Below are 72,089 nucleotides of genomic sequence, written 5' to 3' on the forward strand. Positions count from 1 at the left end.
CAAAGCACATGCAATTAAAAAAAATTTCAAAAATCGCAACAATTTTAAAATTTTTCCTCAACCAAGCATCTATGACTCGTTATATACCCATTTTTTCCAACTTCAAAAATTGCGTCATGTTCAAGCAATTTTAGAATATTTCTGAGAAGAAAATATTTTAAAGTCTTTCTAAGTCAAAGCAATTTAAAATTATTCAAAAAACGAGCACCTTCGTTATCATTTTAGGTCAAGAAAATTTTTAAATGTTTTAACTTAAAACAATTTAAAAAATTTTCAAGTACCAACAACTTTAGAATTTTTCTAAGTCCAAATAATTTGAAAAATATTCAAAGCCGAAACAGAGTGAAACTTTTCCAAGACTAAACTTCTGCTAGGCGTAATAAAACTGCTTTTTCCGATATAAATAAATTTCTATGTTTAAACATTTGCAAAATAAGTTTTGAGCGGTTTGAAAATTCTTCAAAGGCAAAAAAATTTGAAAATTATTCTAATTTGAAACATTTTCTGAATTTTCTAAGTAATAAACATATCCGAGTTTTTCTAATTACGAAACATTTTAAAAATTTTCCAAAACCAAACTTCTGCTATACGTTATATACCCGTTTTTCTCACATTCGAAAAATTTTCTATACTCAAACAACATCAGAATTTTTCTAAAACCAACAGATTAAGAATTGTTCAAATTACAAAGAATTCGAAAATTTATCAAAGTCGAAACATGTTAAAAAAATTTCTAACTTTAAAATTCCTTTTCTTTTTCCCAACTTCAGAAATTTTCAAATTCACATATCTTCAGAATATTTCTAAGTACAAAAAAAAATGAAAATTTTTCAAAGTATAAACAACTTCAAATACCAAAAACATCCTAATTATATAAAGAGTTTGAAACTTTATCTAACTTCCAACTTCTGCGACGCCTTATTTACCCGTTTATTAAGAACTTCAGAATTTTCCTGATTCTAAACGTCTTTAGAGTTTTTCTGAATTCTACAGTTTCAGAATTTATCAAAACACGAAAAATTTGTCATCTTTTAAAAGTCGAAACTGTTCAAAAAATTTTCCTCGTCCAAGCACATGCTACACCTTATAAATCCGTTTTCTTCCAACTTAAAAAAAAACTCGAGATATATGAACAATTTCAAAAATTTTCACAGCCTAAGCCAGTTTAAAATTTTTCTGACTTCAAACTTTTACGACTCTCTATATATCCGTTTTTTTTTTCAACTGAAAAAAGTTTTCTATGTTCAAACAATTTCAGAACATTTCTAAAACCAACTGATTAAGACATTTTCAGAGTATAAATAATTTGAAAATTTTTCAAAGTAGAAACAATTTGAAAAACACTTCTGCGACTTCTCATATACCCGTTTCTCCCAACTAAAATAATTTTCTATGTTCAAAGAATTTAGAAACAATTCTATGTACAAAACTAGAAGAATTCAGACTTTTCAAGAAATCAGAAATTTCAATCAAAATTTTTCAAAGTACGAAAAACTTGAAAAGTTTTCAAAGTCAAGACAATTTGAAATTTTTCAAAAACCGAGCAACTTGAGAAAATTTCTAAGTTCCAACAACATCAGAATTTTTCAAAGTACAAACTGTTTGTACAAACAGTGCAACAGTATTACTTACACCATCTGCAATTCTTAATATACCCGTTTTTTAAAAACTTCAGAAATTTTGAAAGTACCAACAACTTCAGAATTTTCCTAATTCTGAACATTTTCAGAATTTTTTAAAAACCAACAAGTTAAAAATTTTACAAATTAACATTTTTCGAAGTTGAAAACAGTATAAATAATTTAAAAAATTTTAAAATCAAAACAATTTGAAGAAAAAATTATTCTGTTACTTCCTGTATACTTGTTTTTTCCGACTAAAATAATTTTCTATGTTTAAACAACTTCGGAATTTTTTCTAAGTGCAAAAATTTTTTGAAACATTTTTAAAGTCGAAAGAAATCTAAAATTTTTCTAACACCAAACTTCTATAAATCCTTAAATAATTTTATTTTTTCCCATCTACGAAAATTTTCTAATTTGCAAAGCTTTAAAATATTTCTAAGTAGAAAAATTTGGAAAATTTTTCAAAGTCAGAACAATTTGAAAGATACTCAAAGTACAAATAAATTAAGAAATTTTCTAAGTACCAATAACATCAGAAATGTCTTAAGTACAAACAGTTTTAAAATATTTCTAACTTCGAACTTCCGCGATTCTTTATATACCCGTTTTCAAAAACTTCGGAATTTTTCAAAATAGCAACACCTTCAGAATATTCCTAATTCTAAGCATTATCAGAATTTTTGGAAAACAAACCTATTCTGAATTTTTCAAACTACAAATTATTTGAAAAGTTTGCAAATCCGAAACAGTTTCGAATTTTCACCGCGACTAAACTTCTGCGACTTTATATAATCCCGTTTTTTTCTACTAAAATACTTTTCTAAGTTCAAACAACTTCAGAATTTTTCAAATTATATATAAATGTAAAATATTTTAAAGTCGAAGCAAGTTGAAAATTATTTAAAATATAAACTTCTGCTACTCTGCTGCATTTTGAAAAATTTTCTAACTTCAAAATGGCAACCAATCTGAAGAGTTTTGCAACGCAGGTGATTAAAAACGGGACATAGTTATCGAAAACTTTAGTTTCAGAGTGACGATATGAGTTTACTTAACTTTCCTAATGTGAAAGACACTAGTATTTTGTCGATATTTTCAAAAACTGTCTTAATCAAACGAGTTTCAGAGGAAAAATATAATGAAAATTAATTACACTGATAATGAGTAGAAAAATGCATCAAGTTTTTTTGAACTCATAAACCATTTTATTCAACTGATTATGTACTGTTATCTCTTAGAATGATTATAACATATTTACTATTATCGACTAATTAAATACAAATATTCGGACTATGAAACTATTACATCAGATTAGAATTATTAGACATATTTAGAATTATTTAAAATTGGTAAAAATTTAATCTCTAAGGAAGGATTCATTTAGAAATTAAATTAATTATAATGCTTTAATGGAAAAATACTAATTCGCACATTAATTTAAGTAATGAAAGCATAAACCATTTTATTCAACTGAATATCTCTTAGAATGATTACAACATATTTACTATATTTCGACTTATTAAATACAAATACTCCGACTAATAAACTATTTCATCAGTTAAGAATTATTAGACACATCATTTAAAATTGGTACAAATATAATCTCTAAAGAAGGGTTCATTTAGAAATTAAATCAATGTTTTATAATGCTTTAATGAGAAAATAATGATTCGCACATTAATTAAAATAATTAAAACATAATAAAAATATACTAGCTTGCGAAAAGTTTCTAAGTCCCGAAAATAAAAATAATTCTTTCCCTTTCTAAAGAAGACATAAAAATAAACCATCTGATAAAACCTTATCTAAAGTAGAAATCTCACCATCTCAGAAAAACCCCTGTCGTCACAGATTGTTGAGTTGTATTTCTCCTGCTGCGGCAGTTGCCGAATCTGAAATGTTGAGTAGTACACCTCATGCTGCGGCAGAACCCCCATTTTTCCCCTACTCTCGTCACTCGTTGTTGATTCAGAAGCCAATATGGTTCCACACATACGCGAAACATAGCTTTCAGATATCCAATTAAATCTGATTTAATTCTAAGTACTCAATTGAAAACAATAAACGATAAAGGAAATGATAAGCAAATCGTCTTACTAGCAGTTAAGTTTTCTACCACAGTTTGCCTTAGGGCAAAAAATCTTGCTATTTTCCCCCGCTTTGAAAAATTACATTACTTTTTCGGGCATTTGGGTGCCAACATTTTAAAAACCATTTATTTTTTTAATTTTCTTCAAATTCATTTATGTACAATTTTAAATATTCTTTGAAGCATGTTGGAAAATATATATAAATAATTGTATTAATAATCAAAAAATTTTTACTCAATACAAAAAAATATTTTTAAGAAATAATTTCCCAGTTAAGAAGTATTTCCCAGTTGCAATAAAATGTTTTTCTCTGTCATAAGATATAACTTTTATTAAATTGTATTTAGATTGAATTTAAAAACCAATAGTTGAAATTGTCTTCACTTTCGCTATTTTAACTTTTTTGTTTATATCGATGATGTTTCAGTCAAAGTTTCAATTTTAAAGCTAGAATTTTTCATTTACTCGGTTTTCAACATTTTCAATAATGTTTTTTTCTGATATGGTTAGCATCAGCTATGATTATAACTTTTACTTGACATTTGCTTTTTTTTGTTTACCTCTTCTTTTAATTTGTAATTTAGCACTTACTAATTGCTCAAAGTTTGAAAAAAATACCATCAGTAAAGTAAGTAATCGAATGACTTTTCTCTTTTGATTTATAAGTCTTAAGCGTATATTTTTTAAGTATCCATAAAGTATGATTTTGATTTAATAAAAAACTAAGTTTTCAAATCCCACAACTTAAGATTTAAATAAGGAACGTATTTGCTAATATTACTCACCGAAAAAATTTTATGTAAAAAAAACAAGTATTTTCTGCCAGTCCTTTAGTTTAAACTTCATTTTGAATTCTATGGCATATTAAGAAAATAGTCAAACAAATGTCCATATTCCATAAGTATACCTATGATTTTCCGTCCAATATTTTGAAACAATTTAATAATTTTAAAAACTCATAGGAATAAAATCTCTAATTTTTCTGATATACTTAGTTAATTTCCACGCCTGGAACTAAGCAAATTTTTTGGCCACATTTATTTTATTTTGTTGTTATAAATTAAATAAAATTTCAGCGAATCCTTTGATTGAACAACCATCCATCTATGGTAATTTATTGAGCTTGTTTTTGAAGCGTAACGTAATTTTTGATACCATTTACTATTTACTCACTGGCAATTTAATCTGTTTTTTAATGTCACGAAGCGTGGATTTGAAATCGAATCTTACTCAGAAACCATGACTTTGCCTCTCTTTCCTTTTCAAAAATGTAAGTCCAATAAAGTGGACCCATATAAATGAATATCTATATTTCTGATTCTAGAGAATTCACATCCATACAAATAGAATTGTATGCCAAAAGTTATTTTCTTGAAGGAAAAAAAGCAATCATCATTTCTAATCATTCTATGAAGTGAATCACTCTATCTATTATATGATGTGGAGTAGCTTTGTCCCTTAAAAGTAGTCATGGATTCGAGCCACCAGCAATGTTTACGCTTTTTACTTTGCATATCTTTTAAAATATTGAACTTAATAGCTTAGAGTATTTTAAATTTATACACATAACTTCATAAACAGTTGTTGTTTTTTTTGTCATAGCTCAGGAAGTTTGACTTAGCTGTTGAAATTAATTTAATATCATTGACTAATAATATGTTTGTTTTACTTGAAAAAATTTCAAATACTGGTTAAAATAAACTAAATTTTTAGACTGGAGCACCACAAATCCTTGAAAAAAATTTCTTATACTTCATTCAATTGAGTTAAGAAGAGAAAAGTCAAAATAAATAATCGATGACTTTTAATATATTTATTTCTTAAAGACTACACACTTTATTTCGATCCATTATAAAATAGCAAGAGTGAAACATAAATTTAATCTAGTCATGAATGATGGTGGAAGTGCCGAAAAATTTTACCCACTGCCAACTTTCGAAAATAAAGTCTTGAAACAAAAGTCTCATTTATTTAATGGAGTGAATAATTTTAACTTGAATGCTTTTAAGGGAAAAAAATTATTTGATTGCGAGATTTACCCACAAGACCAAACTTCACACAAATGCGTTGAAACTGATTCAGCTGACATTTATTTTGATGCTTCAGGCGATACTATTGAGTTTCCTAAAGAAGAAGGCTATGAACCTTTAGTGAATATGAATATAAATAATTGTAAGTCATCATTTGTTTTTGAAGAAGCTGGACAAGAAGGTTTGCTTATTGGTTCAGGAATGGAGAATGAGGAACAGATGAGTAAAGAAGGAACGATTCGAAAACTAAACAGTGTGCAGATGCCATTTAAAAGTTACTATCACCATGGTTTTAACTCATTTAGTGGCAACATATCTAAAGCTGATTTAACAACAACTTTAACAAAAATTGAAAAATATTCAGTGTTGACATTTCCGTTTTGTGACAGAGAAACTCTTCTGACTTTAAATTTTGAAACAGGAGACAATTGGGGATTCGGAAACAAACTTCGTTCTTTGGAGAAGTTTCTTTATCCAGAAAATGTTAGAGATCAACTCGCAGTTTTGCCTCAAATTCACTTTAGGAATTCGAGAGAAGAGTTTGATTTGAATAAAAATCTTTGTAATAGTTTAGTATCTTTAAACGTTGAGACAGGAAAACTTATACAAAAATCTGAGAATGGCGAATGTGAGTTTGAGAATTGTCTTTCTTCCGGTGATGGACTAAACCGCAATTTTCATGAAAAAGACAAAACCTCCTCCGGTTTAGATTGTGAGGATTCAATTGATGAATGCAGTTTGGAATTTTCGGATTTTGAAGATTTGGACATTGAAAGGCTAGATGAAGATTTCGTGGATTCGCCAATAACGCAAAGTTCTCTCGCCAAAGATATTAACAGCCAATCATATTCCATACAAAGTTCAATAAAGAATGAAAATGCCTTTAGCGAAACTTTTTCGATGAATTATCCGGTTTTGTTTGAATGCACAAATTACGATACTGGGAAAAGAGAAGCGTTAATCATTTATCCCTTGGACCAATTAGAATCAATGAAATCACAAAACAAGAAAAGCAATAAAATAGATATCATTAAAAAAATGACCAAAATGAGTAAACGCTTCCGTGATAAGCCCTTGGGTGTAATGATTGGTGTACAGCGCATTTATTCTCAAAGCCGTAAAATAGCTTTTACAAAGATAAATGGACACTTAAAAATTGGAAATTCCGATCCTAATATTACAAATAAAAGCTCTCATTCCACACACCGTGGAGAGCAAAATGTGCCTCGGGGAGTTTTCAATCATGAAAAAAATTTGAGGCAAGTTTCTAAAAGCAGAAATAGGTCTTATTCAGCTGAAAATGTACCAACAAACAAGACAGAAGATGTAAAACCTCCAAAAAGAACTTCAGACGCTACTCTAAATAAATCATATTCAAAGAAAAAAGAACTTGTAACTAGATCTTCTGAGAAAAACTCTATCCATCATACTGTAGTGCACCACTCTTGTTTAGAGACCGGACTTGTTCCCAGAGCTTTCCCTACCAAACCTACAAATCGAAATTCTACTTCTGTTGAGCACCATTCAAAGAAAAATGCTCAAACTGGACTGGTTCCTTTCTCAGCCGAAAGGACCCAAGATGTAGTAGTACACCACACTTGTTTAAACAGAAGTTCTCAAACTGGACTTGTTCCCGGGGTTTTCCCTGTGAAACCATTCTCCTTAATATTTTCAGTGAGAACATTTTCTCAGTGGGACACATACGTTTCTCGCGAGAGGGGGAAATTTGTAAATAAGAACACCAGTGTTCAAAAATTAATCTCTTCTGATTTCAAGAAATATTTTCATTTTTTTGCCAAATATGGAGATCGTTTGAAATCAGGATCAGTCATCACAAGGGCAAACAACAATCACTGGATGAAAAAAGCTAAGATTGTAACCGACAGCCAGACTGCAAAGATTGTCAATGATTGTTTTTCTGAAATTGCAGGGTAAGTGATAATAAAGTTTTTAAAAAAATGTAATCATGATACTATGCCATATTACGAAAATTTGCATAAAAAATAAATGAGAGAGATTTCGCAATTTTACGCAGCATCCCTCACGTTCAAAAGTTTGGAGCAACTGCGCATGAGTAAGAGTCAGAGGAATTAATATCAATAACGTTAGATACAGCTACTTACGTACAGCAGTGCCCGAGATATTACATAAAACTGCCAAATCGAAATCTTTTTACTGATTTAACGCATAACAACTTTCCTCTGTGTTTCTCTCAAAATGATTGAAATTTATCTGGAAAACTTTCATACATAATAGAGACGCTGACGTCACTTCCTACCTACTATAATTTTAACAAAAACTAATCGGAGCATTCGCAGAACAAGCAGTTCAACGAGAGAAAAACGAAAAATTTGGAAAAAAATAGAATTATAAACTTGACCATTTCATATTTAGTAATGAAATGATAAAATTATCTAAAAAAAAGTCGTTTTTCAGGATTTCATGCTTTAAGGTATTCGGAATGGTGACATTATAAGAAAAAACTAAATAATTATGAAAAATTTCAACAACAAAAAATTTGAAAAGTAAACTTAAGCACTTCATATTTAGTAATGAAATTACTCGTATAAATAGTAACTAATATGATCGTTTTCGATTTTCTAAATGTTACTCTAAAATTAGGAATTTAAAATATAAATTCAACATTTACTTTACATCAATCTATTTTTAACCTATTTATTTTTAACCTATCGATATTTTGATAGATAAATTAATGATATTCAAAAGCTGCTTATAACTCAATAGCCCAGTCAGTGAGATTTAGATTAACTAACGGTATTTAAAATCTATCTATAATATAATAGATAAACCATTGCCATTTAAACCAGTAAAGTAATGACTTCGCTGCACTAAACAAACTCTATTTATTCAAATGAATTGATGGGTTGATTTCATTCATTTACTCGTAAGTAAATTGATATTTTATTAATTAATATTTAAATATTTAACAGCTATCGGACTACTACTTAAAAGTAAACTTTAAAATTCTAACGCTCTAGTCATTTAAAAAGACTAGAAATCTATTAAATATTATTAAATCATTGCTTATATTATTTCTCCGAGCGTTTGGTAAATATTGTTGCTACGTAAGTTCTTCTTACGCAAACTAAAATAATATATATTCAATTTCTTTAAGACATAATGATGGTTTTTTTGAATTATTACTTTTGCTAACTACAGTTACCTACATAAAAACCTAAACAGATGATGCACATAATTTTAGTCGTATTTAACCTTTTGATGCATTTGAGACACCGGTAACCCTTTCATTTATTCATTTTTTTCTGACACTCTAATTACAAGCAAAAATATATTTCGATATTTTTCAATTATGAAAAACAATCTAATAGTTACTTAAAAAAAATCTGTCAGATTATCGGAATTATATTTGTACTAAAATATAAAATCGAAAAAAAGTGTTTTGAAAAAAAATTCTATTCATATTCCGAAAATTATCAATAATTGATTTCGTCAATCAAAACAATTTCAACCATCAATAATTGTTTCTCTAAATACCTGCAAATTTGAAAAATTATTGTTTGGAAGTGAGCCGTGTTTGGAAGATTTAGCCTTTAACACAGAAAAAGACACCCGTGTTTCACGCTTTGTTTCATAACCATAAATTATAATAATATGAAAAATTATATTTTTCACTTATTTTGATATAAATTAATACAAAATAATGAAAAAGTATGAAAAATATGTATAGTAAAAATTCTGCGCTAAAGGGTTAAAAGACGAAACAACGTAAACATAAATTATTTTATAACAATATTGAGTAAGTAAATATTGCTACTAAAGTAAAATGTTCGTAATTGAATATATCAGGGGTGGCGAACCTTTATACGCCAACGTGCCATTTTCTCTTAAAAATTGCTTAATGAGGTCATAGACGTGCCGTCAAATATTTATTGGGAAAAGAATAATACTAATTACTATCAACTCAAAACTCTTTATTTACATTGAAAAAAAATACATTTTGCAATGTCTCAGTTATACAAGTAATTCAACTTAAAGTAACATCAGTGTGACTTCTGTTGTTGCAGATTAGATGACCAATAACTTATATTAGGTTGTAAGATATTAGTTTAAGCAGGACTGTTGATTTGTTTAGCTAGTTATTTATTGTTAGCTTGTTTTTTACTGTTAATAATTGTTTTTTAGAATTAATTTTTAATTTTTTTATTAATAATTGTTTATTATTTTGTTTGTTTTTTGTGAATTTTAATTTAATTGTTACATATGCTTCATAGCGTAATAACATTTGTGTAATAACAATTCATAGTGTAACAACAGTGCCCAAAATATTGTGCCGCGTGCCATTGGTTCGCCATCCCTGGAATATATTAATGAATGCTCTTGCACGTTGCAAATTGTATTTTTCTAAATTATATTCTTTTATTATGTGTGTTCTTATTTCTCGACAAAAATGCATATGAGCTATAGCGCGGAAAAAGGGAGAAAAATAATATAAAAATTCAATTTTTATAATGTGTTATGGGGTACTCGCAATTAATCCCCTGGTTGCGTCTAATCACGTGATTGTGCTGACGCGTTAACTTTACAGTTTCATGGGTCCCCTTCAGACAGAAAATGGATTTTACTTCCTCCATGTTCTTAACCTAAGCAGAAAGGTCTTGAATTCTCTTATTTATTCAGTTAAAATATTTTTGAATAATTTTTGTTTCATTTTGCTCAATGAAACGTGTTTTATTCATCATAGTTACAGAATGTTGAAATTTTGCGCTGTAAGTATTTTTAAAAGTTTCAAAGTTTAAAATTTTTAGAAATTTCAGTGCTAAAATTTAAAATTCTGTAAGACCAATCGAACGCATTTCATTGAACAAAAAAAAAATATTCAAAAACATGAATTAGTTTGTGAATAAATTATGAAATTTCGGACACATAGTACTCCGTAGAATAACACTGAGGAAGTAAAATCATTTTTCTGTCAGAAAGGGACTCAGGCTTGGGTTTATTATCTCGCTGAATCGATTTTCGGATCAGATTTAAGTTTCCTGTAACAACGAAGTGTGTCAAACCTGATGGGTGGATCCACGTGTGACGTACACTTGCGGGAATTCAGTTGTTATACGCTCTATCACAAATGATAAGGATCTATAAATATCAGGATTATTTTACCCTAACATGAACTCCTGACTCCTGCCATATCTTACTTAGTGATACCTATCTCCTTTTTTTGTGCCAAGTTTAGTTTACAATACGGTAAACATTTTCTCCGGAGTACGTTTTTTCTTTCTTTTTTTTCTGCTCAATGTAGGCGATTTTGGCTCTTGGGGCAGTAAGCCCTACATTCAACTCACCGCTCAAGACTAGTTTTTTTATTTTAACCAACGTATTTAATGAAATTCAGGTACATAGGAAAATGTCTTAAATCATCTTTTTCACTTTGTCTACGAATAATATAGCAAAAAAACTTGCAAAAGAGTTTCAAACTGATGCTTTTTAAATTATGATACTAGATATTTAATAGTGTGTTTAATTTTTTACGAAATTAGAAAGAAACTTGTTCTGAATATATGTGACTACACTCAGTTCCTTCAAACTTTCTCGAAGACGCGGAAGCTGACGCTGCCTGAATTAGTGAAACAGCTGAAAACTGTGGATATTTTTGAAACAAGCCAAAGTAAAATAAAAACGAGTATTTAATTAACTTTTCGCATTTTTTTAACTTATATTTGTGGTGGAATGTGCAACATTATGTATCACAATTGAAAAGCTAATTAAAAAACACTATTCCATATTAGGAGTCCATATTAAACCTATCATCGCCGTACCTATATTAATTTGCTAGGAACCTTCCATGTAGCATGATACGTAAATTAAACGTAAATTTTTGGGATATTAGTCAAGTTCATACCCGTTATACGTAAATTTTACGTAATAATGACGGAATGATATTACCATTGAAGTATTGGGTAAAAAAGTTTAGGTATATTTCACTTAATATTAACGTAGCAATATTTACATTTAGTAAAATTGCTCTTATGCATTTTACGTACTATTGACTAAAAAAATTTACCATTTAAATTTCTGTAAGAAAGTTTTCATACATCAAAAAATATCGACGTATATTTTACCATTTAGATTTTGGTAAAACGCTTCTGTATATTATACGTAATATTAACGAATTTGTATGCGTATAATTTTCCGTTTTTCGTATTTCCCTTTCTTGTTATAATTTAACCTTTCAGTTTTATGTAAATTTTACGAATGTTTAGTAAAATTTAAAGGTGAAATATTCGTATTTTTGACGTGAAATTCAAATTCCTATTATAAAAGTAATTTTTGAGGTAATTAATAGTTTGGCCATTTTTTATGTTTTCCCGAAATGGAATAGTGCCAAACATGGTGAAAAGAAACATTTAAAAGACTTAGAGAATATCACCATAAAACAATAAATAGTTTCTGATACATACTACAAATGTCTAATATACTTGGCGCAAATCCCAATGCTTCCATACGTTCGTTCTGTGGCCTATTTCCATTGGTGTCCTTCACAACAGAAATGATGCCTTCCTGTTGTGTTCTTGGCGTTGTACTCGAGTTAGTTGATTGACAACGAATATCCAATGCAGGTGCGCATTAATGCCGTATAGAAACATTGATAGAAACATGCTGTTGAACGTATAGACGGAACTGGGATTTATGTCGAGTGTTCAAGGTGCACACATTGAACATTTGTAGTATATGCAAACGAAAACAAGGTTAGCTTACGTATCTTTCCATGTCTCGTACTTGTAAACAAACTGTCTTTTGAAACTGGGCGAATCATTTAGGCTGATCCAATTTATGAAAACATCAAGAAGCTGTTCATAAAATCATCTTATTTAAATATTCTGCTGAATAGGATATTATGTTATAGAGTGATCATGGGGGGTAGATGGACATAATGATCAATTTTCTTACGAATGCTTAGTAAATTTTCTTAAGATATTACAAAACAACCAGTAAATCTTTCGAGTTGTATAAAAATAAAATAAATTTATGTTCCTAACAAGCTGAAACATATATTGCTGCTTCAAGGCTTGGATTTATTATCACGCTGAATCAATTTTCGGATCAGATTTAATTGGATACCTGAAGACTACATCACGCATGTGAGTCGAACCCGATTGGCTGACCCACGCGTAATGTCAGATTATCACAATTATCCGTGGGATATCTGAAAGTCTTTAAAGATGGGCACACTATGAGTAAAATAAGCATCCACATAAATGCTCAAAACTTAAGTACGCTCCACACGGTTCATGGAATTAATAAATATTACATATTTAGCGTTCCAACACTATCTTTGTCGATAAATCGACTTTTTCTCCTATTTTCTTATCATAGCAAATATTTAGTTGCACTCCTCTTTCGACCCAACTGCAGAAACAGGATCATTAAATCTCTACCTATCAAGGTTTAATCTTGGGTCTTGCTTACACCAGCTGCTTATCCATATGAAAAGATCAAGAATTTTGTCCAACACGGTAAGAGTGATAGCAAAAACTTAGTTAGCTAACTATTTTCTTTATATTTGTCTAACCTGTGGATGATGTTGTTAACTAGGACGAAATTTAAAGTTAATTTTGTACGATCCCATTTCATATTAACAAATTCAATGTCTCATATTTTTATCAAAGATCTATCTAAATCACCAAAGATTCCGGTTGGTCTAAAGGCTTTATTTATAATCTCTTTCGTGTGAATAAGAATCTGCAATGTATGTCACAGTAATTTAGGAACTTTTTCACGTAACATTGATACTGCTCATTTTACCCTGACTGCACCGAAAGATAATCAAATGAGGTGCGTCATAAATAGCCATCTACAAACACGCGATGATCTACAAGCATATAAAATTAGACTTTGAATTTGACCTATGTCCCCCAACACTTCGAACATCGAACACTTCGAACACTGACGCCTTAATGTCATTAAACTTTCATAAATGAGTTATGCTTAATTTCTCTCAATTTTGTGCTGCCAGGGATGATTTGTTGATCCCTGGCTCTTAGACATCTTTACGATGACACGCGTATGGATAACTTGTCTTTTTCCATTTCTATTTTGCCATCTAATATGACGAATAGAAATTGTGGCTTGGTGTCCAACTTCTCCACGTACCAATCAAAATTCGATTCAACCTACCTATTGACACCCGAAGATTGTCGCAGAATATCATTGTATCTGTATGTCAACAAAACAAATGAGAAAACGAAGTTTCTATGGCAATAAATTCATTTTAAAACATATTAAACTGGGGAACATACTCTCACAAACAGAGTGACAGATGAGTAATGAAAAGAAAGAATGAATTACAAAATAATCGGCTTCAACAGAAGCTTAAATACTCTTTGAACAGATAACGGATGGCGTCATGATCCACGCAAGAACAACAAATAAAAAGAAACTGGCCGATCCCCGCGACCATGACGTTACCGACGTAAGTTGATCGTCATCTTAAACGACTAACGAAAATCGAACCTATAACCTTTTGTTAGTAAATCAATCAAAATAGAAAAAAAAACTTTTATCACTTATTTATCTAACACTTATAGCCGACCATAATATGTCTTTAAACCTAGAAAATTGAATATTTTCGAAATTTCACTTAATTTGTTCTTTATTGAAAACTCCTCATTGTTGCCCCATTTAAGAACTCAATGATAACTTCAATACGCCAATTTTTTGTCATGGCATATTTTATTTTATACTCACTACGTAGTGCTCTCCAAACACCACCTTATGAGTGTTATTTTCAAATTAAACACTCTTGTGCAAGAGCTTATTCCACTATAATTATCGATTTAATTTTTTTAGAATCCAATTTTGGAGACATGCATAAAAGCAGTTTCGCAGCTATTGCAGTTTTGTAGTTTTCCAGGTATTCAGTTTTGCAGTTATTTTCAGAATTGTATTTTGAAACTGTCAGCAAAAAATGTGATTTTTTTTTTTTTTTTTTTTTGAAAAATAACTCTGCATTATGGTAGAATAAGCTATGATCAAAGCTTAAGTTATAATCAAACTCCTTCCTTCAATCGCCTGCCAATTTTATCTAAAATTGTAGAAGGTTTTAGAAAGATTGGAGCATTAGTTTTTAAGAAATTGTTCACAGACATCATATTATAGGGATTAGTCTATTTCTATGTCGAATTTCTTAAACTCTCTCTCTCTCTCCGATAGTTTTACTCAAAATGACTTAAAACTTTACGTAAATATTTTTGTCGCATTTCATTACGCAATAAAACTTTAATTTTTTTTAAACTTTAAAACTCATATAACCACCTTAAGTGCAAAAAAAAGCAGTCTGCGGTATTTCAATTGTGTTTTCAAACTTTATAACTTCTAATGTGTCCGGATGTTTTCTTATTTTTTACATTGGTAGTTATCGGGAGGATTTATGCGAACCGTATATGAACCGTACTTTATAAGTTACGAGTAATTTCATACTACTTAATTGCCAATACTTTCATTATGTTGAAAGAGTTGTTTTGTGAAATATATCTGGTTGTTTTACTAAAAATGGAAGTAACATCTAATAAGCAACAAATGGAATAATCTCATAGATACAACTTTTACGAAGGAATAACGAATGTAAGCAACTAACATTTTCTTTCTTTTTTAGAACAATCTTCAAGTCCATCGCAAGCACAGAATTAAAAATTAAGAAAAACAATTTATCGAAAATTACAAAACTTCGAAAATCACCAAAATATCATTTATAAAAACATTTTCAATTTAAAGACTGCACACATAGTCGAAAAGTTTGTGTACTTAAATTCAATACTCTGTATTAAATGGAATAATGGAAATAATAAAGGTGAACTTTCAGAAAATTGATCACTTATTTCTTTGTAGAATTCTTTCTTCTAGACGCTGAATCAGCTCCAACATTCTATAGGTATTTTCAGTATAATAATTTCCTATATTTTATATTATTTTATAACTACTATGTGATGCTAAACAGGTGTCCGTATATGTTAAGAAAATCCAAAACAACAATCTCTTTCTCTGAAGACATTTGGTTCATGGAAGAAGAGAGAACTTCTGTCCGATAAGTGGCGTAACAAACTTTTGGACATTCTTTTCACATGCTAATAAATAATTTATGCATTCTTAATCTTTGACTTCAATTAAAATATACTTCGTCTTTATAAGGATTCTATCGCAGCTGAACTCCTCAACAAATCTACCCCAACATTCTATACCGACAACAACAAAAAATGGCACATTTAGCCTTAAAAAGGCTAGCTGTTATAAAAATGAACGTCAGGTAATAGGGTGGCGAGATCAGCAACATCTCGCCACCCTAATACCTGACGTGAGATTATGAGAGGTTTTTTTTTCTTACATAAGTAATAATTTCTACCACTAATGTGCATAATGTATTATTTAAATTTTAACAAAATATATATTAAAAGCTGTGGTTGTATATAAAACGTTGATACGAGATACGTTGTATATATAACATTATATCCAAATTACTAATTGCCTTTGAAACTTTTACTTAAAAGGCTATATAGACCAACTTGATTTAATTTGTTTAAAACTTTAAGGGTATTTGCTTTTTAGTGTAAATTCTTTTGCATTTTAGCAAATTTTTTTGAAAAAAAATTCATCTTCCTATCGGTAATTTGTGGAGAAAAAAATGAACAAATACGTTTTTGAAAGTTTTTGCCAAATTGATACTTTTATCAAATCTGATATTGACAGATCAATCTAGTGTAGTTTTTTCTAATCTTGCTGTTGATTATTACGATATGGAAACAAAAAGATTCAATAGCACTTTAATATTGTTTTTAATTGAATACTTATTTGACCTTTTAAGCTTTTTACGTGAGGAGACGATATAATGATTTATATTGATCTCATATTACAGTGCCATGTAAATAAGGAAACAATACAAGTAATTTCAGTCTCGAATTACAAACACTAAAAAAAGAAACTTTTATCGATTAATATAACCCATTCTTTAAAAATGAGCATGTATTTTAGCACACTTTCAAGGTCATTATTAAAAACCATATTCAGAAACAATTAAAATCTTTTTTAAATATAATTGAATTTTTGTCATCAATCATAAAAAATAAATCCAATCATTAAAATCGATTACAAAATTTAATGACTGTAATATTTTCTTAGATCAATTTATACTCTGAATCGTAGAAAATTTATCATTGCGCCATTAATGTAATAAGATTTAAAATGTTCAGTACTTAAAATATAAATCTGATAGCATTGAAAACGATACGAATATTAAAAATAAAAAGTCAAATTAAGGAAAAGATTTTTTTAAAGTGATTCATATCTCGTTGTAATATTTTTGTTGCAATATTTAAAATTAAAATAAGGAGATAATGAAGGTATCAATTAGGGGATGAAAGCTTAAAAACTAAAATGAAAGGAAAAAGTTTTAAAGTTATTCAGAATTCAGCTATTATAAAATCCTTTGTTGAGAGAATATAAAATTGGAAGCCATCAGTAAGAAGAATGATAAAAATATAAAAATCAAAAACTTAAATGAAGAAAAAGGATTTCTACTAAGAGAAATGCTTTAAAGTGGTTCAAAACTAGATTTATATTAAACCTGTTGTTACAACATTTAAGTGTTCAGGACATATTAAGTTAATGATAAGAAAATTTAAAGTCGGAGTTCAAGTCAAGGAAAAAGATTTTAATGTGATTCACAACTTGGTTTATTAAACTCTTGTCGATAAATTAAAATTTGTTGAAATATAAAATTAGAAAGTATAGCAATGATAAAAATGGTACGGAAACTGAAAGCAAGAACTCAAGCAAAGGAAAAAGAGTTTCGAAATTAATCAAAACTCAATTTATACTTAAACTCTTGTGGTAAGATTTAAAATTATTGACACATAAAATTAATCACTGATGACAACAATAAAATTGGTACGAAAACTAAAAGCAATAAATCGAAAGAGGAAAAGAATTTCGAAATTGTTTAAAACTCAGTTTATACTAAAACTCTTGGTGCAAGATTTAAAATTTTTGAAATATAAAATTGGAAACTGATAGTGACAATAAAAATGGTAAGAAAACTAAAAGCAAGAACTCAAATTAAGAAAAAGAATTTTGACGTTATTCAAAACTCAGTTTATGCTAAAATTTTTGCCATGTTTAAATACTGTGCGTTGTGTGAAATAGGAAGCAATTATTCCTTGAGATCGAAAACAAAAGCACTTTTAGCAATTTTAAATGTCGTTAACACGGTTTATAACATCAGCTGTATTGCTTCCAACTTTTTTGTCGGAAATAAATCATCCTATTTGAAAGCTTTTGCTTTTACTACGATTATATGTCTATTGGTTCGATGGATCATATTATTGCGTTTTAAAAGTTTGAAAAATTCTTCAAAAAGAATAATAAATTTGTCTAAAAAGCTGAACATATTTATTCCACATGATAAAGGATTCAGCATCTGGGTGTTTGCAATGTTGATAATGATAACGCCAACAGCCGTATTTAGTGGATATAATAGTTACCACTATGGAATAAAACATATAATGTACGGTTACCAAATAAGTAACAAAGTCATGAGAACAGTCATTGGCACCATCCACTTGCTTTTCACAATATTTTGGACATCTTTACCAGTGATCACTTACATTATTTACTTCATTGTTGTATGTCAGCATTTAATCATTTTAATTAAAACCACTGAAAAATCGATTTCAGATAACCACCGTAGACAGGATTTTAAATACTTATTGAATGAATATGCCATCATCAGGAAATTAATTAATGATATCGACAATGATCTATCGTTGCTAACGTTCATCGTATGCCTTTACCATGCATCTGGAATGTATTTTGGAGTAGTAGCAATCATTAAATCATCTGACTTTTCCGGTTTTATAAAGCAATACACAACGTGGAGTATTTGTTTCGGAAGTTTTTTCTCCTTTCTTTCAATAAATGTTTGTGCATCAATGGTGTTTGAGGCATCCGAGAATTTGTCCTCGAAAATTCTCTATTTGGTAAATACTGGGCCGATTAACTTTTCAGCCCTGTGTTCAGTGCCTGTGGGTTTCACTGTATGGAAAATTATCCCCATAAAAAGAAGCTTCATTGTGGGATCTATCGGTACTATACTTACATACTCACTCTTGATCGAAAGTTTGCAAAATGCTTGATTCATATTATATTAGATACTTTAAGAAATACCTCTATTTTGTTTATGAGAAACTTTATATGCGTAGAGTAAAGAAGATAAAAATTAAAACTCATAACAATGGCATCTGCTGGTTTAATGTTTGATTTTGTTTCAGAATGAGGATACCGAGACTACACTATCTGGCCATTAATGACCGGACACCCCTCATTTCGGATACATGAGGTGCTAGTATCAAGTCAGTAGAGCGTAGGGCCGCCACGCGTCTGAATCACAGCTTTAACCCTTTGAGGAAGGCTATCCACTAGGTTTTGATACACGGCGTCAGGTATTGCCCGCCATTCCTCCTGTAACATGGCGAAGAGTTGAGTGGTGGTTTTGGGGCGTTGTGGTCTGGCCCTCAACCGGCGCTCCAACTCATCCCAGAGATGCTCAATTGAATTGATGTCGGGACTTTGGGATGACCAGTCAAGCTCTTGCACCCCCATTTCATCAAATCAGTCCGTGATGGCATGTGCTTTATGCATGGCAGCTTTTTCGTGTTGAAACACAAACGGGCCATTTCCGAACTGTTGCCACAGGGTGGGAAGCACCGTATTGTCCAGGATGTCTCAATACCCTTCTGCGTTCAGGGTTCCACGCACAAACACCAAGGGTCCAAGGCCAAACCATGAGAAATAGGACCACACCATAATTCCTCCACCGCCCGAACCTCACAGTGGGGACAATGCACTCCGGTAGGTACCGTTCTCCGGGCATTCGCCAGGTCCACACTCGTCCATCAGAGTGCCACAACATGTAGCGCGACTCATCACTCCACATAGCGCTTTTCCATCGCTCTACTGTCCACTGGCGACATGCTCTGCACCATTGAAATCGGTGGCGGGCGTTTGATGGAGAGATATCTGGCTTATGTGCTGCTACTCGTCCATGGAATCCTTGTGCAATCAGCTCCCGACGAATGGTACGTGTACTGGCAACACTGCCAGATGCAGCCCGGAAGTTGGTAGCGACAGTGTCCAACGACATTTGTCGGTTTGCCTTCACTACACGTCGAAGAGATCGTCGATCCCTGTCGGACATTATTTTGGACTTGCCGGGTCGGGACTGCGGTTTTATCACTCCCTCTCGTTCCCATTTCAACACGACGTCACCAACTGTTTATCTGAAACTTGTCGGAGATGGCACGTATGGAATGACCAAATCGGTGGGCGCCTATGATCATGCCCCTTTCCGCCTCATTCAGCTCTCGCCGTCCACTCATTTTCACTGTTAACGCTCGTATGGCCGTCGCCTACTTGCGAATGGTCTTTCCCCCACCACAGGTTCCGTATTTATTCCGCCAGGACGAGTCTACCTGCCGTTCAAGGGGTGTCCGGTCATTAATGGCTAGATAGTGTAGTTGCCGAAGGAGTCAGATTCGCCTCTTGCCTCATGAAAAAATTTACCGTGCATATATATATATATATCGATAACTTATTTTAATATGTATGAGCCACATTCTCATTAATTGTTTAGTTTAGAATTTTTATTTAACAAATTATTTTTGAGGCGAAAAAAAATTTTTTTTTCTATCGTCAATTATTTTCATATTGAGTAGGGTGCTTATTTGACATTAATCCAAGCTATTATAAGATAATTCGGCATTAGATTTTTAGGTATCACTTTGTTTTAAAATGTTAGCGTAAATGTTCTTAGAATGCAAAAATACACCAAGTAAGATTTAGTTGTCGTGGCAAGAGTGATGCAAGTTTACTTTTCTAGAAAATAAAGCAGTTTTGTGTAAACAGAAAACCCTCAAAAGGTTTTCAGGACTTGTAAGCTCAAAAAGTAGTAAAACGGCTAAATTAATCCTCATTTTAAACCAAAGCAGTATGTATCGCCAATCGAAATTTTGGCAATTTTCTGACTAACTAGAGTACTTAAATTTCAACTGCAGCTCTATATATGAATAAATATAAAAACTTGAATCGTTTCTGGAGAACTGAAAGAGAGAATATTTTCCTTTCATCGCCGAATCGAATCACCCATCGAAAAACTTATGACTTGTTAACTCTCGAGTAATTAAATTTTAACTGAAGCTCTGAACTGAAAGACGATACAATTCGCAAAGAAACAAACTTTTGTGGCACCGTTTAAAATTAACACATTGAACCGAGTCAAAGCTAATAGTATAAATAGCTTTGCTGTTTGAGATTTTCACTCTGACAGTTAACATAGTTGGGCGAATCAAATAAAAAGTGAGCCAACAGGTAATAATAGTTTGGTGCATTATTTGCGACGCATGCACATGGACATCACTTATCCGCAAAAGGGATACATAGGTCTGAAGATGAAACCCTGGATTGGACACGGTTTTGTGTTGTCGGATGCTCCAAAAGATGAACAGCGTAGCGTGGTATGGTATGGTCAGATTATTGACAACTAAAGTTTTGATTGTCAGAGACCATTGCCAATCAAATTTGTTTAACCATTAGATATTACCAATCGTGTCCGATATTATGAAACGCTGCATCAACTGAATGTCGCAATTAAGAACAAATGACCAGGAAAATTGACGGATGGGTACAACTTGACCCATGACAATGAACGTTCCCGCATTGCTGATGGGGTTAAGGAAAAACATAACATTTTTAAGTGGGAAACGTTACAACATCCACCATACCATCCAGACTTGTTGCCTCGTAATTACAATTTTCGGACAATTGAAAAAAAACAGCTCAGAATAGTCAGATTTGTGTTAGAAGATGACTTAAAAGAGTTAGTTTCGGACATTTTGATACAGGAAAGCAAGGAATTGTTTGAGAAGAGACTCACGCGACTCACTTGTCAGCGGGACAAATGTTTCAATGCTCATGGACATTACATTTTAATAATGTTCCGTTTGTCAGGTATTCGCATTTTCTCACTTTCGTTTGACTCATCCTTATAAATGATCAATGTTTACTGAAGTGACTTTAGAAAACATACAGTATAGTGCGCAAAAGAAATAAAACGAACAACCCTGAATAAGTACTCATCGAGAGATCCGTACTCAATTTCAAGAGTTCGAGGTGGTGACCTCAAACATACTGCAGAAAATATACGAAAACACACTTTCTCTAAATGAAGCATGGACGTAACTTTCTCTGTGTGTGTGCGTGTTTTAGTTTGATTAACCTGCCCTATAAACGGGTCTGTGGGTTGTATAACGTAGGCGACGCTACTACACCGCAGTGGCTTAGCCACAGGTACCCGCTGGGTAATGATAAGAGAGTAGCAATTAATGGCATTTCTGAGGTCAATGGGAAATAGACCCAAGTGCCCGACGTTAAAGAAAAATATATATACATATATTTTTTTTTATAGTATTATTCGACTAATTTCGTTAAAAATTTGAATTTTGCCATCTAAAATTACATAATTTAAAATGATATAAGAGTTATAATGCCTTGCATAAGCAAATTTTATTATAGTATGCAAAAAATTTACAATTCGCCTATTTAGCGAAATTCACAAAAAGTAAAATTAACATTGAAGGATCGATCATTTGCCTGATCCAACTATTGAGACCCTATTTCCCAGATTGCGACTATATTTTGGGTCTTTGAGAATCCGTCTAGAAATGTTCATTTCAAAAAAGTACGTTTTTGTATATGATATTGTAACTTAAAATATCGCCTGATTTTTACCAATTCGCATATTTGAGGTCACTCCCTCAAACCATTAAGGTTGAGTACAAGTACGTCACTAGGTCAAAAGTTATTCAAAATATTCCGTTTATTTAGCACTGTGCAGCTAAGGATCGGTGTGCCTCATATAATCCTAAAATTATCGAAAATATTTTTTAACAAATAAGTGAGGTCTTGATCAAAATTGAAAATGTTAATGGTCGCTCTTGAAGTAGTCACACTAAAACTTCGATTAATTTTTACTATTTTCCGAACTTTCAAATGAAAGAGGGCTTTGAATGCATTGAAGGAAATAGTGTTTGTGTCTGTTGCGCTTTCTTCTCACCCAGTGATTAAATTATTCTAAAATAGTTTCTAATTCTTCGAACACTAAAGAAGCAACCAGATACAATGAACTACTGTGTAGCTGTCTGAGCAATCAAGCAATAGAAGTCATTTTTTTTAAAGATCCCCAAAATCAGAAGAATGTAAAATTATCGCATTCCCAAAATACATTTTCCAGGAAAGACATGTATGTTACAAGTGATTTGTTGCTGTCGCCATCAGTCTTTCAAGAGAGCTTAAGACGTCCAAATTTCTGCATGACACGTATTCATAAAACACAACACATGGACTGAAAAAAAAAAATTTTTAGCATTGTGAGAAAAAGTGATGAAATACATGATAAATATTCCGCGTGAAATAGCATTAAAAAAATTTTATCGGAGAGTGAAAGATAGTGTGTCACAAAACCATAAGATTACCTCAAATATCATTCATTTTTGTGGTACACTGCGCAAAATCAATCACTTTAAAATGGTGAAGCAACTGAAATAAGTTATATTTTATCAAATAAATAAAAGAATGAAAAAAATTAAGTTAATTTCTTAGAACAAATAATTTTTTAAAATCTATCAAGATCTTTCTTTTTCTTTGCAAATCGTATGTAAAGTGTAACTTTGCATCACAGAAAATGCAAACGATAATATTATAAAGATAATTATAATTTAATTTATTTGTTTTCATAAGAAAATTCACAATGATTCATGGTAAAGAATTATCTGAGCTAGAAGTTCGAAAAATTTTAGCTCTCTAAAGGATCTGAAAAATCGGAAAGTGAAATATGTAAGTTAATGAAACGTTCTAAAACTGCTGCTCATAATGTTTAAACCAAAAACCGTTCTTATGGAAAATATTAAAAGATCTGGTAGGAAGCGTAAATCATCAGCTTGGGAAAGTCGATACCTTTTCAAATGAAACCGAACTTGTATACTCTCAAAATAACTCAGCAAACAAGTTGAACGATCTATCATTACAATAGTCTCTGAGCACTTAAAGATCGAATGTTGTTCTTCGAAAATAAAGAAGAAAGCAAAAACTGTTAAACCATCATAAAGAAGTAAGACTGAAATGGAGATCATGTCCTGGAATGCTATGTGGATAAAGTTTATTTCTTCCACTGAAAAGTTGTTTAATTTGGATGATCCGGATTATAATAATTACTACTAGCATGATTTGTGAACAGAACTTCATTAGTTCTTCGATAGACAGATGGGTGTTAACTCTGCATATGTAGCGTATGATGTAAATACGACCTGCGGCAAATTTCTGAAAAACCAATGGACTTTACCAACACGTTATACGTTTTGGTCCACGTTTTACTTTCTAGGAAGGTCAGACTGTACATTTCAGGAAGACCGCGCACCATGCCAGCGTCCCAATCAACTAAAAACCGGTTTCAGAAAGAAAAATTGAGGTTCTAAGCTGGTCAACCGGAATCCTGCTTAATCCTACAGTAGGCTTCTTGACTAGATACGCAAATAACAGCCATTATAATTCAGTATATGACTGGAAGACGCAAACATAGATGAATGGCACACAACTTAGCTTGAAAACTTGATGGGTCGATGAAAAATGTGAAATTTTCCAGAAAAATGGTGGACCAACATTCTTTTAGTTTTAACAGATTTTTCAGGAGGAAAATTTTGATAGTGTTGACACAATATTCATATTTAAATATATCTCATAAAAATTATATGCACGTGTTTTGCTTTTATTAACTTAATTTCATTCTGGAAAATTTCTATAAAAATTCACAATGGTTTTATAATTTTGTTACACACTGTAAATATCCTCAACGTTACAACCAAAAAAATGTCTTTCTAATCCATCACTAACATAAAGCATAAAATTGTATTGACGAAAAAACGAGCGGGAAAATGCAATATTTGAACTTTTTTTTTTAATGATTTATGACGAATCCCATCTCTGAATCAAAGAAATAGCCATTTCATACCATGAGATAAGGTAGGACATTATGATGGTCCAATTTAGTTGAAATTGCAACATTGTAGTATATGTTTTGGTCGTTTCAGATACATCTTAATTTGGATAGGATATAGGGATCCCAGAAAAATGAATAAGGAAAATTCCTTTATTATGTAAAACTTAAATTGAATATGGCCACATTCCAAAAATTATAAAAAATAAAGAAGTCCCTTAAAGGGATCAAGAAAATCATTCTCTTAACATCGAGAAAGTCTGTTATGGTTCGACGGTCGGGACTGAGAGACCCAAAGGTCACTTGGTTTCTCATAGCAGGCTGGCTGGTATTGGCAAGTGACAACAACATAAGGTAGGACAGGTGAGAGCAAAAGGATAGCAGTAGTAGTTAAATAAAATGTTGTAAGAATGTTTAAACCAATTATTCCCTCGTTTTGTTTGATTTACAAGCAGAAAAGAATGCTGGAAAAAAACTTGCATACATTTTTTACTACTTATCATCGTGCTCTTATATTTCTGTATTGCCACACTATTTTCTCGTAGAAATAACATAATTCTAGCATTAAGAGCAAGTAGAATTTTATTGAGAAGTAGAATAAGTAGAAGTAGAATAAGTAGAACAAGTAGAATTTTATTTTATCTTGCAAGAAGAATTGTATTGAATCCTTCGTGGGAAAAGTGCATGAAAAATAAAACGATTGAATTTTCAGGTGCCACTTTTGTTAATTCTAATGCTGGTGTATCAGAATTTGCTAGTAATTTCTAGAACATGTTTAAAAATAATTAAACCCCTGGCATCCAATATTAGCACACAGTTTTTCATCTTCAGATGAAGATAGAACCTAGAATTATATACAGGGCGCCATAAAAACTGACCAACCTGATAACTTTTGTTCTAATAATCGGATCTTCACGTTCTAAGACTCATTTGTGGGGTTGATTTGGTATCTTCGTTAGAGTCCCCACTTAAACTCTAAAAAGAAATATAACTCTAGAAAGCGTTCCACATAAAAATGTTTCCGAGAACGGGTTATAGGTTTCTTCATAAACAACACTAAGTTTAAATAAATAACTATCTTTATTAACATTTAGAAAACTTGTAAATTTAACTAAAACATTTTAACATGTATAAAACTTAACCACTTTAACATTGAGGCAGCATAGAAAAAAACTGCGAAAAGGTAACCGGCGAGAACATGCCGGATTGCTAGCTAGAACCGACGGGGAGAGAGAGAGCGATCTGTGAGGATGCGGCCAAGTTATATCCAAAACATACTGTGCGCATTTTGCTGATTTCGCCCTTCACGCATATCTCCATTCAGGTATGAGGTTTACGTCAATTATCGGCTGCGAGCGACGTAGTCCAACGTCAGAGATTCGTAATTCGGACTTTGCATTTCAGACCGCAACGCCACAGGTACTCCCCCTCCAGTCTGAAAGACGAAAAAAAACAATTACAACAATGTAACAGTAACCATGTATGCAGTTATAACCATAAAATTGTGCATGCAACCATAACACGATATGCAAGCATTAAGGTAATAAAAAATGGACAGTGCGTTTTGAACGGAGTTCTCTGGCATTGTCAACTCCACTCAAAATGTAAGCTGGTTTTAGGCGGTTAATACCTATGTTGACCTCTTTATCTTTGATTTTGAGCTTATAAAATTTTTCATTACGCTGTAACACTTCATAAGGTCCATCGTATGGTTGCTTAGATGGAGGTAATGGACCTACTATATCTATGTGGACATGGCTAAAACGACATCGTGGAAGAGGATAAATACCAGGTTCAGACTTTGTGTGTCGTTGAACCTTAGACTTCTGACACTGCAAGCAGGATTTTGTCCACTCCGAGACGTCTTTTTTAAGGAATGCCAGACAAATCTTTGTCGGATCAAGTCAACAGTTGACTGCACTCCTGGATGAGATAAGTTATGAAGATTTTCGAAAACTACTTTTCGAAATGCTTGAGGTACGTAAGGGCGTACCTTGCCAGTGGACGTGTCACACCATAGTTCTAAACCATCTGGCGTGAATACGAAAGGTTTGAGCTTCAAAACCTCTGATCGTCTAGCCTCATGCAACTCATCCCCAGAAGACTGTGCACGTGCCATTTCCTCATAATTAATATTATCAGATATATGAATTTCAGAAACTCTGGAAAGTGTGTCTGCCACTAAATTTTCATTTCCCGAAATGAAACGTATATCTGTAGTAAATTGAGAAATGTATTCGAGGTGTCTTACTTGTCGAGGCGAGTTATTACCATTATTTTTACAAAACGCGTACGTCAATGGCTTGTGATCAGTATAAACGCAAAATTTTCGTCCTTCTAACATATGTTTAAAATGCCTTACAGAGCTATAAATTGCAAGTAACTCACGATCATATGTACTATAGTTACGTTCGGTAGTTGTAAGTTTGCGTGAAAAAAACGCTAATGGTTGTACAATATCGTTATCAATCTGTTGCAAAACTGCTCCACTGCCAATATCTGAAGCGTCTACCATTAATGTAATTTCCGCATTGACTATCGGATGCGCTAATGTTACCGCATTCGCAACGGATTCTTTACAAGCGTCGAAAGCTTTAATGTTTGCCTCTGACCAAGTGATCGGAGTTTTATCCCTTTTCTTCTTAGTTTTACAAAGATCGTGTAGGGGGCCTTGAATAGTAGCAGCGTTTTTTAAAAATCTATGATAGAAATTTAATATAGCTAAGAAACGGCGCAATTCCTCAACAGTCTTTGGCAAGGGAAAATTTTGAATAACAGTTACTTTATCAGGTAGAGGTGAAATACCTTGAGTATTAACAAGAAATCCCAAGAATTGTAACTCCTTTTGGCCGAACACGCATTTTTCGACGTTTAAAATAATACCGAACGAGTTCAACCGCTCGAAAATTTGTTCCAATTGCATCATATGCTCACTTTCAGTTGCGGAAGCGACTAACACGTCATCTAAATATGCGTAACAAAAATCTAATCCGCGTAGGATTTGATGAATAAACCTTTGAAAAGTTTGCGCTGCGTTTGATAATCCAAAACACATGCAATTGTATTCGTAAAGACCAAAAGGTGTTATTACCGCACTTTTAGATTTCGAATCCGCGTCTAATGGAATCTGGTGGTAAGCTTTTACCAGATCAATTTTTGAGAATATAGTTTTACCAGCTAAGCCAGATGAAAAATCCTGCATATGCGGTATGGGATAACGATCCTCTAAAGTGACCGAATTTAACTTTCAATAGTCACCGCATACCCGCCATTCATCATTCTTTTTTTAACTAAATGAATGGGACTAGACCATGGGCTATTTGAAGGAGAAACTATAACCTGTTCTATAAGAATGTCAAACTCTTTTTTAGCTGCTTTAAGTTTGTCTGGGGCTAAACGACGAGCCTTTGCACAAACCGGTGGACCTCTTGTAATAGAATGAGTAACATTGTGCTTTTTAGGACTCTTTAGAAAAGATTGACTTGTAATACCGGGAAATTTTGACAAAAGTCTATGATACTCAGTATTTCCGCAAATCGTAGTTAAACCTAACGATTTTCCGCGAACCCGTGTACCCTTAGCTGAAAATCTCGAAGTACTATCAATCAATTTGCGATTTTTAATGTCAACCAATAAACCAAAAAATTCTAAAAAATCTGCACCCAAGATAGGTCGTCAGCAATAACAAAATTCCATTTGAATTGCCTTTTTAAACCAAAATCTAACGTTAATCTACGAAAACCGTATGTGTTTATTTTTGTTCCGTTCGCAGCGTAGATTGCTATCTCCGTAGTCGGTTGCTTATGAATGTGTGGGTCGCGTGGAAAAACTGAAATTGACGCGCCAGTATCAACTAGAAAATTAAAACCTAATTTTCGGTCAATTATGTAGAGGCGACTGAACTTTAACCCACTATCTGTCGTCACCGAAACAGAAGCGGAATTCAGTTTTCCGAGTATGAACATTTACCGACACATTTTTTAGCATTTTTACCAAATTTAAAATGGTACCAACAATATTGCTTTTCCGAAGTATTATTGACATTATTCGAATTCGAACGAGGCCTTGAACCAGACCGTTGACGAAATTTACTTCCATTGTAACTTTTTGTCGAAAAGTCAATTTTTCAACTTTTTCGGAAAGTTCAGAAATTTGATATTGTAACCCTTTTAAATCCACGGAAGAAATATTATGTTCTGTACTTGAAGTACCGAAACAAGAAACTTCGTTTATTTTATCCGCGATTTGAGCCAAATCATCAAGTTTGTCTTTACTAATTTACAATATTTGCTGAATATTAATAGGGAGTCGCTGAATAAACAATGTTTTTAATACATCATCAGATATTTGACTGCCAGCTAACGATCTCATTTCATGTAATAGTTGTGTTGGTTTTTTATCACCTAAATACAATTCCTGTAACAAAGTCCTCAATCGCGAACTTTCGGATTGTGTAAAACGTTTTATAATACGTTCCTTAAGAACCGTGTATGGATTATCTGTAGGTGGAACCTCAACGATATCTTTTACGTAGGAAAGAACTTCCATATCTAACGCTGCAACGACGCAGTGGAATTTTGTTAATTCTTTTCCAATTCCCGACATCACAAAATTTGATTCTACTTGAAGAAACCATAAATTTATTTCGGTTTTCCAAACGGGTGGAGCTCGAAATGCAACTCTGGCTATTTCGTTTTCAGCCATTATACTATCAAGTTAACAATTTAAATGCCTTTGAAAATGTATTAAAAACTAGTACATTATTCAAGAAAAAATATGAATAGTTTACGAAAGCATTAATTCAATTTTACATTGTACTTTATGAATTCAAAATCAAATTGTTTACAAGTCCATGAGAATTCAATTAAATTCAATACGTTAAAATTTAAATTTCACTAGTGTATAGAAACATTAAAACCTATAAAAATGGCACATGCACAGCTCTGAAAAAGAGAAACATTAACCAGGAAGTAACTACTCACTGCGTACCAGGTAGGCCAGCCACGTTCAATAAAAATAGTAATCCATAATTACACACATTCTTTGATTCAGAAGGATATCACAACTTCTAAGTCCGGGTCACCACTTGTGGGGTTGATTTGGTATCTTCGTTAGAGTCCCCACTTAAACTCTAAAAAGAAATATAACTCTAGGAAAGCGTTCCACATAAAAATGTTTCCGAGAACGGGTTATAGGTTTCTTCATAAACAACACTAAGTTTAAATAAATAACTATCTTTATTAACATTTAGGAAACTTGTAAATTTAACTAAAACATTTTAACATGTATAAAACTTAACCACTTTAACATTGAGGCAGCATAGAAAAAAACTGCGAAAAGGTAACCGGCGAGAACATGCCGGATTGCTAGCTAGAACCGAGGGGAAGAGAGAGAGCGATCTGTGAGGATGCGGCCAAGTTATATCCAAAACATACTGTGCGCATTTTGCTGATTTCGCCCTTCACGCATATCTCCATTCAGGTAAGAGGTTTACGTCAATTATCGGCTGCGAGCGACGTAGTCCAACGTCAGAGATTCGTAATTCGGACTTTGCATTTCAGACCGCAACGCCACACATTCTTAACGATTCGAGGACCTCAAATATACTAATCAATTAGTGCAGGCGATATTTTTTTAAGTTACGAAATCAGACTGTAAAACGCACTTTCTCTGAATAAACATTCTTTTTTTTTTTCGAGGGATTTGGATTTCTGATCACTAAAATATAGAGTAAAGTCACAATATGGGAAATATGGTGCCAATAGTTTGGTCAAGAGTGCGGCCGAAAGTTCAGTGGTCGAGCTTTAAAATTCGATTTCTCTGGAACAATTCAACCACTTTTGTTAAAATTTTGTATATTGCCATGTAAAATTATATACTTTAAAATGATGTAATGCTCCGTAATTTGTGTATAATTATTTCCGTCGGTCTGGTAATCTAATACCTGACCGAGTTTGAATATTATACGATAAGGGGAGGCCCATACATCTATGAAGTATATAAGCAAACATTTCTCAATTTTAACTCGTTAAAACGCAATTAGAAATACATGTATACATACTTACATATTATACCACATTGTGGGCCCTTTAATATGTGCATAATTATTTCCTTTGGTATGGTAGTATAGTAAAATTTTATACCTTACAATTCAAATTATTTCCACTATAATTAAATAAAATAATGATAGGTAAATTAATAATAAATAAAATTGTATTAAATAAAAAATTCACTTAAACATTTCTCGAGATATCGCGAAATACGCAAATAGTAAAATTAATATTAAAGGTCCTGACCAAACTATTTCCCAGTTTACCCCCTATATTTTGAGTATCAGGAATCCGTTGAATAAAAAGTATGTTTATTCAGAGAAAGTAAGTTTTTGTGTCTGATTTCGTAATTTAAAATATCATCTACGCTAATTAATTAACATATATGAGAAGTCATTCCCTAAAACCTCCCAGAACATAAAGATCCAATCAAAAGTTATTCAGGGTAGTCCATATTTTTCCCGGCGCAATGAACATCTATGGAGAGTGAATGACATTTACCATTTGATTGGGACGCTTTACTCGACTTGGTAATAGTATTTTGAATAAACTTTTTTAAAAAAAACTTGCATTTAAAATTGTAAAGTATGTGATAAAGTGAACAAAAATGAATTTACTTCTAAAACAAAAAAGCTCGATAGTTATGATTCGATAATAAATAAATAAAACGCTGACATAAAGTGATGTCTACTTTTAAGTGTCAATCTAACACGAAATGGTATAATTAAGTTTATTACTATTTATTTATTGGAACGCTGTTGTGAAATAAAATACATCTATCTTTCATTTCAATTCAGTCTACTCTTGAAAATTCCGGATCCAATTACGGTATTAAGTACCGGCATTCAGGATGCCGGTAATTTTCACCGTAAGATATGATTTTACCGCAATATGTTACGGAACTAAGGATCTGATATAACGTAATTTTTACAGTAATAATTACCTAAATTACTCTAGTTTTATCTAGTCAAAACCACTCTAGTAAAATATATATTACTGTAAAAATTACCGTTAAATATTTTAAGGTAAAGATGGATTTTACGGATGATGCGCCTAAAGCACTTTATACTAAAATTTAATCCGAAATATTTTACAGTGCAAGTGTGTATTGAATCAAAATATGCTATTCATTAATCAATTCGCTTTGCTAAACCTAAATTCACTTATCGTTTCAATTAATTAAGGGAGCAAACATCCGTATTAGCAGTAGTTATTGCCCTCTTATAAGGCAAATATTACGAGCTAATTGTTTTTACAACAGTAAAATAATCTGATAAATTATTATTATTTGGTGGTTATATATTATTATATATTACAAATCAGGAAAGAAAGAGCTTTCAAATGTATTATTACAATTTATCCTGTGTTAACAGGAATCAATCTAATACTTTCTTGATACTATTTTACTTTTTTTTTTTGCAGCCATTCCTCCCAATTAAGTTTTTTTCTACAATACCCCTCTTCTTTTTTTTAAGAAATTTTCTGAGCTCTTTTTCAACATCTTATGTTCGCTAACTTTGTCCCATGCTGCGAACAAGTCTAAGCTGAAACAAAATAATTACGGATAGTTTGTTCGCGATGCTTTTATGAAAATAATTAAGTGGTATGAAAATAATCAAGTCAAAAACAATATGGTCAGTCGTTTACTAGTTGGTATATTCTAAGTGTGCTGAAAAAAAAATCTGGTTGTAACAAAACTAACGAACTTTATGTCACGAACTATAGAACAAATTTTAAGTCATTTTTAAAATGCTTTGAATGCACTTGAATGACAAATTTTATGTACATAAATGAGTGCATTCCAATTAGGATTCTCTTTTAAAATACTTGGAATAAGTAATCATCTCCTCTGGGTAAATCGTTTTTAAACCTAATTGAACTGCATTAAAACAAACAATAATTATATTGTTTTGTCAGATTTTGTTTTATCAAAGACAACCGATCTACATAGCAGAAAGTCGACTGTTCCGTAGTTTTTATCAAAACTGAATACGCAATGGTCGCACCCAAAGTGGCCACAGAAAAACTTTTTTTGATAGGGACCATTTTCCAGACTGTCAAATAGGATGCTTTTGAATACATTGAAGGAAATACTGTTTGCACCGATATGCACCTCTTCCTCAGCAAACGATTAAACTCATCAAAATTGCGTCTGACTCTTCGGACACTAAAGAAGCTACTACATATGTTGTTAAAAAATTTCCAAAGCTGTAAATACCATCTATAAATTCTGGCACTTTCCTTAGAAATTCTGTATAATCATGAGGATATAAAACCATGCCTATCCCGAAGTAGAGGCTGCACACATTTTCCAGGACAGTTGCCAATGTTGAAAACGACATCGCATTATCAGCATCAGCCATTAAATCCTTCAAGAGAATATAAGAATTCCAAACTTCAACATGACTTACATCTTTTTTCCTTAAAATGCATGGAAAAGATTGAAGAAGTTTTTTAGAATTGTGACAAAAGACGACGAAGTATATCGTAAATATCGAACGGGGAACGGAATTAAAAAATAAACTGATCATTGAGTGAAATACTATAAATGTTATCTTCCTAGACTTATTGTTAATGTTATAACCGAAGAGTTTGCTTTCCCATCCGTCATAAAAGTAAGAAGAATAACCGCCGGATAATGATAACATAACCTCTGCAACGTAACCAACCCTATTGAAAAGCATAAAATTGTAACTACGTGAGAATCGGTTGAAACATGCAATCTTCGCTTCAGATTCCTAATTCTCTTGATGTTTTGATAACAAAGCCCATCTCTCAATCAGAGATATGCTCAAATAAGCGGTCATACCGTGTGCTAACTCAGTCGGAAGAAATTGAATAATAGGTATAGCATTAGTAATTACGAATAATGATATAAAAACGTTTAAATCAATTAAGCATTTGTTGCTTTGTTTTGTTTGATTTGCAGTTCTTTCTTTTACATCCAAAAGACATAAACGGAAAAGAATTCTGTCAAAAACGTACAAAAAACTTGTAGTATTCATCTTCATGTTTTAAATACACTATTAAGGGGTGACCGTATTTGACACATTAGGCTTTTTTAGCTAGTACCTAAAAAGCAATCGAAAAATATTAGGAAAAAAAATTCGCTATTAAATAAAAAAAACTATGAATAATGCAGTGAGTAAGTGAAGATTCACTGAGAAATAAAGATAAATGTTCATTCGCGAAAATTCACTAGGAAATAAACACGAATATTTAGTAGTACTTATCAATAAGTGATATTTATCAGTTTCCAATTTTTATAAAAAGTGAAGATTCACTTAGAAATAAACATTAATGTTCAATTATGAAAATTCATTAGGAAATAAACACAAATGTTCAGTAGTACTTTTCAATAAGTGATTATAATCAACTTCCAGTTATTATTAAAAGCGTACAGAAAAATAAAGATAAATGCTCATTCGTTAAAATTCATTTGGAAATAAACACATATCTACAGTAGTGCTTAGTGATATTTACCAGTCTCCAATTTTTATCATAAGTCAAGATTCACTGAGAATTAAACATAAATGTTCATTTGTGAAAATTTACTAGGACATAAACACAAATGTTCAGTAGTACTTACAGTAATATAAATCAGTTTCCAATTTTCATCAAAAGTGAAGATTCACTGATAAATAAACATAAATGTACATTCGTGAAAATTCACTAGGAAATAAACACAAATGTTCAATAGTATAATTAAATCAATAAGTAATATTTATCAGTTTCCAGTTTTTACCTAAAAGGAGTTTCGAAAATATTACAGCTTATTGGACGTGAAAAATTAAGATATTTAAACTATTCTACAATTGGAAAACTAAATGCTATTCTAAAAGTTAGAAATTGAAATAAATTTTCTCATTCTTTCCTTTCAATTCAATTATAAATACTTTAGAAATAAATTTTAAGAAATCTGACTTCAATATGATGAAATCAATATGACGTCTAAAATGTTATTGCACTTAGATAATAAAATATTGCACTTACACAATAAGACATAGTAAAATTTAAAACACTTTCGCTGTTTTATTTTTTCAGTTTTTTTATATACTTTTAAAAGCGCATTCAAAACAACGCAATTTTGAAAATTATCAACTATAAAACTTTTCAACTAATGAAGTTTTAAAAGGTTTCCTCATTCTTCATTCCCGTCATGATTAATAGAAATCATGTTGCAAATTACGAATTAAGGAAGAATTTCAAAATAATTGAAAATGAAAAAATAATACATCTTTTACAGATAATGGAAATTGCATCTTCAACATTGCGTGATTCAAAGGAGTGAATGAAATGCAACACATTTCCGATAAAAGAATCATTTTCTTGTAATCAACGTTTAACAAATTTTTAAATTCCTTTTTGTATATAGGGGAGAGTCGGGTAGCCCCGCCCACTTAGGAAGTATTGCTTATATTTCTGTATAATATTGAGTAATAATCAATATTTTTGCATGTTTCTATTGTTTTATCATCTAATTAAATAATGCAAAAAAGAATGAACCAAGAAAAGAATAGTTTAATTTAAAAAAATAGAAATTTAAATATACATGTTTTTCAGCTCTTTTCAAAATGTGTCGGGTAGCCCCGCCCAGTTACAAAAATTATGTTTTTTTGGCTGTTTTTTCAGGTGTAAATGAAAATGACCAATGTATTGACAATAGATAAACCTCATTTATCATTTTCATCACAAAATTATTTTATTTATTACATATTTATATACTTTTAGTGAATTCTATCATTTAATAACAACAAATGTCATACTTAATGTCATACATATATTTGTTGTTAAAAATGCATGTAACGTTCAAATTTGAAGCAATAAAATAATAATCTTTGCAACCGTACATTTATCGACGAAATAAAATAGGGCGGCGACATCCGACATTCATGTGAGCGGGGCTACCCGAAATCCAATTTATTTTGTAAATTTGTAATTACTCGAACAATTTTTCACATATAAACTTCTTTCTTTGTGCAAATTAAACTTAAGACTACATACTTTAATGCTGTATGTATGGAAAAAATTATTTTTTTTTAGTATTAAAATGAAGTTTAATCGAAACATTCAACCAATTTTTCTTAATTTCATGACTACTGTATTCAACATATTTTCAAAACTATTGTTTACCATGTTACCAGCTACATAAATACTTGAAAATAATCTTTTTTTAATATAACAATTAATGTCCGATGGCCCGTTCACTTGAAAAAATATTCTATACGTATGAAATTGACAGTGAGCGGGCGTACCCGCTGGGCAGGAGTACCCGACACTCCCCTATATATTGCCTTTTATTTTCCATCCATAAGCGCAGTTCAAATTTTTTGCACCGAAGAATTGCTTTGGCTCAATCAGAATAAATGAAAATATGAATTGATTAAACAAAATTGCTCTGCAAATCTACTGAATCGACTTTTTAAAATGCTTTTTTTTTCTTTATTTTTGTTTTGTTTAACCAGTGCTATGGTGCACATTTTGATAACTGCGCCAAAGCATTGATAATTACATAGCTTGTACTGTGGCTTAACTGCCACTACAAATATTAAATACCAAATCACTAGTATATAAGACATGTTAACTTGATTCTCTAAAGATGTACCTTTTGATAGATGAAGGTTGACATAATCTAAGATTAAATCTCCTCATTGGTGACCTCCGGACGTGATAAGAACTTGTCAACATCGATGAATGGTTCACATTAAACAGTTGATTTGCTCAAATAAAAATATTAAAAAAATCCGTTGAAGTAAATGAAGTCTCCCGGGCAATAAACAATATTGAAGGGGAAAAAATAAAACAAAAAAATAATGAGAGAAATGCTATAAGCAAAAATGAAGAAAAAAAATAATGTGCGAAATGCTGTAAACAAAACAGCAACAAAAAAATATGAAGAAAATATAATGAGCAAAATTGATGTAAATAAATAAACAGCATGAATCAACAAGTGATATTCTTTCATGGAATTCTATGACAAATAAAATTCTGGAAGGGAAGTAATGTGGCACCACTATAAATATTAAATACCAATTCACAAGACATGTTAACTTGATTCCATCATGAGGAACCTTTTGATGGATGAAGGTTGACATAGTCTAAGATTAAATCCCATCAGTACAACACACGTGACGTTTATGTTAACATCATATTAACGTTATATAATCTGAGCTCAGAAATTAAGGTTCTCAAAAAAAAAAGTGTACATGTTTTTTAATAAATTATAACTGAGAGGCGGCGGCTCAGGAGATAGAGAGCGTTCTCCTCCCAATGAGGTGATCTCAGGTACGAATTCTGCCGGCTTGTACTAACCATAGTGCAGACGTGCAATACCCTCGGTGGTAGACGGATCATGGGTTAGAATTCCCTTGCCGTCGGATTAACCTTGATAGGTTTTCGTGGTTTACCTCACCATAAAACGCAAGTGTGGGTTAGTTCCTTCGAAAAGGCTAGTTTGTCCCAATGCGCTTGATCCATGAGTTTCCTTTTCTTGGTGTGCAACACTGGATTGGGTTCAAAATTACAAATTCATGGAGTTAAACTTTGGCAATCGTGAACTCAGAATAGGTTGGAAGTGGTTCAACGCTGGTTATAAAATAAAATAAAATATAAATAAATAAACACAAAGAAATAAAAAAACTTTACTAATATCCTACAAATAAATGGTTCAGAATATGACAAAGAGTACCCCTTCAGGCATGAACCTACTAAATCAAAAAAAAAAAAAAAAAAAAGAACACAAAGCAAATAGTAACCTAAAATATTGACTCATTAGAAAAAAAGGACTGTTGTTTCAGATGCTAATGAATTGAGATTCGGACTTTTATTAAAATCTATATTTTTCTCTGAAGCTATTTACTCAAACATTTCTATTGTGAGAAAATAATATATATATAAAGTAAATAAACTTTACGCATATAGTTTTTAGTACTTAAATCGGGACAGGTAAGAAGTTTATTGTTCTAAAAGTTCTAGAGAACACCCTTAGTTTTTCCAGCAGTCACAAAAGAAAATGTAAGTTTATCATTTGCTAAGTATGATTACTAAAATGTATTTCTTTCTCGCAAATTACCGTGCAAATTTATTTGCATGATTTATTTTTTATAAAAAGGTTAAAATATGTTAGTTTTTAGGAAAATAATAAGGTATTGAAGTTGAGTCCTAAAATTTTCTTGATTCGTCTTTCTACGATATTAACTTTGCTCGGCTTTTTTACATTTAACCATTCATGCAGAATTTTTATTTAACATATTTATCATACGATTTTCATTATGCTGTACTAATTCAGGTCAAAGTAAGAGGAAAAAATTATATTCAGTGTTTTAATAACTCATGGTTATGAAAGACAACATGAAACACCAGTGTGTATTTTATGCGCAAAAAGTAATATCTTACAAACACGGCTCACTTTCTAACAATAATTTTTCAAATGAACACTTATTTGCAATTATGTAGATCTAAAAGGAAAAGGTTATTGTTCATTGAAATTTAATTAATTTACAAGATAAATTATTTATGCTTTTTTTTTTTTTTCAAATATGAGCAGAAAAAAATTTTCAAACTACTTTTTCAGTATTTCATATTTTAGTACAAATACAATTTCGATAATCTAACAAAATTTTTTTAGTCACTATTGAACTGTTTGTATAATTAAATACAAAAAAATATATTTTTGCTTGCAATTAGAGCATCAGAAAAAATATATAATGGGGACACCGGTGTCCCATCTGCGTGAAGGGGTTAACACATTGATGAATTGAATACTCATCTGGTTCAGTTAAGCATTACGTGAACAGGATGATTTAAGAACGTAATTCACTGAAATGATCATAAGTTCTTTTCTTTCCTAATTGCTACAGTGTTCTAGTTGTGTTAAAATATTGGTTCGTTTAAACAGTTCTGGAGATATAAGGCTATAAGTAAAATCAATTAACATTAGATATCTCTAGTTTTATCGCGTTTAACCCTAATCGGAATTTCTCGGAACGGAATCTCTCTTTGTAATATTACGAAACGACTTAAAACTAAACAATTTAGTCTTTTTTTTTTTTTTTTTTTTTGACAAAACGATTTTTTTTTGGTTTTTTACCTTAATCACAAACGAATTAACACTGTTAATTGAAATTGCAGTTTTACGTTCCGTAATATAAATTAAGCAATCTACGATTATTTTCAATACTTGCTCTTACTTTATGGTTCTGAACAGCATATAAGGGTCATTCTCACAAAAACAGTCATTTTCATGTCCCCAGTATATTTTATGTTTGTTTTACAGCTTACGAAAAAAAAAAAATTCAGGGAAAGTGTCCTTCAGAATGCAAGCTAACAAAAGAATAAAAATAAAATTATCAATTTTTATTTTTTATTTATTTTAAGTAATTAAAATATACCAATATGTCATTCCCTCACTTGTCCCCACTGCTGATTTAAAAAAAGAAGAAAATTGTTTCTGAAATAGAAATTTTTTTTTCTACAAATTCGTGTTTTTTATTTCAGAATACTGAAATATAGAATTCAGAAAATCAATTTTAAATTTAATTTCTGATAATAATATTAACTCAGCACTATTTTAAACTTTGTCCCCAGTGTTTCGCGACATTCCCTCACAACAATGTTCTTATCACATGCAATCTTCTTAGAATAAAAATATTTTAATAAAAACTTCAGAAGTTAACAACTGGCATCATAGAACAAAATTGCAGTATGTTTCCATCTTGAACTTAAAGAAGCTTTGCTGTGGAATAAATTTGAATGCATTAAACCAGGTAAAATTTTTTACATTTGTCATTCCCTCATGTCATTTTTTAGAGTAAAATAAAATACAAATTCATCGTGAAAGTGGATAATTATATGTTGCTTTCTTGTATGAATATAACTGTATGCGATTGACTTCAGAAATTAATTAGGCCTAAGTGTTATTTTTAAATTTTATTGAATTCGTCATTCCCTCACTAGTGTATAAAGTGAGGGAATGATTCAAAATGAGCATATTATTAAATTTTTTTTTGTTCAATGGTGCCAGCCAATTTTATTTCCCAAATCTGTAAAAACTATTAAATATATAAGACTAAATTATAATAAATATTAGATATACTTAGTATGTAATCATTTTCAAACTTTAGGTAGATGTAACTTAGATAAAAACATGTATTAAAATAAAATATCATTCCCTCACTTTTAGTGTCATTCCCTCACTTTTTAACTAGTGAAAATAATTAATTTACTTATTAATTAATTTGAAAAATAAATTTAAAAAATAATCAATTAATTTATTAAATTTGTTAATTTATTTATTAAATTATTAATTAATTATTATAAATTAATTAATTATAAATTAATTTTTTAAAAAATTAATTAATTTAAATATTAAGTATAATTTATAGGATATATACTTTCTTTATAATGCCATTACATATTTCTATTAATATAAAAAGTTTCAGAGCTTTTTATTCACTTTACTTTTTTGGGATTTTATGAACTGAAAAATGACAGTTTTCGTGAGAATGACCCATAAGTAAAACTCCGATTCAACTTAATTGTCGAATTTACACAATATTGAAGTCGGAATTCTCTCCATCACAATAAAACCTCGCCTCTCATTGATTTGACCCCAAGTTCGAAACCCAACGATAACGGGTCGATAGGACTTCGTGAAATATTCGGTGTGAGTACAGATTTACTTCGTAACTTTCACGGAGCAAACCGATTCCTGGTAAAAGTCTGTTGAGACAACAGACTTTTACCAGTCTAAATACGGATTTTCTTCGTAATTTTTACTAAAAAAAAACTTGTTCTTTTGTGAAAATTGTGTCTTGTGTAAATTTTACAGTTTTGCACAACCAACCAAGCTACTGGTTCGAAACCGTAAATTTCAGGAATTCTTTATTCACAGTGTATGAGGATATTACATTTTCCAGATTGCGGTTGCTTCCCATATTTTAAAAATCAAGAATCTAAATCCATCGAAAATAATAAATTTTCATTTTCACGAATTAATTGACCTATTTAAGACCAACTCCTCGAGCCATTAAAATTGCATGTTGGTATTTAAAAAACCGCTTATAAGAGTTAAAATCAAAAGTTATTTCAACTTAAAATCAGATCATTAACGCTGAAAATCAGATGGTGTAAGTGATGCCTTACGGCTTATTTGTACAGAGTGCAAAATAATAAATAAATAAAGCACTAAATAATCTTTGACCTAATTATTTGATTTTTATGAATTAAGATTGCAGAAGTAAAATTAAGTTTATTAATAAGTTGTATATGAATCATAGTTCAAAACTATACTTTATATATTGAGGTCATTTTATAATTAACAAATTTTATAACTTTTCTAACACCAATTTTTAAATAGTTCGACGCACCTGAAAATGGTGCGCATTTATTTATCTAGATTTGTTTTTTAAAATAGATTCGAAGATGCTGTTAACTGTGTTCGCCACCGTCGTTTTACAGATGGCAGCAACCTGCAAGCCAAAGAAATGTACAACAGAATGCCCACTCGATAAATGCAAGGAAGATTATTTACTACGTCGTGTTGCTTGTAATTGCTGTCCAACCTGTGTCAAATTCTTAAGTAATTTATTCAAACGAATTAATATTTAATTTTTTTCACTACTAAGTACAGATTCTAAGTGTATTAAAAATTTCCATCTTTGATTTTATTAATAAAAAAGTAAGCTTCAAATCTTTGAAAAATTAATTAATCACAACATAATTATAAAGTTTCAGAAAAAGTTTATATTCAGTTTAAACTAGAGAAGAAAAAAATGGAAAAAAACGTTTAAAAAAAATTGCTGTTTCCTATTATTGAAAATTAAACATAATTGAAGGATTTACGCAGTCTAATGATAAGCTACATTTCCAAATTGTTGATGAGAGAGTTTTGATGATAAACACCATAACTTTCCGGGGAGCTATAAAATATTTATTTATAAAATTTGTATATTGCGCTATCTAGAAGAATTTTTGGATATTTGGAAAATACCTATCTGATAACAATATTAGGATACAGTTTGATGAAAAAAAGTTTGATTAAGACTAAGTGTGGCTTATCATTATAATGCAACATGCTTTTCATTCTAAATAAATGTTCAAATTTCAATAATTGCTATTAAATACAGGAAATAAATTAGTATTATGCTGTGTAATCGAAAAATCAAACGTAAATCTAAGAAAATTTAAAATTAAGATATTTATATTAATCATTTTTGTATAATAAGCCACCTATTGCAAAAAAAATAAATTTTGTTTTATCTTTTTTTTTTTTTTTTTCAATTCTATTTTAGCGTTCATAGCATTGGCAATAGAAAGAAAATAGTTGTGAAACCATTTTTCTCGAAATAGCTCGTGAAGCACTTTTTTCAATTGCACGGCAGTATAATTGTAACTGCCAAAACAAGAACTTTGGTGCCTTTTTTAAGAGTACGTTTGAGAGTTAATATTTGGTTCTATTCATTAATTGCTTCGGCTTTCTTAAAGTATAAAAAATGTAGTATTTAATATATATATATATATATATATATATATATATATATATATATATATATATATATATATATATATATATATATATATATATATATATATATGTACATATAAGATGACTAGCAGTGCATGAAAATAAGAGAGTTAAATCTAATATCGTTTAAGAGTTACGATAAGAAGATTTAAAATTGTTCAGTTTGATGTTGTAAAAGAGTCGTTTAGAACATTTGGTGAAATTTCTGTCAGACTTCACATTCACACACCATGTCAAAATCATGTTAAATATTAATAGCTACATTTCGTTTTTTTATCAACCAAAGAACACACTAAATTACATCAAAATTGTGTATATTAACTGATTCCGTTCTTTAAATATAAAAACGTAACTTTATTTTTTAGTTCGGTTGCAAAACTCTTTACTCAAAATAACTTCTTGTTGATTGTTTTCCTTACAATAAATTTTAGTTCTCAGTCAATCACAGTAAGTCACTTTAACTAGAAAGAGGAACTTTAGAACTCTAGGGTGTATAAACAAGCAGCCATTTCTTACTACAGATAGATACTAGTTGATTTTTAGAACTTAGTGGAAGAATATACCAAGTAAAAAAATCGCAACATTTCAGATTTAAAAATATGTAATGGTGAGCTCTGACAGGCCATTAAATAAAATAGTTTTTAAAGAAAAATCTCACTTTGCAAACAAATTCCGGATTTTGATCCATTTTCTAAAGACGAAGTTTCTTAATTTATTAAAATGTTACTAAGCTCTTCATTTTATTGGGCAGATTCCACGAACTTATATCTTGAGGTAACTTTAATGTGGGCCACTTATATTTTGATACGTCATTTTAGGCTTCTTTATAATAAATTAAAACATTTCTAAACTAAAATTTCAAGAAGATATATACAGTAAAACCTCGCTACAACAATATTTTTGGGTCCAAATAAATATATTGTTGTAGAGGGATATATTGTTACATCGAGGGGCAACATATTTTGGGGACAAAATAGGATTTTTTTTAAAATTTTAATGTTGTGTATGTATTAGTTATAAATGTATATATTTTATAAAAAATTAATTTTCAGAGTGTTAGTTATGGCTAAATATTAAAAACAATTGAAATAAAATAAGATCGCAAACACACCAGAAAACCGTTTTTATTGAAAATGGTAATTCGATAATTTTATTTGTTTATTCATTATTATTATTTTTTTTTTTTTGACAATCAAGTCAACAAACAAAATATGCATTGAGAAATACGAAAACGAATTTTGTTTGTGAATGGTTACACCCACCCTCCATGGAAAAAATTCTTGTTCAGGTTTTAATCTGATGCTTGTGGTCATTTGTGATTCATGATCAGCTTTTAGCATGAAGGAAATTAAATCATAGAGGAATGTTATACATTTGGAAGCTCTATGGGTGGTCAGCAGTGAATCTTCTCTTGTCAGAAAAAAAATGGGAAAATGGCAAAAGATGATAAAATAAGATTTTTTACATTATTTAAAAACCAATTATAAATGGAGAAAATAAGGTTGAAATTTGGAAGAAAAAAATCGTTTTACAGGGGTTTATTGCTTCAAAGAATATCGTAATATTGAGACGAGGATGGCATTAATTCATATGAAAGTTCTTCGGGACCACGAAACATTATCATAATAGAGGGAGTTATCGTTGTATCGGATATCGTAATAGCGAGAGTTCACTGTATATATATATATCGAAGAGCCATTACATCATGACCACCCTGCTAATAACATGTAGGACCACCTTTAGCCCTCAAAACTGCTAGCATCCGCCGTGGCATTGATTCCACAAGGTGCTCATAGGTACTCTGAGGTATCTGGTATCAAGCGCTCACCAACTGGTCCTGCAATTCCCTCACATTGCGAGAGGGTAGCGTAACAGCATGGTTTTCCAAGTAGGACCACAAATGCTCTATTGGATTAAGGTCAGGTGAATTTGGGGGCCAAGACATGACTTGAAAGTCACTGGAATGTTCCTCGAATCAATCCATGACGATTCGACCCTTATGACTTGGTGCATTATCCTGTTGGTAAACACCATCCCCCGCAGGAAAAACTGTTGCCATGAATGGGTGAACCTGGTCTGCAACTATGTTCAAGTAGCTTACAGACGTCAGGGATTGTTCTATGAGGATTGTGGGTCCTAATGTGCCCCATAAAAACATTGTTCCTGGGCGAGCCCATTGTTATAGATGGAGGGTGGTCATAATGTAATGTCTCTTAGATATGTATATATATATATATGAAAAGTCTAAGTAATTTAAATATCTATGTAAGAAATTTTTAACTAAACTACCAAACTAACTACTAAACTTCTTATAGTTCCTAACCTTCTTTCCTTAAATTACTGTTAACAAACTTTAAAAGTTTTCCTGTATCTCTTGACTTAAAATTCCTTTTAAACAGATTGAATAATTTTGTTTAAATGCATTAATGATTCATTCACTTATAATATTTTTTTTCAGATGATGGTGAATCATGCGCAGTGAGTTCTGTTGAAATTGATGATTCTCACTGTGATTATCAAAAGAGACTTTACTGTGATCCTGACTCACAAACTTGCAAGAAGTTTTAAAACTGACAATTTTAAAAAGCTTATGAAATTGAGCATGTAAAAACTCAACGAAGCTTTGGAAAATATACTATATAACGTTAAGAAAACTGCAAACCCTTTATTTTTAAATAAATATTCTTCCTAGCTTGCTTTCTACCTGAATATTAAAATACTGTTTCATTTAAAAAGCCTAATGAAATATCAAAAATAATAATAATAATCACTGGAGATAGAAAAGTATCGTTAACTTTCAAAAATCTGATAAAATAATTAAAAAAAACTTTTAACACTGAAATACATTGTTTAATTTTAAAAATGTAAAGAGATATTAAAAAAAGTTGGATGAATACTTTAATTTTAAACTTTACTACCGATAAATAAATATTATTAGTTAATCAATGACAGAACACATTAAGTTATAGCACTAAAATATCTGTGAAAAATTTCTTTACTTCATTAAATTCCCCTGTTTACCTACTGAGGTGTTTTTCAAATCATTTACAGATCAAGTTGGATTAGAAAGTTTCTTAGCATTTCAAGAAAAGCAGAAATTTTATTCAGTTTGAATAAAGAAAAAAAAGAAATCATTTATTGACAAAAAATATTCATAAAAATTCGAATTCAAGAAAGCATAAAAACATTGAATTTAAAAATTCAAATAATTATGTTTATACATCTTTGTCAAAGGAAAAAAGGAATTTTAGTCAACTTAACCGATGAAATAATGAATGAAATGGAGAAGAATAAACTAAACAGTGCAGAACTAAAAAAAATTCATTAAAATAGTTTGAAAAAAATATAATGCTCATAATTTTAAACCCTATAAAACGAGAAATAAAACTTCAATCCATTCTAGTAAAGAGCAAAATTAGGAAATTTTGCTACTGGTAAGGGGCCCACTGTAGCATTTTTAACAGTGGCCAGTTTTTAAAAGCCATTTATTCAAAAATTAAAAATTTTAGACATTAATAATGCAAGGCTTTTTAAAAAAAAAAATAAGAAGAAACAACCGTGAAGTAATAATAATTATTAGAATTCTGTATTTATTAATAAAAAAAATAATAATAAAATGCATACGCGGTGCATTTTTAACAAAATAAATGGTGATCTGGTGGTGTCTGAGAAACAATTATTAAATCACAATTTGTTAAATTTAATCGCCCAGAGGCCAGTTAATTTTTATTCCAGAACATGTATTGAAGGAAATCTTAGATTACAATCAAAATATTGGTTGTGCATGAATTGTTACTTTAAAATTGTATTTAAAAATTTCTGATAAGAAATATTTTTTAACCGGTCACTTAGAACCATGTTTCAAATCTTCAAATAAGTTCTCACAGTAGGCTTTGAGTTTGCATGAAATAAAGCCAAATAATATCCACGTGCTCAGCATTTAAAAATGCTTAATATAACCTATGAATGAATTTCGAACAAATAAGCCTTTTTTAAAATTGACAAATTGGCGTTGTATTATTATAATAATAATAACTTAGCGTTCTCATATCACATAGAAAGCTAAGACACAATTAAAATTTTCCCAATTGTTCATATCTTAAGGTAAAATAACTTGCGGATATTATTACAATGCATTGATTTGTGTCAGTATTATTGCAGAAGAATGATGTGTGATATCGGAACTAACATTTTATTTTGAAAGTTAAGTTATGTTAAGTCTAACATAAGCCATTTTTAACTAAATCATTACGATATAAAACATATAATAAATAAAACGAATAAAATAGAAGTAAAAAGCTTTACAATCTAAAATAAAAATTTAATTTCTTCAAGCCATAGATACTTTACCTAAAGAAAGATTTTAATGTCTTAGAGGCTTGATTTCACCGACAATTTTTCATGTTTTTCACAGATTATAATTTTGTTTGAATAGATAAAATAAATGCACAAATATTTACACTTATATTCAGAGAATAAAATGTAAACCTTAATTTGGAACAAATTGGTATCAAATTTTATCTAGACTTGTTTGTCCAAAAACCAATTGAGAGAGAGCGCGAGCTCAACTTTCACGAAGTGTATATTTTACCAGTATGTATCACCTTCATATTAATTTTTGATTTTAAAAAAGTATTCTTTTAAATAGTGCTGATTGTGATCAAAATGTTATGTCATTTCGTTACATTTAAAGGTATTTGAAATTAAAATATTTTTATTAGTTTTAATACAAAAAATTTCTATGACAGATCTAGATGACAACAGAACACTTGTTTAAAGAACAAGGTCATCTTCAAGAAGTATTTTCTTAATCAGCATTTGCACAAAATGGAGGTAAAAACCTCTCATGGTTAGCCCGAGGTCTGATATGTTTTTACTAAAATATAATTTACATCAGCACAGCAATCTCTGCTGGCAGGGAGAAAAATAAAATTATCTATCTCTGTGATTCGTTCATTTATAGACTTAATCTGTCCCCACAGAGCCATGCCTATTTTTAAGAAAAAGTTGCCATTAGTTTCGTCAAACATATAAGTATGCTTATAATTTTGGATATAATACTTAATATTTTAAGCATTTCCTAAAGATTCTTGACAAGCCCCATTCGCATTTACAATTTAAAAATAATAATCCGAAAAACGAAAACATTCCAGGTAATAGGTATTACTGATATTATGTTAATGGGTGCTAATTTATAATGTACTATATATAACAATATCATGATACCTACTATGAATACTGGAGAAATAGGTTTTTTAAACCTACTAAATAGAATAAGTACTGGAGAAAATTGTTGATTATGGTGATTTTTGACTGTCGGGAGTGGGTCTCGAGCAATGCTGAACATTGTTTATCTTCATTTTGAGAGGAGGAACTTCTAAAAACATGTTTTGCTTAATCTAATAACGTAAAGCCATCAAGAAGAGCTACAAATAACAATCAATTATTATCTTAAAAAATGGTATTTAAAATACTTGCCTCTGCGTATCTCTGCCAATTTTGTGCATGATTTTTTAATGTTGATCATTATCGTTTTATACAATTATGATGCATTTTTTGAATTTTAAGTTTTATTTCAAAAAGAAAACCGAATATTCTATACAATAATAATAAACCGAGTAACAATAATAAAAAATTTAAAATGTTGCCTGAGCACAAAATAAGATTTATTTTCAATGTGACTTTGCTTAGGGAAAAAAACAAAATTATTTTTTTACCAGGACAGTGCATCAGGAACACAAACTAATGCGAATCAAAAACAAAAAAAGTTTATAATGAAGCTGTTAAAGGGGTTATTTTTGCCTGTCTCTTTTAATTATTAATTCGTTAAAAAAAAAAAAAAATTTACAAAATTCTTAACGTATGGAAGCATTATTTGCTCTCTGAATCAAACATAAATTAAGTAAGAATTATGAAATAAATTGTAAAGAATAATATTAAAGGATTAATTGTAAACATTAAAAAAAAAGCTTTATTAAATGCACTTAATTATCTTTATTTATGGTTACAGACTATCTCTACATCTTTTTAAATTTTAGAAAATTAATTACTAAAATAAATTAAACTACTAAGAAACTACTACTTACTAAATGACAAAACTTTTTTAAAATATTTGTTAAAAAATAACTATAATATTAACTGCATAAATATTTGATGTATTTACAAAACAAAAAACGATTTTGAGTTAAGTCAATACTTTCAGAATAGACGAAGAAATATTTCATTTATTTTAGGTAAACCAAATACATTTTCTAGTAATTCGATTAAATTAATTTTGAACTAAAGCTTAAATTTTACTAGTATATTCTAAATAAATTTTTTATTTTAGTTTTCATATTCTATAAAAAATTTCTAAAATAAATTAAATACAGTAATGAAAATTATAACACAGGTACCAAACATTTGTTATAAAATTGTAATTTAAGTATGAACTACTTTGAACAAAAGGAAATGCATTATGGGATAATTAGTTAAAACTTTTGACACTCTAGCAAACTATGTATATGATAAAATGTTCATTGCAGACATCAATAAAAATGTTAAATTGTATAAGAACAATTGATAATTTGCATTCTAGTTTGTATCTTTTAACATTATTGACTGCACAAACGTATGCTTAAGAAAAAAATTTTAGTAGGAACAACATTAAGCATAAATGTATAATTCAGAGTTTTTAAAGTTTCAAAAAAAATTTTTTTACCTACTATGGCAAATCAAACATTTACTTGTACTATTAAGAATATTAATTATGTATGCTTTCAAATATTTGCAAAAGAGTGACTTTTGTTAAAGTTCTCGGAATTTTAATTAGCATTTTTACATCCATTTAATGAAATTTTTCCAGATAGTTTCATAAAATATCAGCCATACATAAAAATAAACTAAAACCATCAATGTATTGGACAATTTTTATTATCAAACATATACATAATAAAAAATGTCAATAGATGAGTTAAACTGAAAATAAACATTACTCCATATGTATACAGTTTGAACAAGTTAAAATATACCTGATTTAATATTTCAATATTTATTTTTTCGTACACTTGAGCAAATGTATATCTGGACTTTGGTAATCAGGATGCTGTTCAGATTGAGGAATAATGTCAATTTCAAAAGAAGATCTTAACTTCTATAACAGAATAAATAAAAAATAATCTAGTAATTTATTATAAAATTGAAATGTAATAAGTTTCAATTATAACCATCAACCATTATAAACATCATTTTACACAATTTTGCCCTATCCATTCTGATGTTGCCTTTCACTATCCTTAAAGCTATATTTATAATGTTCATGCAGTTCAGCTATAAACTAGATTTCAAATTCAAGACAACAAAAATCAAACCTAATGAAATTTATATTGATTTAGATATTCAAACAAATATTAAATCAGGAAAAAATAAAATAAACGTGCGTCTGTAAGACAGTACTTCTTCAGGGGACACACTGTCTACAAACACACAGGAGCCTTTCTGTTGTCAGTGGAAAAACCAAAACTGACAGCGCCCTGAGGTCCCATAATGAAGAGACAAATAAGAAAATCATTACCAGAATTGGAAAAAAAAAATGTAACAGCAAACACTTTCCTGATTTAATGTTTGTTTGATTATGTAAATTAAAACAAAGTAAAGTTGGTTTTAGCTGCTTTAGGCGCTTTTCCATTTTGATGTAATGTTTTAATTGTTAATTTACTTTTTTGTCTATTTTTTGCTTTTGTAAATTGGATTCATTTTCTGATTAGAAATTTATATTGATAATTTTTCTTTAAAAGCTTGATATGAAAAAGTGGAATTTTTACTTTAACAAATTTTACTTCATTAAACAAATTATTAAATTCCTAAACAAGTAATTTACTTTAACTTGCAAAATCACATTTATTTATTATTTTCAAAAAAGGCAGGCTTTTCAGCTTGCTTTTATAAACGTTGAAATTTCACATATTATCTCAAAAATTACTTTAATGTACATAACTTTATGTATAAAAAATGCCTTCTAATATTCTTTGTACATTCTAATCTGAAAAGTGATAGTGTCAGACTAAATTGAATTCAATGTTGCTGGAAACACTTAATCCTAATCAGAATCTTGGGTAGAAATTAATACATTATATAGACTCTTCAAATAAAACAAAATTTTCATTACTAACTAAAACTTCAAAAATTACACTGTTCTCAAACTTTAATATTTATTCATAGATTTTTTCTTCATATATATATATATATATATATATATATATATATATATATATATATATATATATATATATATATATATATATATATATATATATATATATATATATATATATATATATATATTGTTATTTTAATTACAACAGAAGATATATATTGACTAAACTATTTGAAAGTATGTTTAAAAGAAAGAAGGGAACTAAAATGCTTGACAAAGAAAGAAATATTTATAAATGATAAGGGCTAAATTTATCATAGCAATAACAAATTCAATTTTCCACAGGTAAGTTTTATTGCCTTCTTATAAACTAATTCATCACAAAAGAGAAATTACCAGTTTTAATGCTCTGAGTGTTTGACCAAGTTTAAAATGAATGATGCTAGGAAAAAATGAATGATACTAGGTAAAAATGAATGACTTAAAATGAATGATACTAGGAAAAAAAGTTCCAGACAAATTTGAAGAAATATATAACAAATAAAATTTATTTATGAGATAAAAATTTTGTCCATCAACAAAACTTAAATAAAACTTTTTTTGGAAGGAAGAAATATGGTTTACTTTTCTTACATTTATATTTAAGTTTTTTGCTACCATCAATTCCAAAGAGTTATGAAAAACATAAGCAGTATATTGTAAATAAAAAAAATTATTCGCATTACAATTCATAGTTCTAATGTAAAAATAATTCTAAATTACATTAAAAACAAGAAAAATTAAAAATATACATTAAATGAAGCACTCATAGGAAAACAATATCTAGTAACTAAGAGCTATAAAACGCAGCAAAAGTTGATAGATTCCGCATAATTGGATAAATTAATATAACTGCATTAGTTAGTCTCGAGTAAGTACGCAAATTTAACAGATATTCATTATTTTATAATAGCAGATTAACTATCCATTAAATAATATTTCACTACAATTACTTAAGAATTAAATAGGAATTTCTATTAAATATAAAATGAAAAGAAAAAGAGCATACATTTAAAAAACCTTTTAATAATTCTCTTTTGTTACCAAGCTCTCTGTCTTCATAAGATATCAGGATTTCTGTATGCGAGCCAGCCAATTCTTCTAACGTTGGAATAAGTTTTTCAACTGACTAAAAGAAAATAAAGAATTAAGAAAGAAAAAAAATGAATAGATGAATAAACATATGTACACTAAAAATAACATGTAATTTTAAAGTATTGAACAAATTAAAAAAGAGTTTACAAAACAAACAAACACAACAAAACATTGAAAAATATACAAAAGAGTTAATAGAGTGCATTTCATTGACTTGAAAAGTTAAAGGAATGCATTTTTTAGAGATATTTTACAGGTAAACTATACAAGATACAGAAGTACCTTGGTTTATTCAACACTCACCAAAGCAAAGATTTCACAAATAAACCAAAAATATCAAATAATCGGGGATACGTTATTAGATATGTTTTCTGAGTCTACAAACATTAAAATATGAACAAAGTATATGGAACACAATAAAACTATTGAAGAAAAGAAAATACTAAATAATAATAAGCATATCAGTGTGAAGAATTTTATTTAATTTGAAGTAAAATAATTACACGCAATAAAAAAATTATGTGAAATTCAATTAGCGTGTGCTAGAATAATACCATCAAAAATATAACTAAATATTCTTAAAAATGATGACGAAACATTCTATCATTTTCAGCTATCATCATTTTTAAAAAAAGCACGCTTCCACAAAATCAATAGAATTAATTTTACATACTTACCATGTCATAATAAACACAGTCGGAAACCAAGATTAAATCTGGAACTAAAAATTTTGTATCCACCTCACCCCATTTTAATACAGCAGCTGAAACTGAACCTTTCAGAGCTTTACAGTTAGACTGAATATTTTTCTCCAGTATAGGAATAATTTCAGGTAAATCAGTCAGGATAACTTTAGCACTGAAACATTGAAAATTCCTTTTTTAATGCATAATAAAACATTTGTTCAGCATTTATCATTACTTTAAAAATGAATGAAATACGAATATAATAAGTTCAGCTAAAAGAAAGAAATATAACCACAAGAAACAAGCAAAATATTAATGTAGAACAAAATGTTAATAATGAAAATATAATCAAACATGTAATTGCTGGAAAAAGAAATTATCTGAAATTTTTTCTCAAGGTGTAGATTTTTTTTTGCATTTAACTTTTTTTCTTGTGCAGGATATACTTAAAAGACTTGTTTTTATGCACAAAAGTAACATTTAGAAAGTTTAAAGAGGGAAAGAAAAAATTTTGCATCTAATAATAAGATTGAAACAAGAATTTACGATGGTACTCAGTGCATCGAAAAATTATTACTGAAATATGGGATTCAAGATATTGTAATATCATATTAAAAATTAATTTAATCTAAAAGAAGCCAATTAAAAAAGGGGGTAAATACATCACATGAATTAAAAAATACCAGAAATGTTTAACATAATTGCTACTTATTAAAAAATGAGAAAAACACCATTATTTCTAGCGAAATTTTTGCTTTACATGTTTTCCATTTCGGAATTACTTTTAACATAAAAAATTTTATACTTTCTTGTTTGCCTTAGTAGTTCATTAATTCCAGTTTTATAAAGGAAATTTTTTTTTTGAAATTTATCTGAAGTTGCGTTTCTACAACAACAGGGAGCTGGTAAAGGTCGAATAAATTGCTGGCTACCTAGATTTCACAAAACAAAAATTCACATTTCGGATTAGAGGAGCTCCTCAAATTTTTTTTCGGAATATAAATTATTGATTCGCGGAAGTTGGGAAATCAACCATCTTGAATTTCATGGATTTCCGCAAATTAGCAGATCAATTACATGCTTGAATACTAAGCAGTATAAAGCAAAGTTTTCAAAGGATTTTTAACTATAAAACAAAATAAATAATATATATAATGATTGTATATTTTAATTGCTTTAAGGAAATTAAAAATAAATTGAAAAGAAAGAAAACACCATAAAAGTTAAATGCAAAACAAGCATGTTTTTACAGTACATCTCATTTAGAAGTCTGCATTGAAAATTAGATTTTAAATTTCTAATATTTAACAAAGGGGCTATCAATTAAATAGAATATTTAAAATGAAAGCCTTTTGCAGACTTTCAATTTTAATAAGTATTAAAATAATCCCATAAACTATGTAATAAGAATAAGAAAATGTTATAAGCTTACATAAGTAAGAAAAATGAACATTTCAATGCTTTAAACAAAGCAAAATTATATGAATTAAGCAAAAATACAGTAAAAAATTAGCTTTATTCATGTTGTTTAGCTTTGTTCATCGATAGCCCATAATATACCAAAACACATTAGGTAATAAAATTTTTAGCACATTTCCATTTTATTTTTGATATTCAAATCATGTCATTATGCATATTGCTTATTTACAAATTTAACTCAAAATAAATAATAAAATTCTTAAGCAAGCTTTATTATTATCTGAATCATACTAAAACATGAGCAAAAACTGGTTTAAAACTATTTAGCCATATTCTGGTCCCTTTTTTTTTAACAACTTTTAGTTACATAATCCATAAATTTCATAAAGAATTCAAGTTGTTCTTTAGTTTATTAACATTTAAATTCCTTTTCAATCCTGCTATGGCTGTTTTATTATTTTTTAACTGTGAGGTGGAAAAGTTTAAAATCTATTTGGAATCTCGGTAATTGTAGTTGGTGAGACAGATCACGATACGGAAATATCCCCCAGTTCGTGTTTGGAAATCATTTATTACGAAGTTGTTCTCTTAACCTTCCACATTTTCTGCCTTGCTCGACAACAAATATTGAATTTAAAAATTATTCTGTCTCAGATCACGATACGGAAATCTTTCCTAATAAATAAACAAGGTTCTCACAAGAAAAGAAAAAAGTATGACATAAAAATATTGTGTTACCACATAGAAAAAAAAACTACCCTAATGCAGCTGCAAATAAACCAGCGACACCAGTCCCTGAGCCAATATCTACAACCATTTTGCCACTCATAGAATTTACGAACTTTTGTTGGTAATCTAAGTATTTACCCATTACAATTCCGGCATCCCAAACAACGCATCCCACATCTCCAACAGAATGCTGAACAAGTTTCAACTCTACATTTCCATACTCTACTTCTATTTCTCTAATAAATTCATAGTTTTCCGAATCCATTTTTTTTTTTTTTTTTTTTTTTTTTTTTTTAATTCTTGATTTAAGCTTGTTTTATGAAACTCAGCCGAAAAGATTGATTGATGTTTATTTGATTCAGTGACGACGCTTTCAACTGCCTATTTTTGCTGAACTTTAAGCCTTTAATGTCCCGTAAGAGCTCTTTTCTGAAGAAAATTTTAGAAAAACTTCCCAATCAGGTTCTCACCACTGTAAGCAGAGATGTGTTAGTCGCATACGATGAGAATGGTCCTTAATAACCTGAGAATGCTTGCTGCTCTTTTAAATAAGTTCTCGACTTCGAACGCAGGTCATCGGACTTTAAAATGATACAAAAGATTGTATACCTCGCATTTCAAAATTTATAATACTAATAAATAAAATAATAAATATGTTTACTAATAAATAAAATAATAAATATGTTTGCTGATAAATAAAATAATAAATATGTATTAAAAATTAAATTTTGCGAGTATTATTTTTTAGCATTTTTATACAATAGCAATTGTTCTTTCAATACTATTTTGAGTAAGCCAAGACCGGCAAGTACCAATTATCTTAAGTAATACATCATATATTCTTTCACAAAGATTCCTTAACGAAGATTTCAATTCTTTCACCACATATTTCTTTCTTAACACTAAGACAGGCAAGAAGTCAGTTAGAACCAGGGGTCTTTCCAGGCCAAATTTACTACCGTTTAGCGGTGCCTTCACGAATTCAACTTTAGGAAAAACGATAGTCTCACAAAATACTTTTTCTTAAAATTTTATTTTTGTATCCCGTAACAAACGATAAATCCATATTTTTGTGTTGATTTTTTAATATGATTCTTAATTTTCCCAAATTGTGTCAAAATTTTCACAAAATAGGTACCTATCAGAAAAACCTAGGCAGACCCCTGAGAACATTAACAAACAACTTATGCATCGAACATGGCATCGAAGTTGTCAGGTACACAAAACAAAATATATCACGGTTACAATAAAATACATAAAAAATAACAAATCTAAGTTAAATAAAAGACATAGACAATATAGAATTATGTTTCAACAAATTCGATATACGACACAGCGTTGCATTTAATTAACGCCGTGTTAATTAATGATTATTAATTAACATTCTAACTTATGTAAGGAAACTTAGCTCGAATTAACATGCCATTTTGCTTATTAACGATCAGCTGACGCTTACGTCATAGATCAAAAGTGCAAGTATCCGTGATTGTCTTCTTCTCGAAGTGCAAGCACCCATTTGTGTGTTAAAAAATATTTTTTTCATCCACTCAAAAAAAAATTTCGTGTCGTGATATGCCTATTCTTCTGAGAGTGTAGTAACGTGATAAATGACACTTATAAGTTCTAAACTTAAACTGAAAAACATTTCCTTGTGTTAGCTACCACATTTTTTTAAAAAAATCATCTTAATCTCCTGTTTACAGATTATAATGATAATTATATTTTTAATTTATTAAAAATACATTATTATATTTTATTATTTAAACATATAATATAAATTATTAAAATAAATAATTTAATATATTATAGAAAATAATTATTACTACATAATATAATAAATATTATTACTATAATATACATTATTAAAATATATTATAATATATTAATCAAAATAGTATGGAGAAAGCAAATATATTTTTTTTCAAAAACAAAGTCATTAAAAGCAAAACAGATATGATCTTAAAAATAAAAACATTGCCAACTATAATGGGTAACGTACAGCACACACAAAGATATACGGACCACCCTAAATAACTTTTGATTTAATGACTGGATCTTCACGTTCTAGGACTCAATTTTAATGGTAGAAGGAGGTGACCCCAAATATGTTAAATAATTAGTGCAGACGATATTTTAAGTTACGAAATCAGACACAAAAGCGCACTTTATCTGATTGAGCGTACCTTTTTATCAACTGATTCAAATTTTTGACCCCCAAAACACATGGCGTAGCTACAATCTGAGATATACTGACCCAATAGTTCGGTCAAGACAGACGTCCTAAGTATGGATCCCTTAATGTTAATTTTACTTTTTGTGTATTTTGCAACATCTTGAGAACTTTTTAAGGGTATTGAAAAAATTTTACCCTCGATTATTAAAATTTTTTTTATCCAAAGATAATTCCATTCAAAAAATATCCTATAGTAATTATTTATTAATTTTTATTATTTTATTTAAATCGGAAAACTTTTGAATTGTAAGGTAAGGTTATCTCGACTATTAAAAAGTACAATTTCAAATTAAAAAATACAAAATTTAGGAGAAATGAGTCGAATAATTCCTGAGAAATCAAATTTTAAAAAAGTTGTAACTTTAAAATTCAATTTCTCAGGAACTATTCGACAAATGTTGTATTTAGCTGTTCTTTGAAATGATGTAAGAAAATGTATACCTTCCAATTAAAAATTTTTTCGTTTATTAAAATAAAATAATAAAAATTAATTAATAAATACTATAGGATTATAAACACATTTTATACTTGAGTACAAAAAGTCGCTTAAAAAGTTCTAGAGATAAGGAGAAATACGTAAAAAGTAAACTTAACCTCAATGCCGGATTTACGTATAAGCTAAATAAGCTGTAGCTTGGGGCCCCAAGATAACAAGGGCGCCAGATCCTACTTTTTATCCTTTTTTTTTTTTTTAAATTTTTATTCGGAGCTGGGGTTCTCAGAAGTCCAAAATGCATTTTTCTTTTATACATTGTAGGACGCTTTTCAAAATCTAATTGAAGTATTTACAAATATAAAATAATTGTTACTCATCTCTTTTCAAACCAAAAGAACAATAAAACGGTCTTTTGACTGATGTAAATATTCCTGCTTTTGTACCCCACAGTGTTGTCAAATAGCTCTCTCACTTTACACTGAGGGAAAATATATTTAGCTTCTTTAAATTACCTAGCCTATGGCTCTTTTGTCCTTACTTCGGAAATATCGGATATCCACAGAAACACCCTTTTGTCGGATTTCTGGTCATAAATTGCTTGGAGCAACAAATTTCTAGGGCTGTAAATAGGGAGAGGGTCTCGTAAGTATTTCTTTGAGTCACCCTGTGTTGAGATTTCCATTGCGTCACATTGTCATTTCAGTCATCCTCCTTCAATTCTAATTTTTCTTTTTCACAAAATTTAGATATTTTTTCTAATTTATAATAAAAGCTTTTTCTTCTTTTAACTATCCTAAATGTTTCAGCTAGCTTAATTGTTTAATTTACTTAATTATTGTAATGGATTTTATTTTACTATTTTCCAAATTAATCGAACATGAACCCGCGAACTCCGAACTTCTAAATCCAAATTTTCATAGGATATTAAGAAGACATACATTTTTCACCTTTAGGTACGCAAATGTTTTTATTAAATCAATTTTGGTTGTGGTTAGGGAAAACATTGTAGAACTTTTTTAGAGCTAAAGAACTGGGTCAAACCTCCTTACTAAAAGGTAATTTGACCCACTTTGTTCTGAAGGATGAGTATTTAAAGAACCAACAAAGCAATAAATAAGTGTCTTAAAAATGCTATAATTTTGTTTAAAGAAACATCAAATCTAATAGTTATTTACTGATGAAAAGTGAGAAATTTGAAGCATTAATAAGGCTTTTAAATTTTTAAATCAAAGTCGGAACAACTTCTTAAAATTGTAAATCGAAACTATGACATTTTAACAACTTTGTTTTAATTTTAAACGTGTGCATGTAATTTAATAAAATAAAAACTTTTAAATTTAAAAAATGTAAATAAATGACTGAATAAAACAAAAACCTTCATTGTCATTAAAAGGGCACAAATCATCTTTCAAGCAATTTGAGTACTATTAATAAAAAAATTTTCTAAAAAAAACAATTTTTTAGTTTAAAAGGTAAAAAAGTTGTTTACACCCCCCCTTCATTCGATCATCAGACTATTTAATATCTGTTTCTAAAGATTAGAATTCCCTTTTATTTTTCCTAAAAATTGTACAAATGATATATTTAATGTTTTCATGTGATGTGCAGTAGTTTTAAATATCTAAAAATGACTGAAATCATCAATTCAAAAACAATTAACTAATACTTTTGAATATGAATTTAAATAACTGCTCACGTTTGTTTTGCTATCTCATTTTATATAGTATTATTTAGAGCAGACAGTTGCATGTGGGTGTGATGAGGACGTAATAAGAGAAGCATACAAAAAAAGCAAATTTCATTTCAGTTAAAATTCTTAATATTATATTTTTAAACTCCTCGAAAAATGTAGTAAAAAAGGTATACAAACTAACTGATGCAAACAAATTAATATTCAGTAAGAACGAAACAAAAATGATATTGAAATATGTTGAATCACTAATGAGACAGGCGGGATGAAAGACAATAAAACCTATTTGATTGAATAGTCAAACTAGAAGGTGTTTCTAAAATTCTGAAATCTATCTGGCTTTAATTTTTTTTTTCTGTCACGAAATTTATCAGTTATTAAAAATAATAAATTCGTTAGGTTTCAATATTGGTTCTGTTTTTTCGTTGATTAAATATTTAACGTTAACAGATATTTGTCTTTTAAAAAATTTCCTTCTATAATCTTACTATATATAAAAATCCAATGATGGTTTCGCAGTTTTCCATTGTTGTCAATACATTTCTTTTGGCTGGGAAATCACATGGTAGGATCCAGTTTTCCCACATTAATTTTCTCTTTGGTTTGGTTGTCATCAGCATAAAATTGATAAGAGACATAAAGTTATTGTTTTCTAATTATTATTTGTTTGGTGCAAATTACATTAATGTACTATTATGAATTACGGTTAAATGATTTTGACTTAACTTTCAGCTTCATCCAAGTGATGAATTTAAAAATCTATCTATATTATATAAAACGCTAATACGTATGTATCAATAAAATCGATGATATTTCTTTTCTCGCGTTGGCAACAGCTTTCATTTTTAATTGATAGGATTTGGCGCGCAAGAGCACGTAGTGAGCATCATATGTCTAATCGGGTGAATTCTCACCAAATTATCAAAAAAATTCTCACTAAATTATCTTCATCGAAGCCGATGCTTTACATCCGGCGTTCAGTACTATTTCATATTGTTTTACAACACATGGATTTAGCCCTCTGGTGGGAAAGACTTTAAAACAAAACTTACAACAGTTACTTTTCTCAACAACTGAAATTTAGAATAGTGTGATTAAAAAAATAAGCGAACTGTTTGCAATTTCAAATTAATATTGAAATGCACAGATCAGATTTAGAATTTTCTACAGTGAAAAGTTTTCGGAACTTCAGTGTTCAAAAAAGTATACAAAAGCTAGACGTTAAGAACGTATCCAATGAGCGAACAAAGCGAGATGAACTGCGAAATGAATCCGAAATGAACTGCGAAAGCAGTTCCGGGGGCTGGCGAGCGCGAGCGAGCAGGGGGCGAAGCCTCCTAGTGAAATAATTATTCTACAATTGTAATTATCTAAAACTAATTGATATAAAGCTTTAGTGTTTTCCATTGATATGCTGAATGCTCGCTTTGGCTGGATGCCTGGGACTGTTGTTCTTTCACATCCTAGCCACTATACACCATCAAGAGCAGAGCTTGATACTTCAAATCCGTATCACATTTATTCTCTCTGATATTTAATAGACCCTTTAATAAATCCTTAGAAATATAAGCCAAAAATTTACATGAATAATGAAAATTTTTATTCCACTAAAATTTAACAAATGTACTTAAAACAATTAAAAAGAAAGCAAAAATAATGAAGAAATATTTTTAATATAAACATCAATTAAACAATATCTGCTTACGAAATGTTCTTTTTATTTTTCTTATTTTTACAAACATTATTAATCTAACGGCCCTCACCTGTTCCAGGGTGCAGAGACTGCTGGATTGGGTTCAAAATGACAAGGCTATGGAGTTGAACATTAGTAGTCGTATATTCGAAATTGGGTCGGCTGTCTAATGACTGTTATAAAATAAACTAATAAATTTTTCCTTGATAGCCTGGTTGATAGGGCGTAGCACTCGTGTTCGTGAGAATAGGAGTTTGAATCCAGCCAGCAGAAGAATACCCATGTATAAAATGGTGACTGGTGCATGTTAAATCTATCGAGGTCACAAAGTCCTCCACGTTATCATAACAAATCAATACCTCTGAGTACTGATCCAGCAGTTCGCTTGTCTTCTGGATTGGGTTCAAAATTACAAGGCTACGGAGTTAAACAATGGAAGTCGTAAACTCAAAATTGAGTCGATTGTTCAACGGCTGTTATAAAAAAAAAATAAAACTAACAATTAAATTGTGTTTTCTTGTATTCTTTCTAACTCTTTAAATATTTTTTACACACATTTAAAATTTCAGGTTTCTAAGTCTTATAGATTTTGAACCGCAAAGCAAAATGTAACGTGAAAACGAAAGCAATTGAGAAAAAAATGCTCAAAAAATCATTAAAAATTGCAAATAAAATACATTGAAAATAAATTAAACAAAAAAAAAATCTGTAAATAAATAGTGACCCTTCCAGCTCGCAAAATTTTTACCCTGTGCTTAAAATGTGTTTCTGTTGTAACTTTTTTCCCTCGTTCAAAAAATATGTGCAATAAATGAAAGGTTCTACATTATAGTCTCACCCATCACAATCAATATATTTAACAATCAAGTAATATTATCAAATTTTTTAATAATATGATGCTAATACTCAACAATTAAAAATAATGACAGTTTACTTTAGGTATATAGAAATGAATTGAACTTTTAAGGGCCCCACCCCACCAAGCTTAAATCCGGCTCTGTTTAACATTAAGGCCTCCAAACACATGAAAACTCTACCGTCCAATCTATCAGGACAAGATTGTCCCAGATAATGCGGCTACACCTTCATTTTTAAAGGCAAGAATCCGTCATAAAAAGGTATGTTTATTCAGAGAAAATACGTTTTTGTCTGACTTCGTAACTTAAAATAAGTACTGCACTTATTAGTTAGCATATTTGAGATAAGGCCATAACTAGATTATTACATAAAGTAGGCACTCTTATAAAAAAAATCATTAATTTTCAACTAAATAACTGCACCTAAATTTCTATTAATTAATTTTATAGATTACATTCTTTTTCTTCAAAAAATTATATTTTTTTTGTAGCTGCTTCAATATCTTTTGAAAAAGAGGTTAGAGGGTAACTCTAGAATTTCAAGCTCCAGTATTTGTAAATTTAATTAAGGAGGTCAAACTCAATTCCAAAGGCAACTCAAATGAAGCAAAAATGTAACCTATCATAATTTTTGCAGCAATAAATACTGTTTCATCTCCTTCAAATAAATTTTTAATATTTAATTTGAAGGTTTATAATTCAGTAGAATTTAATTGCAATTTGTGATCGAAATGATCTATAGGGGGCGTTGTTGTATGAGACGAATACCTGCGATTTCTATATGAGCAGTCATTCAGTTACTCCCCTTACGAAAATTTAAGGTATATTTAAGGTTGATTTGAGGTATATTTAAGGTTGCACAGAAAACAGCAATAAAAATTATACCTCGTAAAGGTTGTAGGCTGTTTCATATACACTTCAGCTCAGTGGCGTACGCAGAATTTTTTCAAGGGGGGGGGGGGGGTTCATAATTTTCAGAAATTACTAAAAGAAATTCGAGTATGTAATAAAGCACTATTACTTCCCTAATTTAGACAGCTAGACAATTTTGACTTTTTATTTCGACAACATTGTTTAGTTAAATTTTGTTTTTATTTTTTAAGTTTAAGAATATAATTTTTTTTATAATAAGAGGTAAAATATTTTATTTTTATTAAAAAGTAGGAATAAATCAAGCCAGAAAAAACTACTCATACTGTAACAGCTACCTAAATAATAACCATATAAATGTGAATATTCCATAGAAAACCAATGAATTTAACTAAAAAATGACTTACCAACAAATAGGGAATTAAACCAGTATACAAACACGCTAAAAATTTATTGATTTATACTGTAATATCCAAACGACGGGGTTTTTTTGCAAGTTCGTTTAAATTTTCTTCGACAGCTGGGGTAAATTTTCTATGAATACTTAAGAGCGCCAATCCATTCATTCTATTATTTCCCGTCGAGTTGCGTAAATAAGTCTTCAAACGGCGCAAAGTCGAAAAGGATCTTTCGTTTGCACTCGTTGAAACAGGTAGAACGACCAATATTTCTAGGAGTTTGAAAATGTTTGGTGTTATATCTTTATTGCACATTCCAAGAGCATCCGCCGCAGTTTTTGGAACACTACCTCCGTCTTCACTAATCCTTTTTAATCTTTTATACCAGAGTTTTAGTTCAGACTTAAGGCTTTCTTTACAGATATCCAAATCTCCAGCGTAAAATTCCACTAATGCTTCAAAAGCCTTTATGTTTGAAGGTTGGCAAATGAAAGGATCGGCAGGTAGAAGACACTGAAATCCTTTCAAAATATCACGATGCGATACAAATCTTAAGTTTAATTGTGTTATAAAATTTTCTATAAATGGAATAAAAACACTAACTCTGAAATATGTTTTCGGAGTCGATGAGGGAAAATTATCGCGATTTTTCTGTCTTCCTGTTATTCTAGGGATTTGCATGGAAGTGGAAGATCCAATGCTTGTTAGCATAAGAGAAGAGGAGCTGAATATTTCAGAGAATGTTTCAGTGGCATTTTCACGCATTAATTTTAGATCTTTAATGACATCTTCTGCAAGACTCACTGCCTCTATCAAATCTATGCTTGTTTTTTGTAGGTATCTACAGAGATGGATTGTTATGGTGAAAACTTTGTAAATGCACAAAAGAGATATTACGAACTGGCAATTAGATACTGTGCACAGTAAAGAATTAGCCTGGGTAGCTGATTCCTTATCCTTCCATTCTGATATTTTTTGTAGTGTTTCGGCGATAGGCTCGAAAAGTTCCACCACAGCGGTTACTGAGTCGTATCTTTTTATCCAACGGGTTGCACATAGCTGTTAAATTTTCTCCCTCTTAGAGCTGGTTTCCATCTCCTCTATTGCTGAAGATAGGACATACTGTCTTTTTGGCGTATTCAAAAAGTCGTATAATGTTTTAATTGTCCCTAAGCAATTTCTAATGCCAGTTATTTCGCATGCATTTGATACAGCCAAATTGAGGCTATGAGCAGAGCAATGTACATAGAGTGCTGATGGGACAATACTTCTTACGTGGGCTTGTACACCATTAATTTTTCCACTCATTGGATGCAGCACCATCGTACCCCTGTCCACGTAACTTTTTTATATCAACTTTCATAGACTGTAGTTGGTCTAATATTGTTGTTGCTATTGCTTTTCCGGTTAAGTCATGCACCGGAATGAATTGCAAAAACTGTTCGGTGATGTTAAAATTTTCTTTATCGACATATCGAACGCATAACGAGAATTGCTCTATACCTGCAATATCAGTTGTTTCATCTGCAAGAATGGAAAAGCAAGTTGCATCATTAATCTTGCTGACTAGTTTTTGCAGGATTAAAATATTGCAAACCTCAATAACTTTGTTCTGAAATCGAGGGCTGGTATACTGAGCATTTTTTCTGCTTGACTCTAAAATGTTCTTAAGAGTCGAATCGTTCTTACTCCGGAAACGAAGCAATGCCCGAAAATTTCCGTCGTTCTCTTCACCTGGTTGTTCAGCAATTATTCCCGAATCCTTATGTCCTCTTAGAGCGAGACCTTGATTTCCACAAAATAGGATGGTTTCAATGATTGGAGTGATTGGAGTAATGTTTTTTCTATTTTCTAATTTTCTTCTGCTTGCTGCACTGTCAAGTTGTTCATCCACAGGTTTCATCTTTCCAAATAAAATATCGTTTAATGTCCCAGCAGTTTCGGTCGATTTTTTGTGATAAAGACATTTCTCGTGTTCAGAAAATCGCTCTACAGCACTTTTCCAGTTGTCAAATTTTACATTGCACAGTTGGCCTAAAGGTTGCTTTCCAGAACCGGCACTACTTGGGGCGAAAAGTACACAAAATTTGCAAAAAGCACCACCCTTAACCTCTGAATATGCAAGCCATTTCCAGCGATAAAGCCATTTGTACTGAAATTTGTTGAAAGAATTAGTTTATATTGTTGTAAATAGATGGCATCACAAATGCTGACATAGATGGCAGCAGTGTTGTCTTTAATATAACCTCTTTTCTATAATAAAATATGTAGTCTAGTTTCAACCATCACCCAGGTATGTGGCTCTATTTCTTGTGATTTCATGCTTAATGGACAATTGCAGCATCTCTTAAATTTTCCAAATTATAGTCATTACTTCTTAAGATTGATTTCCTGATTACGAAAATATAATTTTTAACTCTGACAAATAAATATTTATTTAATTATTAATATTTTAATTTGAGCGAAAACGCCCTCACTCGAAAACGACCGCTGATTGGTGTGACGTCATTAGAGCCTTACTCCTCACGACCTTCCCGTTGTTATTATGTATTTTCTTTCTTGCGGTTTTAACTAGCTCTTCTTTAACTTATTTTTTCCAAATTTTCCCGCGTGTATTTAAATGCGTATTTAGCAGCAAATATTTTGAAATCTATTGCATATATAGAATCAAAATGGAAGAGGGGTTTCAAAAAGCTCAAACGGACAATTTGCCGCAAGTTACTGAAGAGATGATTATGGATTTTTTTCGAACGCACCAAGATTTCATTTCGCCTGAAATCAAAGGCATAAAGGCTCAAAGGTATAAATTTGTTTATTTATAAACTGTAGCTGTAAATAAGGGCGTCGGCAAGGAGGTGCACTTACACTACCCTGGATTTTCTTTAAGCAATTAAAAATAAATAGAAAAGCAATTTAGTTATAAAATTTTATGTAAAAAATTGATTAATCAAACAAGAATTGCAATCATACAGAATAGTTTTAATCTTTTTTTTTGTGGGGATGGTAGTTTGTTAAAGGGTTGCACCCCCCTATATTTTATTCTACCGGCGCCCCTGGCTGTAAATAATTTTGTGTGTGAAAATGGAACGGCGATTTGTTATAACACATATAGGTACACGTTAAAATATAGCAAGGATTTAAGTATACTAAAAACATCTTTCCACTTTCATAAAAGTATAAAACTAAACGCTATTCTTACACACTAAATTATTATTACTCACAAAAACAAATAATTATACTTACTCACAAAATTATTATTATAAACGTTATACTTACTCTTTTATTAAAATTATTTTATTAAAAATTAATTTTAATAAAATGTATTATTTTATTAAAAATTAATTTGAATTAAAGTTATTATTTTATTAAAGACCAACTATAAACAACTTTGTAATAATTACAATCAATTTTATTAAAATTAATTTAGTTAAAAATTAATTGAAGTCAATTTTATTAAAAATAATTTATAAACGATTTTATAAAAATAAATAAGCTATTATTTTTATTAAAAATAATTGTTTTATCAAAAATTAATATTTAATAAAATAAAATTAAAGAAAATTAGATTCTAATTTATAAAAAAAATTAAAGAAATAGTCAGAGGCAAGCTAGTTATAGAATATTTTTACCCTTTCTACTGTCAAACATAAATACACATCTTCAATTTTAGTATATTTTACTTTAACTACACCTGCTAATGTTTTTTTATCGAATTTTTCTATTAAATTTAAAAATAAGTTTTGCTTCATAATATTTTTTAAAGTGTTAAATCCAAGGTGTAAATAATAACATGAACCATTTTGAAAGATACTGGTACATTTTATGAATGATGTATTAAAAATCAAAAAGATTTTTATTACATTATATTTTAAAGCGTCTAGTTATGCAGATAGTGTGCATATTGAAGGATTTAAAAAAATATAATAGTTTTTATCCCTATTCTGTAAAAAAAAGAAAAAATTAATGTATACTAAATTTTATATTAAATAACTATTTCATAATTTAAGGTTTCCAGAAACTTTTAGAATTTTTACGGAAAAGAAAGATATGAAATAGCGATTAACACAAACTAATATTACATGGACATAGGAAAGCTATAAAAAACTTCTTCTTCCGACACTATGGCCTTGGGGAGGCCAGGTCTGTCTCAATTGGTTGTTTAGTCTAATAAGATTCTGTTTTTCAGTTTTTAAATCATCTTTTTCACACACACACATATATATATATATATATATATATATATATATATATATATATATATATATATATATATATATATATATATATATATATATATATATATATATATATATATTTTAACTTCAGATCAGCAAGACAAACATATGGGGATAATGCTATAGACTATGTGCAAGTTAAGCGAGAAAGTGATATCTGCATTGTTAAAGGGAAAATGACTCCTGAGCATAAAATAAAAACCAAAGCATATGCAATAACTTTGACATGTGATGAATCTTCTGGGGTCATAAACTCATTAGTGTGCGATAACTGTGCGGCCAGCGCAGGAGGATGCAAGCACATGATAGCATTTCTTTTCTGGGTTCACCGAAAATGTTCGCTACCATCTCCAACAGAAATAGAATGCTATTGGAAAAAATCTAAACTTTCATCAGTTGGTTCATCCCAAAAATTTATTCATGCTTCTAGTTTAGGTAAAAAAGATATCAAAGATCTTCCCCCAAAGTGTCCTTCTATTTTAGAAGCAATACACTTCGATTTTAAAATATATTTTTAAAAAAACAAACGACGTTCAACTAGGCACGTAAACAAGCGTTAAATCACCAAGGAGAAAAAGTGTAAACAAACGCGAGTCAGGCTCGAATGGCGTCACTTTCTTAAAAGTCACGTGACTTCCTTTTTAAACTGAAAACGAAAGTACACGATTTTTAATTGCTCTTAATTAAAAAAGTAGCATTTTTTGGGAGGTAAAAAGATGTTTTTCAGGACTTTTCCATCATTCTGAATTCATTAAGAACATAAAAAAAATTGACTGCAATTGTCCATTATTGGGTTAAGTTTTCAGGTTATGGGCCCAGGATGATCCAAGAAATTTATAGCTAACATTTATTAAGTTTAATATATTTATTTTTAAATTCTTTGATAATTTTTAGAATTAAAGATAGATAAATTATGGTAGCATGTGTTAACACATGGTTAGGCTTAAATGCTAACACTTAAATAAATGTTGTTGTTCTTTTTTTTAAAACTTTGTAACTAATTTAATCTAACTATGTTTTAATAGAAAATTTATTATTTTATAGTTATATTTTTTGATAGTTTAATTTAAAGTTTACAAAGAAAAATAATCATGCCAGGGGGAGAAGGTTCTTTTAGCCATAAAAAATTAACTGGGAGGGTAAATTATGCTGATTGGAAGTTTGCCATGAAAATGCACTTAATTAAAAGAGATTTATGGGATTATGTTGAAGGGAAAAAGGAAGATGCAGCTTTAGATGCCAAAGCTTTGTCATACATAGTTGAAGGGGTTAGTGAAACAATTTTTAATGATTTGAGGGACTTATCTAGTGGCAAAGAAGCCTGGGAAGTATTATCAAAAACTTATGATGATAAAGGAATAACTAGAAAAGTGTCTGTAATTAAAGAATTGGTCAACACTAAGTATTCAGATTGTAAGGACATGTGTGACTACCTTCATAAAGTAATTTCAGCATATCAGCAATTAAAATCAACAGGAGTTAAAGCAGATGAGGAATTAATAGCTGGAATAATTTTAGCTAACTTACCTGATAGATTTGAACCCCTTATTATGGCTTTGAAAAATTGTGGGGAAGAGATAACTGTTGATAACGTTAAAACTAGATTAATGGCTGAGGATGATAAACCTAATTCTGATGGGAATTTAGATCAAGCCTTCCTTAATGAGAAGTTTAAAGGCAGGAATAAGTTTAAGGGGAAGTGCTTCAAATGTAATTTGTTTGGGCATAAAAGTATAGATTGTCAAAGACCCCTACGCCAGAAAAATGCGTATGATAAATTTAACAAAAAGGGTAATGTAAAGCCTACTTCTAGTAAGACTCCTATGAAGGAAGAAGCTTATGTAGCAGGTATCTATGTTGCAAATTCTAATCCAAATCCTAATGTTTGGTACATGAACTCTTGTGCTTCGTTCCATATGTCCCCATATAAAGAATTGATAACAGATTATCAAACTGCAAGTATTAGTCAAATTAAAACAGGCAGCTCTGTTATAGAAGTTGAGGGGGAAGGGAGTGTTAGTTTTCTTTTATCTAGAAATGGGGAGAAAGCAAAAGTAACTTTTAATAATGTATTGCATGTTCCAAAACTAACTGCTAACTTGCTATCTATTAAGTATTTAAACAAAAATTTTGGGATGGTTACTACCTTTACAGGGGAAAGATGTTTTGTTCATAAGGGTGATAATTTAGTAGCTAGTGGAACAGGTGTAAGCGACAGATTATATTCTCTAGATATTCATAATGATATGGCTTTAATTACTGCTCAAAACTCATCAAATGAAATATTGCATAAGAAAATAGGCCATTTAAGTGAAGGAGGGATGGTTAGATTGCAAGATATGGTTGAGGGTTTCTCTTTTAATGGGAAAATTAATGATTGTATACCATGCATAAAAGGTAAAATGCATAAACAACCATTTCCTAAGGGTAAGGCTAAACGAGCAAAAGAATTGTTAGGCTTAGTGCATAGTGACCTCTGTGGACCAATGAGTGTTTCATCAATAGGGGGTTCTCGGTACTTTATAAGTTTCATAGATGATTTGTCACGAATGACTTTTGTTTACTTTATAAAGAATAAATTTGAAGTTCTTGGAAAATTCAAAGACTTTCAGGCATATGTAGAAAGACAAACTGGCAAACCTATTAAGGTTTTACGCTCTGATAATGGGACGGAGTATGTTAATAATGAGATGGATAGTTTTCTAGCTTCCAAAGGGATTCAGCATCAAAAGTCTATCCCTTATACACCGGAGCAAATGGGGGTTGCAGAACGCAACAACAGAACACTCGTTGAGCGAGCTCGGTCTATGTTGGTGGATGCCCACCTTGGCCAGGAATATTGGGCTGAAGCAGTTGAAACAGCAGCTCATTGTAAAAATATATCTCCAACCATTGCGGTTCCAGACATGACACCTTTTGAGAAATGGAGTGGTGAAAAGCCAAACTTGAAATACTTAAGGGTGTTTGGGTGTCGGGCTTTTGTTCATATTCCCAAACAGAAGCGTTTAAAATGGGATATGAAAGCTAGAGAGTTAATGTTTGTTGGGTATTGTAAGGATAGGAAGGGCTATCGTCTAATTGATCCTACTAATTATAGTATTGTTGTAGCCAGAGATGTGCATTTTTTGGAGCATGATATGTATCATGACAATAACAGTGACAAAAGTTCACCAGAGTTCAGTGATGACTCTTTATTCAGTGGGAGCATTGTTGATTTTGACAACACATCAGATAAACTCCAAAATGATGATAATGTTAGCAGGGGTGATAATGAATTAAATTTCCAAAATGATATTAATGCAAGTCAGGATGACATTAATGGTTTGAATAGAGGCGATTTTGTAAATAATGATGAGAGTAATAATGTAACTGTAGATAATGACATGCCGAAATTGACACCTATAGGAAGAACAGTTAAACTTCCTGTTCGTTATCAAAATTTTGATACCAATGGTATGCCAGATTTGCAAATGCCAAATTTAGATCCTATTTTCTTTGCAGATGCTTTAGTGGCAATAAATGAACTTCTTTCTGAACCTAATACTATTGATGAGGCACTCAATGGTAGTAATGCTAGGCATTGGAGAGAATCTTTATGTGAAACAATAGCGGGTCACATTAAAAACAAAACTTGGGACATAGTAAATAAGCCTAAAAATAAAAACATTGTTGATTGCAAATGGGTATTCAAAAGAAAACATAATGTTAATGGAGATATTGAAAGGTACAAAACCCGTTTAGTAGCTAAAGGTTTCTCCCAGATCGAAGGAATAGATTATACAGAAACGTTTTCCTCAGTAGTTCATTATGTAACATTAAGAGTTTTGTTGGCTTATGCAGCTATTTATGATTGGGAAATCGATCAAATGGATGCTGTTATGGCTTTTGTTCAAGGGACACTAAATGAAGAAATATATATGAAAATTCCAGATGGGTTTAGTGAGTATTACGAACAAAATTTAAATGGGAAACTTCTTAATAAAGCTCTAGATGGCTTAAAGCAAAGTGGCAGGCTTTGGTATCTGACATTAGAAGAAGGCTTAGTTGAAATGGGATTTAGGCAAAGTTATTTTGATAGTTGTGTGTATATTAAACTAAATGATAAAGAACTTGTAATTGTAGATATTTATGCAGATTATTTATTAATTTTTAGCAACTCAGTAAGGCTTAAAAATTTAGCAAAAAGGCAACTAAGTAAAAGATTTGAAATGAAAGATTTAAATTCTTGTTTAGGGATTAAAATAGAATGTAATAGATCAGAAGTGTCCATTAACCTAAATCAAACCCAATCTGACAATGAAGGTGGTTCCAATAAGGCACAATCAGATGATGAAAATTCTAATAAAGAACAATCAGATGAAGAAGCAAAGGCTTCAGGCTCTGACAGAGAAAACGTGTGCCACGAGATGATCGTGAAACTTGATGATGAAGGAGAAGAAGGTGGTAAAAGACAAAAACGTAAGAAAGATAGGGAATCCAAGCAAAGGAGTATAATCGTTTCTAAAGCAGCTATTTTATCAAGTGAGGAGTCTGACAGTGGAAAAGAAAAGTCTAAAAGAAAGAGGAAAGCAAGTACTAGCGATATTACTCAAAGTGATGAAGACAGTGGGCCTAAAAAGAGGAAAGTTGCTTCTGATAGTGGAAGTGAAGATTCTGACAGTGGTAATGCAAAATCTAAAAGAAGAAAAGGAGCAAGTGATGGCAGACAGAGTGATGAAGACAAGCCAAGCAAGAACAGAAAAATTGTTTCAGACAGTGAATTAACAAGAGGAGAATTACACCTGACAATAGTCAAAGTGAAGAAGACAAACGCCCAAAAAAGGAGAAGGATTGCTTCGGACAGTGGGAGTGAATATGATAAATATAAATGTGGACTATTTAACAAAAAACTGTTAATAGAACTAAGTATGAATATTGTGGAAGATCAATGAGACTAAAATGATTTAGTGATATTTTTTTTTGCACATTTGTGATTTTCTTTTAGTATTCCCAAAAATGTAAACGAAAGTGGGAGTGTTGAAAGAATTAGTTTATATTGTTGTAAATAGATGGCATCACAAATGCTGACATAGATGGCAGCAGTGTTGTCTTTAATATAACCTCTTTTCTATAATAAAATATGTAGTCTAGTTTCAACCATCACCCAGGTATGTGGCTCTATTTCTTGTGATTTCATGCTTAATT

General features: G+C 30.2%; 3 protein-coding genes and 1 long non-coding RNA gene across 5 annotated transcripts; 2 read left to right on the top strand and 2 right to left on the bottom strand.

Annotated features, from left to right (window-relative positions):
* Positions 1–4,273: 4,273 nt before the first annotated feature.
* LOC139425513 (uncharacterized) lies at positions 4,274–15,600 on the top strand. Its single transcript, XM_071180524.2, has 4 exons — positions 4,274–4,343; positions 5,429–7,676; positions 11,265–11,392; positions 15,380–15,600. The coding sequence occupies exons 2-4, from the start codon at positions 5,605–5,607 to the stop codon at positions 15,412–15,414; spliced, it is 2,235 nt and encodes a 744-aa protein (XP_071036625.1). The 5' UTR covers positions 4,274–4,343; positions 5,429–5,604; the 3' UTR covers positions 15,415–15,600.
* Positions 15,601–28,057: 12,457 nt separating this feature from the next.
* LOC147816253 (uncharacterized) lies at positions 28,058–29,521 on the bottom strand. Its single transcript, XM_087154654.1, has 2 exons — positions 29,153–29,521; positions 28,058–28,282 (listed from the first exon to the last, which is right to left on the bottom strand). The coding sequence occupies exons 1-2, from the start codon at positions 29,519–29,521 to the stop codon at positions 28,058–28,060; spliced, it is 594 nt and encodes a 197-aa protein (XP_087010780.1).
* An 11,773-nt stretch (positions 29,522–41,294) lies between these two features.
* On the top strand, positions 41,295–45,043 carry LOC139425512 (uncharacterized). Its single transcript, XR_011636711.2, has 2 exons — positions 41,295–41,446; positions 44,850–45,043. It is a non-coding gene; the product is annotated as an uncharacterized LOC139425512 (long non-coding RNA).
* Positions 45,044–49,285: 4,242 nt separating this feature from the next.
* Positions 49,286–54,867, bottom strand: LOC107442986 (protein N-lysine methyltransferase METTL21D). Of its 2 annotated transcripts, none has more exons than XM_016056707.5 (4): positions 54,523–54,867; positions 52,337–52,517; positions 51,574–51,693; positions 49,286–49,523 (listed from the first exon to the last, which is right to left on the bottom strand). In XM_016056707.5, the coding sequence occupies exons 1-4, from the start codon at positions 54,756–54,758 to the stop codon at positions 49,422–49,424; spliced, it is 639 nt and encodes a 212-aa protein (XP_015912193.3). In that variant the 5' UTR covers positions 54,759–54,867; the 3' UTR covers positions 49,286–49,421. The 2 variants fall into 2 exon arrangements, with proteins under 2 accessions (XP_015912193.3, XP_087014049.1); XM_087157923.1 differs by having other exon boundaries at positions 54,632–54,855.
* Positions 54,868–72,089: the final 17,222 nt, after the last annotated feature.

The sequence above is a fragment of the Parasteatoda tepidariorum genome, chromosome 1 (assembly GCF_982258835.1).
Source record: "Parasteatoda tepidariorum strain Cologne lab strain chromosome 1, Ptep-v5.0, whole genome shotgun sequence".
In the NCBI taxonomy this organism is placed as follows: Eukaryota; Metazoa; Arthropoda; class Arachnida; order Araneae; family Theridiidae; genus Parasteatoda; species Parasteatoda tepidariorum.

Coding starts and splice junctions, on each gene's coding strand:
- LOC139425513 (XM_071180524.2), top strand. CDS start 5,605: ATGAATGATGGTGGAAGTGCCGAAAAATTTTACCCACTGCCAACTTTC. Junction 7,677..11,264: donor TGTTTTTCTGAAATTGCAGG/GTAAGTGATAAT, acceptor TTACGAAATTAG/AAAGAAACTTGTTCTGAATA. Junction 11,393..15,379: donor TATTTTTGAAACAAGCCAAA/GTAAAATAAAAA, acceptor TTTCTTTTTTAG/AACAATCTTCAAGTCCATCG.
- LOC147816253 (XM_087154654.1), bottom strand. CDS start 29,521: ATGGCTGAAAACGAAATAGCCAGAGTTGCATTTCGAGCTCCACCCGTT. Junction 28,283..29,152: donor GCAGTCAAATATCTGATGAT/GTATTAAAAACA, acceptor TCTTTTCTAAAG/AGTCCTAAAAAGCACAATGT.
- LOC107442986 (XM_016056707.5), bottom strand. CDS start 54,758: ATGGATTCGGAAAACTATGAATTTATTAGAGAAATAGAAGTAGAGTAT. Junction 51,694..52,336: donor ACTGTGTTTATTATGACATG/GTAAGTATGTAA, acceptor ATTTTCTTTTAG/TCAGTTGAAAAACTTATTCC. Junction 49,524..51,573: donor TATTAAAAGGTTTTTTAAAT/GTATGCTCTTTT, acceptor ATTCTGTTATAG/AAGTTAAGATCTTCTTTTGA.